The 72,089-nt window shown below is 35.2% G+C and overlaps 4 protein-coding genes and 1 pseudogene across 5 annotated transcripts; 1 reads left to right on the top strand and 4 right to left on the bottom strand.

The window, feature by feature from the left end:
* Positions 1-10,948: 10,948 nt before the first annotated feature.
* On the bottom strand, positions 10,949-16,296 carry LOC111910396 (V-type proton ATPase catalytic subunit A). Its single transcript, XM_023906240.3, has 20 exons — positions 16,069-16,296; positions 14,796-14,922; positions 14,650-14,705; positions 14,506-14,562; positions 14,281-14,392; positions 14,158-14,195; positions 13,940-14,041; positions 13,794-13,850; positions 13,636-13,707; positions 13,443-13,544; positions 13,285-13,347; positions 13,057-13,189; positions 12,861-12,967; positions 12,583-12,777; positions 12,416-12,502; positions 12,234-12,338; positions 12,018-12,115; positions 11,693-11,771; positions 11,520-11,608; positions 10,949-11,423 (listed from the first exon to the last, which is right to left on the bottom strand). Exons 1-20 carry the CDS (start codon positions 16,144-16,146, stop codon positions 11,309-11,311), a joined length of 1,872 nt encoding a protein of 623 aa, XP_023762008.2. The 5' UTR covers positions 16,147-16,296; the 3' UTR covers positions 10,949-11,308.
* A 14,957-nt stretch (positions 16,297-31,253) lies between these two features.
* LOC111910394 (7-dehydrocholesterol reductase) lies at positions 31,254-34,622 on the bottom strand. The gene is made up of 13 exons (XM_023906239.3): positions 34,388-34,622; positions 33,592-33,814; positions 33,437-33,492; positions 33,231-33,333; positions 33,087-33,152; positions 32,869-32,982; positions 32,642-32,768; positions 32,457-32,557; positions 32,232-32,357; positions 32,023-32,087; positions 31,813-31,894; positions 31,641-31,723; positions 31,254-31,541 (listed from the first exon to the last, which is right to left on the bottom strand). Exons 1-13 carry the CDS (start codon positions 34,501-34,503, stop codon positions 31,475-31,477), a joined length of 1,329 nt encoding a protein of 442 aa, XP_023762007.1. The 5' UTR covers positions 34,504-34,622; the 3' UTR covers positions 31,254-31,474.
* A 7,156-nt stretch (positions 34,623-41,778) lies between these two features.
* LOC111910393 (mediator of RNA polymerase II transcription subunit 8) lies at positions 41,779-44,767 on the bottom strand. 2 transcript variants are annotated; one of them, XM_023906238.3, is made up of 10 exons: positions 44,342-44,766; positions 44,073-44,197; positions 43,827-43,951; positions 43,470-43,758; positions 43,011-43,375; positions 42,838-42,891; positions 42,540-42,749; positions 42,326-42,379; positions 42,205-42,259; positions 41,779-42,122 (listed from the first exon to the last, which is right to left on the bottom strand). In XM_023906238.3, the coding sequence occupies exons 1-10, from the start codon at positions 44,554-44,556 to the stop codon at positions 41,908-41,910; spliced, it is 1,707 nt and encodes a 568-aa protein (XP_023762006.1). In that variant the 5' UTR covers positions 44,557-44,766; the 3' UTR covers positions 41,779-41,907. The 2 variants fall into 2 exon arrangements, with proteins under 2 accessions (XP_023762006.1, XP_023762005.1); XM_023906237.3 differs by having other exon boundaries at positions 42,205-42,379; positions 44,342-44,767.
* A 3,669-nt stretch (positions 44,768-48,436) lies between these two features.
* LOC111910392 (40S ribosomal protein S21-2-like) lies at positions 48,437-51,278 on the top strand (annotated as a pseudogene).
* Positions 51,279-55,190: 3,912 nt separating this feature from the next.
* On the bottom strand, positions 55,191-57,769 carry LOC111910391 (uncharacterized). Its single transcript, XM_023906236.3, has 9 exons — positions 57,468-57,769; positions 56,779-56,958; positions 56,573-56,675; positions 56,373-56,452; positions 56,198-56,275; positions 56,022-56,113; positions 55,803-55,914; positions 55,607-55,732; positions 55,191-55,467 (listed from the first exon to the last, which is right to left on the bottom strand). The coding sequence occupies exons 1-9, from the start codon at positions 57,687-57,689 to the stop codon at positions 55,351-55,353; spliced, it is 1,110 nt and encodes a 369-aa protein (XP_023762004.1). The 5' UTR covers positions 57,690-57,769; the 3' UTR covers positions 55,191-55,350.
* Positions 57,770-72,089: the final 14,320 nt, after the last annotated feature.

Raw genomic sequence — 72,089 nt, 5'->3', positions numbered from 1 at the left:
ATTGCAGACGGGGTCAACAAATAATACCATATCGAAAAGAAAAAAAAAGGCCATCAATATTACAGAAATGGTCTTGTATGATAGCAACATTAAAAATAGTCCTTATGTAATATTGAAATGATAGAAACGATCCTGTGTAATGCCGAAATTATAAAAACGATCCATGTGTAAGACAAAATTAAACTAATGGACCATGTATAATAGCAAAGTTATAGAAATGATATTAGGGTGGTTTGTATACCTTTCGGGCATGCTCGAATTGTTGTTTCCAATTATTACAATTTCAGTCGAGTTGTTGTTTTCAGTGATTACAGTTTCTATATGATTGAATGATTAAATGAAAGGCCAATTTCATTTTCAATTCAATTGCTAGATGTTATTCCATATGAAATGCTAGTATAAATCAACCAATGAGAACCTCATGTTGATAAAGCATTTGGTCAGGATAAGATTATTGGAATGAAACCTTCATTACTTGAAACTAAATCTTTCAGTTACATAAGTTTATAACTCAGTGACGTAATGATCCTATGGTTTACCAAAAAAAAATGTACCAAAAGACAAGCTTATTGCATATGTGTTCAGACAACCAAAGCATCTAAAAATGCGCCAAAGTCCTACCAAAACAAGTGGCCACAATACATGCTCATGTGTTATATATACCAAATAATGTGCTTATATAGTTCATATGAAGTAAAAACAAGTTTTTAACTAAACATAGTTTATAGATACTACAATTGTGAGGCTGGAAGGACATTTTTCGCCAAGAAGATGTCCAAGGACTTGTAAAGTATCTTCAAAAGTATGCAAGGATTCACGGTTGATGAATTGACCATAATATCCCACAACTTCAAGCATATTGATGTGGTCATGGGGATGATTCCACAACTCAACTATGCTTCACTCATTTCTTTAGTGACTTTCTCAGCCCAAGCTAAATTCCCTTTTTTAATGTAGGGGTTGCCATCACATAAAAACTATTGCAAGATCTAAAAAGGTAGTCAAATCCATGTTTTCAAAAGGGAAAGCAGAGAAACTCCAAAAAAAGAGGTTAAATACATTTATGATAGGTTAAATACATTTATGATAGGGAAAGAGAGAAACCGAAAAGAGGTTAAATACATTTATGATAGGTCCTGAATTTGAGAACAGGAAAAACTCCAAAAAAAATCCTAAGGTTCAAATCTTATTCCCCCATCCATCAAAACTAGAAACAATCATACTTATAATGTTCTGCAAACCCAAATCCTAAATAATAGAAAAGATAATAGGAAAGATAATATCTTATCTCCCAAGTAACAAATAAATACCAAAAATACCAAACAGGAATAAAAATAATTTTATTTTCTCCTCCGATACACCTGACTTCACCTACTTGAACTTCCAGGCGTATCATCGATCACTCCCCACCCAATTTTGAACCTTGTCCTCAAGGTTGAAGTCAGGGAACTATCCATTCAAAACAACAAACTCCTCCCATGTTGCTTCATACTCCGGCAGACCTTGCCAACGAGTTAAAACTTCCTTATCCCTACCCCCCTCGCGAACACCCTCCACCACCTCCGGCTGCAACAAAACCTCCATTTCTTCTGTCAAAATAGCTGGTAAGTTGGGAGTAGCCACCCGGTTACCGATAGCATGTTTAAGCTGAGACACATGAAAAACATTGTGGATTCGAGCTGTATTAGGCAACAACAACCGGTATGCCACCAGTCCAATTTTTTCCAAGACTTCGAAAGGACCAAAGTATCGGGGTGCCAGTTTCTCATTTACCTGTCTAGCCACAGTTCGCTGCTGGTAAGGCCGTAATTTTAAGTACACACGATCTCCCGCAGCAAAGTTCTCATTCCGTCGATACCCATCTGCATGCGTTTTCATTTGTTGTTGGGCTTTGAGCAAGTTTCTTTTCAGCTCTTGCAACATCCGATCCCTTTCTTCCAAGTATTGCTCCACCGTACCCACCACCGTCTTCACCTTACCATAATAAACCAAGTGAGGCGGGTCCCGCCCATATAAGACCAGGAAAGGCATCGCTTTCGCGGAGGTAAGAAAGGAAGTGTTATACCAATATTCTGCCCACGGTAGCCAAGAAACCCACTGAGACGGTAACTCAGGCGTAAAACATCGGAGGTAAGTCTTCAAACACCGGTTCACCACTTCGGTTTTCCCATCGGTTCACGGGTGGTAAGCCGTACTCCTCCACAACTTAGTACCCATCATCCAAAAAAGCTCCTTCCAAAACTTGATAAGAAACACCTTATCCTGGTCCGATACAATGGACTCCGGCACCCAATGAAGACGAACAATCTCCCTTAGAAACACATTCGCTACCGTGTTGGCCGTGTACGGGTGTTTGAGAGGCAAAAAGTGGGCATACTTACTCAAACGATCCACCACCACGAAAATGACGATATTACCCTCCGATCTTGGCAAACCATCAATAAAGTCCATCGTGAGCTCCGACCAAACCGTCGATGGTAATTCAAGTGGCTGAAGCAACCCACTAGGTGACATAGTCGAATACTTATGCCTTTGGCACGTGTCACACTCCTCCACCCACCTAGCCACACCGCCCTTCATTCCAACCCAATAGACCTCTCTTGCAAGCCGCTGGTAAGTCTTTTGTACCCCGAAATGACCGTCTACAGCACATTCATGGAATTCCTTGCAAATAACCAACACCCAACGCGACCCCTTAGGAACGACCAGCCGGCCGTCAAACACAACCTGATCACGGCTAATCGAATACCCCACCGGAGCCAACCCATCCCGAACACGTTTTTTAATTGCCGCCATCACCGGATCAGCGTCCAAATTTGACCACAACTCTCCCTAATCCACATCACCTGTCGTAATCGCGGTCAATCCCACCTCCGGTTCGATACGCGACAGCGCATCCGCTACCCGATTCTCGCTGCCCGGCTTATATATAATATCAAAATTAAACCCCGTAATTTTCGATAACCACTTTTCGTGGTCTGCCGTAACCCCACGTTGTTCGAGTAAAAATTTCAAACTACGTTGATCGGTTCGAACAGTGAATTTACGACACGATAAATACGATTTCCATTTTTGAATAGCTAACACAATGGCCATGAGCTCACGCTCATAAACCGATTTCAGTCGGGCCCGAGCCCCCAACACTTGACTGAAATAAGCCACCGACCTCCCATCTTGCATGAGAACCGCCCCCAAACCATACCCCGATGTGTCCATTTCCAATACAAACTCCTTCGAAAAATCTGGAAGAGCTAAAACCGATAGCTGAGTCATCGCTAGTTGCAATTTCTTAAACGCCTCGGTAGCCTCATCGTTCCACTTAAAGTTAGCCTTCTTTAATTGTTTGGTTAAAGGCCATGCAATCTTCCCATAATCCTTAACAAACTTCTGGTAGTATCCCATTAAACCCAAAAACCCACGCTACGCCTTCAAGGTTTTGGGCAGTGGCCATTGCAACATGGCAGAAACCTTGCTCGAATCAGCCGCAACCCCATCCTTTGATACAATATCACCGAGGTATTCCACATGTTTTTGATTGAAATAACATTTTTTTTTGGTTTGCATAAAGACGATTTTTTTGCAAAATTCGAAGTACCGTTGAAAGATGATCCTGGTGTTCGTGCTTGGTTTTGTTGTACACTAGTATATCATCAAAAAAAAACCAGCACGAATTTCCGTAAAAAATGTCTAAATACCTTGTTCACAAGCGACTAAAAAGTAGTCGGGGCGTTAGTCAATCCAAATGGCATTACCAAGAACTCGTAGTGGCCCTCATGTGTCCGAAACGCGGTTTTCGAAATATCCTTCGTCTTCATGCGAATTTGATGGTACCCCGACTTAAGGTCCAATTTGAAGAAAACCGCCGCCCCGTGAAGCTCGTCTAACAACTCATCTATGACCAGAATCGGAAATTTGTCGAGTACCGTTGCTTTGTTGAGGACCTGGTAGTCAAAACAAAACCGCCAACTACCATATTTTTTCTTGACCAGCAACATCGGGCTCGAAAACGGGCTAGTACTTGGTTGAATCACTCCCGCCTCTAACATTTCCTTCACTTACATCTCAATTTCGTCTTTTTGCACATGTGGGTAGTGATACGGTTTGACGCTGATCGGGCTTGTTCCCTCGCGCAAATTAATGGCATGTTCGTGGCTTCTTGGTGGTGGTAACCCCTCCGACATGTTAAAAACCTCCCCGAAACTGTCCAATATGGCCTGAATAGTTCCCGCGTTCTGACCTAAATCACCTTCGTCTTCGATAGAATCCACGTGGATGACGAATCCCTCACCCTCCTTTTGCAACAATTTCCCCAACGCCTTACAAAACACAAGTGTAACGCCCGTAGATCAGGGCTAGTCAATTTAGAGACGATAGACGTCAAAAATGAATTTTTGATGAAAGATTATTTAGAATGAATAATCTTAACTAAGTTATAGTATATTTTACAAGGTTTCCGTGCATATAAAGAACGCCGAAATCCGAGTTATAACGAAGAAGTTATGACCTGTCGAAGTTTCGCGACAGAATCGGCACGACACAGCGCGGCGTAAATAGTGAATTTACGTTAGAGCGATATTTAGCCTTAGCAATCTAAACGAAAGTCATAGAGTTCGTTAAACCGTGAGCGTGCATAAAAAGAACGTCCAAATCTGACTTCGTATGAGAAAGTTATGATTTTCCCGGCCTACTAAAAATAAATTCAAAATTAGCCGACGGAGTCTAAACGAAAGTTGTAGAGCGTAGTCTCACCTACGCGGGGATATAAAGAACGTCGAAAACGAAGTTCGTATGAGGAAGATATGAATTTTTGAAGTTTATTAAATATTTTCGGTATTTAATTTATATAAATATTATTCAATATTATCCAGGGGGAGTCAGCGACCCTATCCTCATTACGCCCAGCGTAATTTCAATTTACGCTCAGCGTAAATCAAAGTTCCAGCCCCCTATAAAAGGAAGTCGAGTGCAGCCGAGTTCTTTGCTCATTTCTTCCCTTTCTCTTGCGTTTTTGCATCGTTTTTCGTGCAAGAAATATCCCGAAGCCCCGATATCATTCCCGAGACCCGAAGCAAGTCCCAAAGCCCCGAAGATCCCGAGAAGTGAAATTCCCGAGGCGAAGCTCTACCCGCGAGAAGCCAATTTTTGTGAAGATCTTCCAGATCTACCGAAGAATACTACTTCTACAAGTCGTAGTGTTGTCCGATCATCTTCTAATCAAGTGAGTGTGTGGTCACTTTCTTCTAACACATAAATATTAAGTATTTGCTATGAAATATGTGCTACGTGTATAATATTTTGTTGTTTATTTGAGATGATTGTGGAATGGATGAATTATATAAGTTTTAATGAGTTAAACTATATACGTATTTTGTATCTAAAAATATGTTGGGTAGAACATGAGTGGATGAGGTTGTTGGTAGGTGAATAAAGGTGGGTTGGACCATCAGATAAAAGGATAAAGAGATAAATTTGTTTTAGATCCGAGAGTATGGATCAGAGCAGGAGGTTAGTTTTAGATCCGAGAGTATGGATCAAATCAAGAGGTTAGTTTTAGATTCGGGAATATGGATTAGGTAAGGAGGTAAATTTTAGATCCGGGAGTACGGATTATGTATTTTTGAATTATGTGTTCATACGATAAGGTATCGTGCGTATAGTCCCTTTTAGGAACGTGATTTTTATACGTGTATTGATTAAAGTATGAAATATACATATGTATGTAAAGTATTTGTTATTGTCCGAAATACGGGTTAGATATATTTGATGATATACAACGTGCGAATCAATTATGGTTCAATATGTGTTAAGACGTGAATATATGATATTATTATCTAAAACTCTGTGTTAAGTATACACTAGTTAGCATTGCCTAAATGGAGTTAATATCGAAAATTGATTAAAAGCATTGTAGGCTTGCCTAGTGATGGGTTAAAGCTTAAATAGGGATGTTTAGTTCAATTAAGTTTGGACATTAGGTAGCCTCTTATTAAGAGTACGTGTGTTGTGAGATTGATGATTGGTGGAGTACGTCCTACGTACAGAAGTACATTTTATGTACGAAGTCTTTTTCAAAGCTCTGTGTCTTGGGTGCTGCTTGTGCCAGGGTACTATTATGTTCTCGGGTACGATTCTTTCGCATACCAGAGTACTATAATGTGCCAGAAGTACTATCATGTACAAAGTCTTTTTGACAATTTTGTGTGTCGGTTACGGGAGCGTACGGGAGTACTCTAGTAGTATTTCCCCATACTTTTATTTTGAGAGAGCTTTGGAGTCAGCGTTTCTTTTATGAAGTGATCGACCGAGCTTCATATGTCAGCGTTTTCTTTCACGAAGTAATTAAGGGAACTTCGTAGACTGCCTAATAAAGTGTGTCAGTAATAGACCACTGATAGGTATGTCTGGTGTTATATTGATGGATAGGGTGCGTCTGGGGGTGAAATACCTCATGTATTTCGGCCACTGCTAGGCAAAGTTCGATGTTGGGATAGGTAGAGTCTGGGGGTATAATACCTCATGATAGTCAGACCAAACCTAGGCATTGTTATCTAGATAACTACCCCTGACTTAATTGTCTTGTGGTTCTTTCTTTTACGAACAAAGGTTCGTGGTGAAACTTATTCCATTCCCCTCATTTGATGTCTTTATTGATCCTCGTTTGCTGCCAGGGAATTTCCGAAGCAGCTTCGTCAGTTTGTTGTTCATATCGATTCCTTAGGCAAGAACTCGTAAGATCATAGTATAGGGTCAGTATGTGGGGATCGACGAGATGGGATATATTGTTTTAGAAATATAATTTATATGTGTTTATAATATTAGTGATTTTGTAGGATCGAGATATACTTTATTATCACGTTGTTTGAACTAAGAGCTTTCATTCTCTGTGTTCCTTAGGTGATTGGGTTCACCAGGGATATTCGAACTAAGTGTTCATTAGATATTTGAACTTAGTGTTCATCAGGGATAATTGAACTAAGTGTTCATTAAGTGTTTGTGAACTAGGTGTTCATTAGGTAATATTGGAACTAAGTGTTCATTAGGTGTTCTTGAACTAGGTGTTCATTAATTATTGTGAATTGCGAGTTCACCAGAGGTAATCTAAGAACCTTGGTAGCACTAGACATTGTGCCAGTTCCTTAGGGCAATCCTTAGGAATGAATGGGAGAAGGGTAATTGGTTCTTAGAATAAATCTTTAAGCAATAAATGGAGATAATGGGGGTGGATATTTTGAATTGATTGTTTGATAATTAAATATAATAATTATATTATTGTGGGTTGAAAACCCTATATGCTCACCAGGCTCCCAAGCCTGACCCACTCAATTTTCTTTGCATTACAGGTAATGGCACAAGAGTATAAGTTGGTGGACTTGACGAGAGATTTTGGATTATAGGCCAGTAGTTATGAATAACTGTTGTAAGGTCTATTTTGTTCTGTTTATGCTTTTGGTCTGTATTGAACATGACATCCCGAGATTTTGTTATATAATGAAAATACATTTCTTTAAAGAAATGCTTTGATAATTTTTATCATATTTAGTTTTCGGAACAAATTCCACAACTGTTTTCTTCAAAATATTACTCAGATTTTATAAAACAAAGCATAAACAAATCAGTCTTTTCTGGCCGTGAAAATGGGGATGTCACAACAAGGGATTTGGAGAGGCTCGGTTCCCCATGTATGGTAATCAATCGACCATCAACCCAAAAACTCATCCACAACTCCTTCCAATTCGATGTGACATTACCCAACGTTTGCAACCAAGTGATGCCCAAAATTAGATCTGAACTTCCCAAATCCAAAGGAATAAAATCTTCCACCACGCTACACCCCTGCAAATCTAGGGTTACTGCCTTGCAAGTACCCCAGGTCTTATCTTTCCTCATGTTGCCCAACACGACCCTCACCGATCCCGTATCAATAACCGTTAACCCCAAAATCTCAATTACCCGGTTAGAGAGGAATGAGTGGGTGGCTCCGCTATCAATTAATACTACCACCAGGACCCCCTGAATGTTTACATGTACCTTCATCGTGCGCAGAGGGATAAGACCGGAAACAAATTTTAAGGACACTTCAATCGCCTCCAAATGTGGGTGGTCTCCATCGTCTTCCTCCTCCACGATATCTTCTTCATCAACCAACAACACTTGCAACGCCTTGCTAGGGCAACGGTGACCTGGAGAATATTTTCCATCACAACGAAAACAAATACCCTTAGCCTTTTTCTCCGCTAAATCGGTCGGTGTCAGTCTTTTGAAAGTACCACTGTCACTGTTCGAGCTTGTCTTCTTTTCTGGTATAGTACCATTCGGGGTTTGGGTAGCAATTGTCTTGGCGACACCACCGTTGTTTCACTTACTCGTACCATACCCACCCGTCTTAACCTCTCTCTGCCCTTTATTCTCGTCAATTTTCAGGGCCATGCGGATGGCTTGTGACAACGATTCCGGTTCAACAATCCGTATAGTGGAACGAACACTTGGCTTTAGGCCTTTTATAAAAGTACTTTCCTGGACAGATTCTGAGACACCACTTACTTGGCCTGCTAAGCTTTCAAAACGATCCACATGATCTCTAACAGTGTCATCTTGTTGGAGAGCTACGAATTGCTCCAGCAGACTACCCTCCCGAGATGATTGAAAATGATCTAACAGCTTGGTTTTGAACTTACTCCATGAGTTGAATGGTTTCTTGGAGTCTTGCCAACGATACCACGAGAGAGGTGGTCCTTCCTTCCGTTTGACCTCTTAGACCTCGAAATACCGTTCGATATGGTAAACCCAGCCTTGCACGTCTTCCCCACTGAAAATAGGGATCTTCAATTTTCGATACTCTTGCCCGATACTCCTCTTTTTCTCTCTTTTTTTTAATTTCTTTGAGCCCTGTGAAACGTCTGAATCTTCGTTGTCGCTAGTGGTGTCGCTCTGTGACTCCGCTGAAGAACTAACATCACCTTTTTTTTTACCGTTTTTTTCATTGTCAAGGCCAAATCGGAAATAGCCCTAGTCAGATTATCCATCTTCGTTATTGCCTCCTCTTTATGCGCCTCAGCCGCATCCAAGATTCGGTTGACAGTGGTTTCCAAAGTGCCCAACCTTTCGGCATTGGTCCCTTTCCCCTCTAGCTTATCGGCCATCAGAACCGGAGCTCTAATACCAAGAAGATAGATCTTGAATTCGAGAACACGAAAAACTCCAAAAAAAAACCCTAAGGTTCAATTCTTATTCCTCCATCCTTCAAAATTAGAAACAATCATACTTATAATGTTCTGCAAACTCATATCCTAAATAATAGAAAAGATAATATGAAAGATAATATCTTATCTCCCAAGTAACAAATAAATACCAAAAATACCAAACTGGAATAAAAATAATTTTATTTTCTCCTCCGATACACCTGGCCCCACCTACTTGAACTTTCAGGCGTATCAATTTATAGATCTGAAGCTATTTGAAAACATAGAATATGGTTGCTAACGAGTGGTTTCAGATACAATAAGCATCAATAGAGCAACACCGAAGGAAAAAAGAAACTACTAGAATAAAGATGAGAGTATGCTTTGAAGACAAAGGCACACAAAGGGAGGAAGAGGGTTATATGAGAATAAAGATATGTGAAAACTCAACGAAAAATTTATAATAATAAATTTGTCATATTATTGATAGTTTTAGTTTAAATTTAAATACAAGAACCATTATGACAAGTTTATATTCTAAGAATGATTGTTAGGTAACGGTAAAAAATACCTTACAAAGAGAGCGGACGATTGAATCATAATCGACATAACAAAATTTAACAAATTATCAAAGTGTTATGTGATATATTTTTTTCTTTTGCTACAGTTTTTTTAAATGAGGGAAAAAATAAAACAAGTGCTTATATGTAGTTAATTTAAATTGCAAATAAGTAATTGATTAATACAAGCTAAAAATAAGGAAGGTTATAAAAATAAGAAGAAATGGGTATATGTGACTTTCGCTTCAACGTTAAAATCGAAAAAACTAATTTTAACAGTAATGTAATGTGTATATTTTATCCTTGTGATTCAACTATTTATTGTATTTTTATATTTTAAACACTATAAAATATTTATATTTTATGGTGTAAGATAATATCTGGTTGCAAGCCAAAAACTCGGAAGTATGAAGGTATATGGAACCAAATTGACTTGTACTCTATATCTATATGTTTTTTCAAATGTGTGTTGGTAAATAAACCATATTGATGAGACATTTGTGTGTGTGGAGGGGCCCCACACAAAATATTTGTCATATCATTGGGTTCATTCAGAAACCTCTTCCAAATTGAGCCAAATTTTCTATAAGTATAACAAAAGAAAATCCGGCTTCATTAAATGGGACTAGGATTCCGTTATAACCGGATAACATTACTATTTTTTCGTTTCAGTTGTTATCCATCTACTTAAAAATAAGATGATTTTTTAAGTAAGATGATTTGACGTTTAGACTTCCAAGGGTGAAAAGTAGCATCAAAATTTCAAGACGACATTTTTTTTTGCAAAAAGCATGTATTTGATAGAATCTTGAGATTGCTAATGCAAGTAGACGATCAATGTTCCCGTTATCCCCATGATTGAGTGGGGGATTTGTTCAAATTTCCAAAACTGTTCATCCTCTTATACAGTTTTGCACTTACATGTGAAATTTGGTCGACAATGATGGCAAAATCAAGTAAGAAGGTAATGCTAGATTTATATGGTGAAATAGAAGCACTTGCTTCAAGATGTATGATCAAATGCACCTAACCCAACCGAAGCGTCATAAACATTTTTCGGGTTTCTTGATGAAAATAAACAGCCTCCACATGTAATGTAATGTAATGTTTGGCATACAGAAAAACATAAACATGCCACACATGATGACAGTAACGTGACAACTTTCAGTCAACATTCTTTTTGATTTGTAAAGCTTTATAGTAGGGAAGGGATCAAACATATTTATTTTATTCATTATTAATTCATACGGATTAAGTAAAAAAAAAAAAAACAACAGTTGTTCCAACAACATCAGTAGTTCCCAGACTACACCCTACATGCTGCGGCTTATTTAACTCTCAACATACAAAATCCCAAAAAGAATTATAGCTAAGCACCACAAATGGACAAACCAGTAACCAGCCTTTTGAAGTTTGAATAATAAATAAATCAAACAACTAACAACAATCTCATTTCATTCCTTTCTTTTTCCTTCATGCAACAACCTCTTTGATCTTGAGAGATGAAAATTGGCACTTGCTTGGTTTCATCTTCAAAATAATCAAATCACGTCTTCTTTCTTTGTTTGCTTACCGGGTTTCATCCTCAAGGTTGCGGAAACCAGCAGTAAGATCTTCATTTAGTTTCTTAAATTTCCCAATAAGAACATCCTCCCCTTCAGCCGGATCCTCAAACTTCTGAGACCTGTTTTGTTAATTATATATACATTATAAACACATTATTTTTTAGACCAATTCAATTTTAATTTTTACTGGAGGAGAGAAGCGTAATTTCACTTACACTAAGCGGTAAAATAGATCACCCAACCGATGCTTGATCAGCGTGTAAGTGATTTTCTGCCCATCCATACCAGCTCCTCGCTCCACTGACTGTTTAATAAAAACATATATCATTATTCAATTTTTTTTCTTTAAAATGAACTAAAATCAAAATAACAGAAGAGATGAGCCCACCTGATTGGCTAAATTGTAGAAATGGATAATGTTGCGCATCATCCATACAGACTTGTAGAAGGGGCAGAACTTATCATATCTGTCACATCACATCACATCGCCACAATATAAACTTTCAAAACCATATATATATATATATATATATATATATATATATATATATATATATATATATATATATGTGTGTGTGTGTGTGTGTGTGTGTATGGTTAGTATGATGGAATCATGGACCTAAAGGTTCATTCCATTACCTTGCTTATTCCATTCCATCCAACCAAACAGACACTCGGTGCAAAAAAAAAAAAAAAAAAAAGCTAGTACTTACGGTGTGAATGCATTTTGAGCAAGATAGTCTTCCCTCAAAAGTTTTGCAGTCTCTAAAGTAATCTTATCAGTTTCGGCCAAGGCATCTTTCCCCACCAACTGAAACAACAACCACCACCATGTTATCCCTCCCCCTTACCAATATATATATACAGATAATCCCTCCACATAAATTCTCATTTAATATTTATGAGTCCAGATACAAAAGGCAACAAACCTGGACAATTTCATTCAGATCATCTTCTCTCTGAAGCACCTCACGAGCCTTTGTCCTAATGTTAATGAAATCCGAATCGAACTTCTCATAGTATGATTCTAGAGCCTGAACACCCAATCATTTTTCAGTAATCAGTACATTAAAAAAGTGACAGCTTAATTCATTTAATTTCAACAACTTACAGTTGAGTACTTGGAGTAGGAGATAAGCCAGTTGACAGAAGGAAAATGTTTCCTCTGGGCAAGCTTCTTATCTAGACCCCAGAAAACCTGACAAGAAAAAAAAACAAGCAAAAACTTATGACCATGAATTCAATGAGCAAAACTAAAAAATAAAAATAAAGAAATACCTGAACAATACTGAGGGTGGCAGATGTAACAGGGTCGGAGAAATCTCCTCCAGGAGGTGATACAGCACCAACAATTGTAACACTACCATCACGTTCTGGTCCACCTAGACATTTTACTTTACCAGCACGTTCATAAAAGGATGCCAACCGTGCAGCCAGGTAAGCAGGGTAACCACTATCAGCAGGCATTTCAGCCTGAATAAAACAAAAATTAATACCATCATTTTTTTAATCAAAATTATTACAAATGTAGATGAGTAGTTTAAAAGCAAGCATACCAGTCGACCAGAAATTTCACGCAATGCTTCTGCCCAACGTGAGGTAGAGTCTGCCATCATACTTACATTGTATCCCATGTCTCTGAAGTATTCAGCTATGGTAATTCCTGAAAGTAATATTAAAAAAAACAAATTAAATTACCACTTACTACATCCTGAAAGATTAGGAAAAAATATACACTGGAGCTGAAGTTACCTGTATAGATTGAAGCTTCACGAGCAGCCACAGGCATGTTAGAAGTGTTGGCCACAAGTGTAGTACGTTTCATCACAGATTCTTCACGCCCATCAGGTAGTGTCATAGTCAATTGAGGGAAATCCATCAGGACCTGACCAGTTATTTACAATATCAACAACAGAAACAAAATTTAAAAAAATAAAAAAATAAAGAACTAATTATATTCAGTGGGAGTGGAATGTGTACTTCTGCCATTTCATTTCCTCTTTCCCCGCAACCAACATAAACAACAGTATCTGAATTTGAGTACTGCAAGATGAGGGGTAAACAGTTAATATAATAAAATATATATATATATATATATATATTGGAATTTAACTATTTAAAATTAATGTTGAAAATACCTTGGAGAGAGCTTGACTAATAACTGTTTTCCCACAGCCGAATGCACCGGGAATGGCACATGTCCCACCAAGAACCGAGGGGAAAAGGGCATCAAGAACACGCTAATACATACAATACATGATTAGATACGGATCAAGGGGCATAATGATCAATGATGAAAAGAGAAAATAAACATAATTTATTGAAGTGTACCTGTCCAGTAAGAAGTGGAGTATCAGCAGCAAGCTTTGATGCAACAGGACGAGGTGTACGTACAGGCCAAGTCTGCAAATAAGAATTTGATAAAAATAAGAAATCCATTGTGAAATTATGTTAATCAATCATTGTCTTGGGAAAAGAAATGTAAAAACCTGAAGCATGGTGAATTTCTTTTTGACACCTTGAAATTCAAGTTCCAAGACAGTGTCCTGAACAAAAAGGAAATAATTAATACTAGTAATATAATAAGACATACTATCATCTTTATTAAGATGGCAAAAGGGGTTTAGAGAAAAACCTTCAATGAGTATTGACCAGGTGGTGCAATATATGTCACTTTTCCCATGGCATCAGGAGGTAGACCAATGCGATGTTCCACCAAACTGTTCTCAAACACAGTCTGCATAAAGACAAGAAGATAAGTTAACGCCTTACGACAATTAATCTTATTCTGGATATAAATCAAACAAGAAAAAACTTTTTAATTTTAGAAATAATGGGGATGTTAAGACTCACAGCATATAGATCTCCACCAGTTACAGAATCTCCCTCGCCTGACATCAAAACACATATCTAAATTAATAAATATCTATCAAACGAAAAAGCTTAACTGCTGAAAGAGGGATAATGCAAAATCACCTATTTTTTTAGGCTGGAATTCCCAAAGTATATCCTTGTCAAGAGCTGGAACAGACACACCACGAGGAATGTAGACATCACCTGATATTCTTGCAATAGTCTTCAGAGGCCTCTGAATCATGGGTTTAAAAATACAGAAAATTGCAGTTTGCAGTTAGTAACTCTCGAAAAATAACAATAAAGTTGAAACAAAATTAAAAGGAAAGAGAAGAGAAGCTTGCCAACCTGGATACCATCAAATATATTCCCTAAGATTCCAGGGCCCAACTCCACGGATAGAGGCTGAAAGTTAAAGTTAAAGTTAAAGTTACTGTATATATGGTTCAAATTATAACTATCTTAAAGGGAGTGGTGATCTAAAATGTGTACCTTGTGTGTCCGAAGAACAGGATCATTCACTGTAAGTCCGGCTGTTTCTTCGTACACTGAAATACAAGGAATAATTTTTCTCAATATTGTGAAACAAAAGATACAGGATAGTGTCATTAAAAGATATAAGAAACTTAAATAAATACCTTGAATTGTAGCAGAATCGCCTTCCAAACGGATAATCTCACCAATAAGGTTGTCATGTCCAACACGGACAAGTTCATACATAGCAGCCCCTGCCATTCCATCTGCAATGACCACTGGCCCTGAAACCTGCCACAAACAATCAAGCATAACTGAGTATAACTCTTGTAGATGACTAAAGCCCTAACTAATTTGTCAAATCTTGAATTCTTGATCTACCCAAAAAAGAAAATTGTTTGTTCTCTCCAATGAATAATATATTGATACAAAAACACATATCATATGATTAAAGGATTAGACAGCTTTGATGACTCAAGCACTTAACATCTTAATCATTGAGCACCATGGATAGCATTCAGCTAAAGATCTTAATACTTTACAAAAACATGTTGTGAATGCCAATCAATACATACACCAATGTTGAAAATCTAAATCAAACAAAACTGCATTTTCTAATTTAAAATTTGTGTTAAGAAATTAAAAAAATAAAATAAAATCTTGAGTGAGCATCTGAGTGATGCATGACTTTTCAGAAGAAATATAGTTTAATCATCATCAATATGATGTGAAAGAGAAACAATAAGAAGCTAAAAGAAATTGACTGTTTAGAAAGTTTTGGAGTGCAGGGGATGTCCGTGATCCCAAACAGGTAAATTGGACAACTTGGAACAGGATTGATTTTGAGGCATATGTACCCGAAGTTGATTCTATTATCATTCATAAACTCATTTGCATAGAGGTTTGTAAAATTTGACTGTATGATAACTGCACATAGAGTCAGTAGTACTCATTTCATAATTATTGTCATTTTGGGTAAGCCTCTAGAGCAATTTATCGTTCGGCTACTCAAATTGATTGAAAAAGGAAATACTTTTATAGATCGAAAATTTAAACATAAATCACAGTACATAAAAGACCAGGGCTCCAAATTGACATGCTAAGTGGATTAACAAAGAATTTCAAAGCATTGGTCCTTCGCAAAGCGTGAACCACTGGATCGTTAAATCATGTTAGACCTGTACATACAATATCAAAATCTAGATGGCATCTGATTGTAATACTTTGAAGTTTGGAACAAATGAATAAGGGAAAAAAATCCAATCAGAATTCAAAATCAATGAAGCGCAGTGAGTGATTGTTGATGGTAGTATCAAGATGGATCCGAGGCGATCAAGATAAAAAACCAAAGAAAGTCAATCCGATCGAACGGAATGTTAATGAACCATGGAGTTGTATAGCAGGAGAAGAGTGAAAGATGTAGATCGGAAGGCTCACCTTGCGCACGTAACCACACTCGCTTTCCTTCTCGGAATCCTCAAAGGTGGTCAATCGAGCACCATAAGCAGACGGCATATTGAGATCGGGAGCTAGGGTTCGAATACGATTAGCGCTTCACAGATGCTACCAAGGGGAAGACGTGTAGGCAATACTATGGACAAGAAGGTGAATAATGGCGATGTGGTGGGGATCATATCAATATGTCTTCATCCTTATGCTGTAAATCGGCCTTTGGAGTTTGGGGAGGTACTAATCGTATGCTACGCATTCAGATATGTACCAGATCTTTGCCCAGTAATACATCGCCACGTAGGCCACATCTCACGAGCTAACCGCTGGATCATTTGACTCTTCTTTTGGAATAAGATGGTTACCTTTTCCGTTCCTTTTAGATCAAACATATGAACTTTCAAACATATGAAGCTATGGTCTTTTTTTTGTTATTTGACATTTTTATTTGAAGTAACCAATGCGGTAATGGTCCAAAAAACGGATTTGATTTCACTTTAAACATTTTGTTGCAAATGGCTTCGGAACTAAATTTTGCATAATGATAATGAATTTTGGTCTATGTAAACATTTTGCTTTTATTTTTTTATTTTTTTAATATCTTGTCATTGAACTTGTTTGTGATGCTTAAAAAATATCATTATGATTTGCTATTGTAGGTTTAGCCTGTTAAATATTTATTTTTCGACGATATGTGTTAGGTTTATTATAGGATTTTATCCCATGAGTGAAAGACATTTTCAAATATCACATTTACTTAATGTCAACTCTATTTTAATTTTCAACTATCACATACAAACAAAGAATGAAAACAAGGGTTAGCTCCATTTTCGGTTTTGAAGAGGCTTCCATGTTTGATCACTTTTCAAAGATTCATGGGTTCCGTTTGACTTGATTTTTGGACAGCTTCACAACATCTAGGAGAACGTTTCCACCGGTTGGTTCGCATTTATTTGTCCCAAAGCCTTGGGAATCGCAGCTTCTGTTTGTTGCTGCACCGGTCGTTGTTTTTTATGATCCTTTCATTTTCCTTTGTCATTTAAAAGATCTAATATGTTCAAGACTTATATTAGAATGATATTGCTAAGTAACATATGATCCTAGGGGTCAAACTAACAACTTGATATAATCGGTTATTTATTAGAAATTGATTTTAATAAATATTAATAAACTCTTATAATAAATTGGAAAAATATTTATTTCATGGAAATAATTATTTTACCATACAAGTAACACATTATCTCATAAGGTATAAATTAATAAGTCATGCATAACCTTTTGGATTGGTTGGATCTTTTTGTGTTTTACCTAGAACAAAGTTTATATTGTATAAACTTTGAGTTTATAAAATTTAAACAATTTGTCTTCTTTTTGGCTCCATGGTCGTAAGTTCTAAAAGAACCAAAGGCATGGCTTGTGTATTTGTTTAATGTAAAGAATTCAACCTAAGAAGCATGGTAAAACACATTCATGACCTTGAGACATGGTTACTTAAAGTGTTAAGACCTAATGGGTATTAGCTTAACTTTATGCATATAGATTTGGTGCTTGCATTTTGGTATTGCACTCTTGTATGTAATTGCCAAAACTACTCACTCTCTCACCCTCTCTTCAACTTTCAAGCAAAGGGCTTAAGAGTTAGTTACTTGTTTTTGACTTTCTTAAATCAAATACTTTAGTATTTGTTTCCAAGCTTAAGAACTTGCAAAGAACTGACATTCTTGTCAAGTTGGTGTATTATTGGTGTCTCATTAGTTCCACTTTCTTCATGTAACATTCAAGTTTTGGTAAGTTCTCTTTTAGCCCTTAATGTTTTTTTTTAAACCTTTTGGTCCCCTGGGTAGTACGCTTAGCGTGCTAGCCCATCTGATTGATCGCGGGTTTCACCCGCGTACGTGGACTACACATGGTGTAACGTCCGAGATTTATCAAGTATTATGTTGTTTCATTCAAGTTATAATATTAAAATATTGGGATTTTTGGGCGGAGCGTACGTTGGGCGTACAGGGTGTACGCACGACATACACATATGAGGCGCGGAACGGGGAGCCCCATGCGTACGTTGGGCATACCCATGCGTACGTTGGGCGTAGGGTGACCAGATGCATACCCTAAATTTTTCGGTTTGCCCACTATTTAAAAAATTTATAACCCTCCAAACCCTTACCCTCTCAGCCTCCATTGTCCTCTCAGTGCCCAACTCGAACCCTAACCCCACTGCATGTATCTTGAGCTCACTTTGAACATTTTGGTGTTATTTTGGTGGTTTTGAAAAAGAAGGAGCAAGAGCTTGGAGAAGGGTTGTAGATCCAAAATTTTGGCATCATTTCTGACCTATTAGAGGTATAAAGCTCTAAACTTGATCATTGCATGCTTAGATCTAGTTTTGGGGTGTTTTATGTCATATTTTGGTCCCATACTTGAGGTCCTTTGAGTTTCAGAAGATTCTGTTCAAATGAACTGTCCTTTTTGGTTCTTGAAGGTATTTAGAACCATAAAAATCAGATCTTTATAGTTAAGCCACAACCATGCAAGTGTTAGATGGTCACAAAGTATGTTTAAGGACTTAAATCATGTCTTAACCCCCGTCCATGCATGCAAAGACATAAAGTTTATAACTTTATAATTTAGGACGTCTTAAAAGACCTAGATCTATGTTTTGGACATTAAGACTTAATGAATTAAGTCACAAAGGAAGCTCTAAGGAAACTGACCAGTACGTTGGGCGTACCCCTGGGTAAGTTGCACGGACTGGGTCAACCTTCCCAAAGCGGTCAAGACCAGTGTATGTTGGGCGTACGTGCCAGGTACGCCGCACATACGCATACAGAATGGTTAAATGAGTTTTTGGGCCTTGGGTGATTGGGCATGTATTGGTGGGCCACATGGCCCACTGTGGAGTAAGGCCTCTAGGCCTAGGACTAGGTCAACCATTGTAACTCGTTTTAAAGTAATAAAGATGAATTACTTGAATATTATGTGAATTATGTGCTTTTGTGAGCTTATTACTTGTTTATAAAAATATAATAAATAAAGGATAAAAATAAGCGTCAAAAATAAAATGTTAGATAAACTCGATATCTATGAAGAAATTTCTAGTGGTCGTGACAAGGATTTCAGAGATATAAAGAACGCCAAAGTCCGAGTTATAACGAAGAAGTTATGACTTGTCGAAGTTTCGCGACAGAACCGGCACGACACTGCGTGACGTAAATAGTGAATTTATGATAGATGACTTTTTAGCCCTAGTGATCTAAACAAAAGTTGTAGAGTACGGTCTCACCTACGCGTGGATATAAATAACATCGGAAATGGAGCTCGTATGTGAAAGTTATGAATTTTAGAAATCGAGACGAGAAATTGCAAGATAACGCGAGGGGTATGCCCAACGTACCTTCGGGCGCCCTGCGTACCGAAGTATGCCCCACGTACGAGGAGGAGTATGCTGCGCAGTTTTACTTCTCCTGCGTCCTAAATAAGCCACGATGCTCCACCGAAGATCTAACGCATGTTACTACGCCCTGCGTAGATCCAAGGTACGCCTCGCGTACTGCGAGGCAGCCACATTTCTCACACTTTTAAGTTATCTATTTCTCACTCTACTCTCACTCTAGCCATACTAATCCACCCTGAAGCCTAGGAAACCTCCCTAGCATTAGAAGAAAGCCCTGGAGCGCCCGAAGGCTCCGATAAAAAGAGTTTTTTGGTTTGAAACTCTGCCCGCGCGGAGCCCGGTTTTCAAGCAAACTTCCTGGTTTTGTTAAAGAAGATTATTTAATGAAGCGAAGTGCTGTCCGAATCACTCCTTATCAGGTAAATGTATAGTCACTTTCATCTTACACATAGATATGAGGTATTTTATATAAATTATGTGCTATGTGTATATAAAAATGTTGTCAGTTTACCTGAGATGTTTGTTGGATGAGAAATCTATACCTTTTTCTTTCCAGATCTGAACTTCTTCCTTAAGATCTAAACATTTTCTTCCAGATCTAAACTTTCTCCTTCAGATCTAGATTTTTCCTTCAGATCTAGATTTTTCCTTCAGATCTAAACTTTTTCTCTGTAGATCTAAGACTTTCTCCTCAGATCTGTATGGTATATGTATTTTTGACAAACCTAAACCTTTTCTTTCATATCTGAACTTTTTCCTTCCGATCTAGACTTTCTCGCTTCATATCTGAATTTTTCATATCTAAACCTGATATATGGATGATTTATACTTGAGATATATGTTGTATGAAAGATATAAACTTCGTTTTCATATCTGAGTTGTATATGTGTTTTATATATTGGGTAAAACATGGGTAAATAAAATAGTTGGTGTGTGATGAAATAAAATGATGAGAGGCTTCGATGTTGACGTTGATCCAGTTATCTAGCGGAGTATGGATGACGACCACAGACTTTTCTAGGAAGTCCAGTGGAACGCTAGCAGGCTCGCAACCTGTAGGTGTTTGTGAACGATGTGTTCACCGGTGTACTCCACCCCCCCCCCCCCCCCAATGGTTGCCTTACAGACACTTATGGCTAAGGAATCCCCTCAGCAGTAGTGTCCATCCCGATGAATTTCCTTAAGATAGGTCCCTTATGATAGATACTTTAGGGACGTAAGGTGAGGATAACGGGAACGGGTAATCGAGTTTAATGATTATTGAAAATAATAAACTTATTTATTGTGGGTTGAAAACCCTATATGCTCACCAGGCTCCCTAGCCCGACCCACTCAGTTTCTTGTATTATAGGTAATGCCAAAAGCATAATTAGATAACCTGACGAGAGATTATGGATTTATAGGCCAGTATAAGATAAATAGAATGTTGTAAGGCCTATAATGTTTGAGGCCAATTTTGTTTTACGACCTATAATGTTTTGTTTATGCTTTTGGTCTGTATCGGCGATGATATCCCGAATGTAATGAAAATACATTTCTTTAATAAATGCTTTGATAAATTTTTATCATATTTTGTTTTGGGAACAAATTCCGCAACACTTTTCTTTGATCACTTTGATTTTATTATAAAAGCATAAACGAAATCGGTCTTTTATGGCCGTGAAAATGGGGATGTCACACCCGAGCCATCCGAGGAGTATGATTTCGGCACACACAGTCGAGGTGAGTTACCTTCCTGTAGGAATGGGTCGAAGGCACCAATGTCGGCTCATTAGTAGTTGTTTGTAGTAGATATGATTGTCTTTGTGATAATTGTCTGGTATGCCACTATATGTTATGTTTCATGTGCTTATTTGCTAAGATGATATGTGGTAGTGGTAGGGGTGAAATAGATCGAATGGGAGGCCAACACCCAGATATGTTCGGCAGTATCCGGTTGAAATAGACCAAGGGGATGCCGACACCCAGATATGCTCAACAATATCCGATTGAAATAGACCGAAGGGGAGGCCAGCACCCAGATATGTTTGGCAATGTATTGTTGTATGGTATGTGGTATGATGGGGGGACTCAAAAAACTTTGTGCTTATGGTTTTCAGTTTTGATTTCAGGTACTTCTTCCTCGAAATGAAAGGAGCCGGCATGATTGCAGCACATCACACCATGGTTTCCGCACATGAGATCTTTGGGAGTTGTACTTTGATGTTGTTTTACTATGACATGTTTTAAATAGTGACATGTTGGTCTTTGACATGGGATGATATTATGAATGTTTTTGAACTATTGGTTGTATAATTACTTAATTAAAAATGAAATTTTTGGTCTTGAATTTTGGGATGTTACACATGGCATACGTAGTGCAGGGGAAAACCTTAATTTTTAGGGTTTGTGTAACATCCCAAAATTCAAGACTAAAAATTTCTTTTAAATAAACATCACTTAAAGCAAAATCGTCGATTCAAAATGTAATCAGAGTAGTAGTTTCCAGAACACATGTTCGTTATCAGAGTAAAACATTCCCAGGCTGACTAATCTATGATGTGTGCCATGCGATCACCCCGAGCTCTTCCCTCCGCTACCGAAAGTACCTGAAACCAAAACTGAAAACCGTAAGCACGAAGCTTAGTGAGTTCCCCACCCTACCACATACCATGCATAACCACATACTGTACATATTGGGCCACGCCCGCTAACTTGGGCCTCGCTCCCTACCTCGGGCCTCGCCCGCTACAACGGCCCCGCCGCTCCAGGCCCCGCCTGGCTTCGAGCCCCGCTTGGATACATATCTGTTTCACTTAGGCCTCGACTGTCACAGGGCCTCACCCACTAACATATAATAGCACATAAACATATCACATCACATCACATAAGCTAAACACATACTAACGGATCTTGTCCTAAGGCCTCGCCTATCTTTGGGCCCCGCCCTTGTCCTGCTACTGATGAGTCATGGAACCCCGTCCATACTCCTGCTGATAGTGAGGTACGGGCCCAACCCACCTCACTCCTCCCCTAACTTGGGCCTCACCTCTGATCTACTGCTACTGAGATGTGGAACACCATCCACACTCTGCTATTGGTGAGATACGGGACCTCGCCCACACTCACCTCCCTACCAGGCACATACAAGTATCACACAGACAACAAGTATAAACTGTCACATAAACCATTCCTTGGGCACCCGCCCTCTATCATTGGACCTCGTCCCGAATATCATACTAGCATACTGTGCCTAGGGCTAACCCCCGGGTATTCTACTCAATACTACATGGGTCGGCATTGTGGCCGTAGACCCATTCATACAAAGGGAAACTCAGATGCACTCGCTCAACTGGCTGATGAACCCACTAGTTGTTGCCCGACAAGTCTCTGAACTCCTGCTCCACTCGCTCCCCGAGCTACCAATATCAAAGCAACACTGAGTCTGATTGACCCCCGAAAGACAACCAAGTCAACTCTGGTCAAAGTCAACCTTCCAGGTCAACCCTACTCGCCGAGTCACCCTATTGACTCGCCGAGTTCATATGTTCAGAGTCCTTCTATTCGCGACTCGACTCGCCGAGTCTACCGATTTCCGAGTCCTGACCTGTCCAACTCACCGAGTCTCCATTCAACTCACTGATTCGAGTCTCAACTTGAAGGGTTTGGGGTTTCGCGACCTGACTCGCCGAGTCCAAGAACAGACTCGTCGAGTCCAAGACAACCTTCAACAGACTCGCCGAGTTGTTCATCCAACTCGCCGAGTTCCTGCCCAACTTCATCTGACTCGACGAGCTGTTCATCCCACTCATCGAGTTCTTCCAAATCTTCATGCTACTTGCCGAGTCCACTCAAAGGACTCGCCAAGTCCTTTCAGATCTCCATACATGTAGAGGAGTTTTAAGTCATGCATGGACTCCAAACTGTAGATCTACCCTTCCCAAGCCTATTCCTCACGTAAAGTTGCAAACTTTACGTGTAGAGAAGGAGATCTAGGTAAAATACACCATACACTATGGTTTAAGGCAAAAAGGCTTCATAATCAACTCCAGGGCTAATATTTTATGCTTTCCAAGACCAAAATATGCTTAGATCTGAAGTAGAAACTCCAGACCCGGCTTCTAACTCAAATGGACAACTTAATCATGGCTAAAAAGCCCCAAAACAGACAACCAAAATAGATCTATAAGGAGAGAAACGACTTAATACCTTCAAATGTATAGAAATATCTTCCCAATCCCAGATCTATAGCCCCCTTTTCTTGCACCCTCAAGGTCCTTCTTCCTTTCCCAAGCTTTAGTGCACTCTTCAAGGCAATAATTGGCTCAACAATGGATATGGCGACTAGGGTTCGATGTTCTGGGTGAAAGAGGCAGTAAAGGAACCCTAGGGGAGAGAATGAGATGTTTAAATAGGCTCCAAGTCCCGAATTTAGGGTTTTCCTCGCACAGACCAGACTCGCCGAGTCCCCTTGGCCAACTCGCCGAGTCGGTCACTTACTCCTCGACCCGGATCTCGCTCAGACTCGCCGAGTCCCCCTTAAAGTTAGGGTTTTTTTTGGCCTTCAAAACTTTGGGTGTTACAGTTTGCACCCTATTTAAACCTTATTATATTATCTTTTGGACACTTATGACCAACCTCCATCTCCATTTACTCTGAAAACGAAACCCTAAGAGCATTTGGTGAGTTTTGAGCTTAAGAGTGATTTGTTGGTGTTTTGTGGTGAAGAAGAAGAAAAGGAACACTTGGAGGAGTAGCTTGAGCTTGTAGTTCCAGGATAAGCTTTATAAGGTAAAAAGCTCACACCTTGGTGATCATTTATGTTAGATCTACTTTGTGGTATTTCTTGGGCATTTTTGGGTCTTTTGAAGTAAAGATGAGCTTTTGATCTACTCCAAAAGCAATGGATGCTAGATCTTAGCTCCATTTAGGCCATATGTTCATAAAAATGGAAACTTTATGGATGTTTTCGGTTCATGCAAGTATTAAGACCTTTATTAAGAACTTTTTAGCTTTAAGACCCATTAAGTCATGCATGAGTGTAAAGTTGCCAACTTTACCTGATAAGTCCCCTTTTAGGACCAGATCTGAGAGTTTGGCTTGAAATCTCAACCGATTAAGTGCTTAATGGAGTAGGGTGGCAAACTGGGGAGTACGATGGGCGTACCCAACTGGTACGTTGCGCGTACTAGCCCCAGATGGAGTACGCTAAGTGTAAGAGCTGAGTACGCCCTGCGTACTCAGCAAATAGGCTTTTAGTCTTGACGTTCTCGATATTGGGCCATAGTTTGGGTTTGTAAGTTTGGGCCTAGTTGGGCCATTAGACTTCTATTTTGGACTTGTGACTATCATGTTGGGCTTCATTGGATTTAGGCCCATGATGGTTTTTGAGCCCAATTTGGAAGACTGGGCCATTAATTGATTTTTGGTTGCCCTTTAGGATTTGGGACTTTTGAACAGTAAAGTTGGTCATTGGCTTTAGGCCAAGTTAGAGAAAGGGTAAAACGGTCTTTTACCCTTGTTATGGGCCAAGTAGCTTAGACTCTTTGTTATGGTTCGGAATCCTATTAATAATTGGATGTTATTTATATTGGTAGCGTGGAGATTTTCTGGACCAGCGGTCAGAGATTCATTCGAGTGATTCAGCAACTAAAGGTGAGTTTCCTCACTGTGTTTAGCGGGTCGAAGGCACTAATGTCGGCCCATGATTTGTTATGTTAGGATGTTAAATGTTTGTGTGACTCTTTCATGTGTTATGTGCTTGTATGCTTACTGGGCGGGGCCTGAGGATTATTTTGTATGTGTTATGTGTTTATTTGTTATATGATCTGTATATCGAGCGGGGCCCGATGACGGATAGGGCCTATTATGTATTTATTATATATTGTATGTGGTAGTTTGGGAACCTCACTAAGCTTTGTGCTTACGGTTTTCAGTTTATGTTTTAGGTACTTCTGTTTCGAAAGGGAAGAGTTTAGGATGATTACAGTGCACACACCACCTCATTCTGCATTTTATGATGACTCTGATGTTTTATTATGTATTTAATACACTTTTTTCCACCTTGGTTTTATGATGATGTTTTTTATTATAATTTTATTAATTTAAAAACGAAATTTTTTTGTCTTAATTTTGGGACGTTACACTTCATCAAAACTCAAACCTCCCATGAGGATTCAATGGACAACAAAGGTTATTATCGTCTTCTTCTTTCTATGATTGTGTTTTTATCTTTCCATTACTTGCAAGGATGATCCTTGTAAGGTTGTAACGAGCTTATTAAGTTAAAAAAAATTTAAGACTTTCGTTTTCCATTTTCATGAGTTTTTTAAACTATTTTGGAACTAAAACCCAACATTATTTGATTCAAACACTTATGTGATTTGTTCAAAGTCCTTGATGCTTATTGTATGTCTCCAGTACACCTATATAACACTTTGTATTGCTCATAAATTGATGATAGTGGATTTGAAACGACTCTAGTAGTCCTGTTGTTTTTACTATTGTTTTGAGGGGTTTTCCACGCTAAAATTCTAGTGTCTTATATTGGTTGATTACTTACTACACTAGGCTGCTTATATTGGAGCATATAAACTTCACTGGAGTTGTTTTGGTTCCATATAAAATACTATATTTGTTTGTCTCCTCAAATGTTCATAAGAGTTGGGAAAGCTTAGCTAAACGAAATTTGTTTTTGTGTTGTTATTTACAGTTGTGGCTACTTTTTCTCCATTATATTGATATCAAAGCCTTAGTTCTTATTATTGGGTTACTTGTTTGAACAATGGAAGCTAATACAAGTAGGACTGAAATTTTGAATGGTTCTAATTATCATGATTGGAAAGGCAAGATAAAAGACATTCTTTATGTGAAGGATTATTATTTTTTGGTGTTTAGTACCGAAAAACATGAGGATAAAATATACATTAGACTCGATTTTCCTTGCAAAAGCATGGATCCATAGTAGGCGGCGAGGTAATTCAAGCTTGAAAGTTTGTTACCCAACTTCTTCAAAATCTCAAATGATCCAACATACCTTGGACTCACTTTTTCTTTCCAATCTCATCACACATTTCCAAGGTGGCACTTTTAAAATAATCAAATATCTAACTTTCAATTTAAATGGAATTTTCATCAAGTTATGGTAATTTCTCTATCGGTCTTGCACAGCTTGCATGTTAGTTTGAATTGTTTCTATCTGTTTGTTGGTTATTTTTACGGTTTCTGGGCTCGTATGTTTTTTTTCTTTGGCTTCAAGCCAATACAATGAATTTCTACACTTTCTTCCATGAAGAGCTTCATATAGCAGCATTCCAATAATTAAATGATAACTATTGTTATAGGAAAATTCCACCAACTGTAAATGTTCACCCCATTTACCTCTAAAATCGCCCACACGTGCCCTCAACATATCTTCAACTATTATATCTTCAACCATTTGAATGGTTTTTTCACTTAGACCATCTGTTTGTAACACATTTGACAATTTATTTGCCTTTTTAGGTTTGTTGTACGAGATATTCAAAGTCTCATACTCAATATACAATACCAAAAGAGTAAAGATGTAGAAGTGAAAATGCAAAGAAGCACATTTACATTGACATGCTTGCTCTTTAAAAACCTAAATCACCATGGTGTAAACCACCAAACCTTTTTTTATTTAAAATATATATACAAATTTTATAGTTTCATATTTAATATAGATAACACTACATGGATCTCAATTCACATGCAAATCCTCTTGTTAGAAAATATGAAAGTAAAAGGTTGGTTTTATAAAGCATGCCATTAATGTAAAAAAAAATCATGCTTGCATGTGAAGATCATAAACAAGTCATTAAACCAAACAATATGTATGTATTGTGTGTTTAATGTTAACTACTTGAGTACAATCATTTTAACTTACGCATATCTAATAAACATACCAACAAGTTTTTCATTATCGCACGCATGGCATATGATATCGATCAAAAAAGATAGTCTCTTTCAATATTATTGTTAGAATGTTGCTCCAAATAGATTGCAACACATATTGATCATACTGGATACATTGATCCATACATATTGCCTATACCACTCAACATTCTCAATGACCAGAAGAAAAAAAAAATTAGGTCTGATTCAGAAGATTCTCCAAGCCATGCACTATAGACTTCGTAGTAGATGATATCTTTTAAGATATAGTAAGTCCAATAAGAACACCATATACATACAAACATTATCAACCAATTGCATCAACAAATAAAAAACACTCATTGCAACAACTGATATTCCATCAACTACTCATGTTACTCCACCAAAAAACTTTCACGAGCATCTCACATCAACACCCATCACATCACCTTCCACCGAAACAAATCGTCACTGGTTACCAAGAAATAACTTTTTCACGCATCATTAACAATACATAAATCTTCCTGATTGGTCTAAATAAAAATTTCCCTATTTTAATATATATATATATATATATATATATATATATATATATATAAATCATTTGGAAAATGATATTTATGTTTTTTTGTAAATTATTAAGGCCAAACACATGGTCTTGCACTTAAGAAGCAAAAGAAATAGAGTAAATTACACGAATGGTCCCTATGGTTTAGCGTAATTTGCGCGTTTGGTCCCTAACTTATTTTTTTAACTCGGAAGGTCCTTACTGTTTGTTTTTGTTACGCGTTTGGTCCATGTTTTACTTATAAAAAATACTATTTTTCAATTGATTTTTTTAATTTATTTAAATAAAGAAATATGTTGACGCAACAAAAGTGAACAACAAAACTCGTGTAAGTTCACAAAGCAAAATACAGATAAGACCAAACAGAGTGGATGCGGTGGTAGCCGCACTCCCCTTGCCACATAAGCACAAACACCGCCCCTTAGGGGCGGTCCATGTGCGGCCTCAACCGCACTACGGCCTTTGGAGGGAGCGTTTCTTGCTTTGTTTTGATTTTCTTACTACCACTATAAATACCTTATCATATTAACCAAAATCATGCACAAACACTTTATTCTCTTACCATATTCTTTATTTTAAAATCCACAAAAATGTCATCCTCCAAAAATCCCACCAACCAAAAAGCACCCACTAGAAAACCACAACTCCAAGACCTTCACTCGATCAACTGGTTTATTCGCCTCCTTTCAACCACTACGAGAGTATGCTTCCTTATTTTTCAGCAACATATCCAACAACCACAACGCCATATGCAATCATTTCCACAAACACAACCACAATTTGACTTAGATTTTGATCCTTTTGATTTTGATTCTGAACCAGAGTTTGTTCCACAACCACAAACACAATCACAACCACAAACACCCATTTCCGACTCCGAACCAGAATTTGTTCCACAAACTCAACCCTCTCAACTAGGAAATTAAAAAAAGAGGGCGGAATCTAAACTGTAGGAACCTCAATAAGTGTTAGTATTAGCAAGCACACTCATGGATTGACGTTTCAGAGGACACGAAGACGGGAGGGGACCAAAAACATGATTGTTTTTGGATGCGCGTTAGAGCTAGATTCCACAAAGGAATGAACCTAGAACCATATCGTACTAAAAATCAAGTGTACTCAAAATGGGGAAAGATGAACAAAGACGTCATGTTGTTTAACGATTTATATAACAACATGAAATGGCAATGAAAAAGCGGCGAATGTATCGAAGTGATTTTGGAGAAAGCTTTTAACATTTATCAAAAAGAGCAAAAGAAGACTTTCAAGTTTTTTAAAGTTTGGAATCTACACAAAGGCAAAAAAAATGGCAAAATCTAAAAACAAGCGACGAGCCCATCGATAGTGGATCAAAACGGTCAATAACTTCTGAATCTGAACACACCTCATCGGATGTTCGTGTTGGTTTCGACCTCAATGAGGATGAGCTCGTTCAAGTGTCACCACCCATGACCAATAGGAAGGGACAAAACAAAAAACAAAGGCAATGACAAAACGTCGGAATCGGATGACTTGAATGCGAAATGCATAAAAGAAAGAATGGATAAATTTTTACAACTTGTTTCGGATAGAGAAAGTCGGAAACAAAGGGACAGCGACCTGAAGGTGCTAGCGATGGACACGTCGAATATGACTGGGGATGCGCTTCATGTTGTTTTGGCGATGAAGGAAAATGTGAAAAAAAAAAACGTTACACTAATCGTGGTTAATTTGTAGTTGTTTTCCAAGTTTTTAATCATTTGACATGTGTGTATTTTTTTAAAGTTGTAGGTTTAAGCTTTCTAGTTTATTATTTTCTAATTTCCTAGGATTTTTTTTAATGTCATGTTTTTTTAAGTAATATAATGGGTTTTATTTTTAATTAATGAAATCTTTTTTTTAATTAAAACTAAAAATTTTATTTATTTAAAAATAAAAATAATTAAAGGAGCATGACACCATTCTTTGGGTGTGGCATGAAACTACACATTTGTGACTGACATGTCGCCTACATGGCAGTGACGTGAGTTCAACTTTTGTGGCATCACTCCCTCCAGACTAATTATAATCCATGTTATGGACCTGGTTAATATAGAGTTGTAACGATTATGGACCATCACTGTCAATTTTTCGGTATTCACTAAATTCAATATTTATTTCTATTTTTTAAGCAATGTCACGGGCAATATGAATAACTTTTCAGCCGCTATCATATCTTCCTCCCTAATAAATCAAAATATTTTTACCACATGTCAATCTCTTATAAGTTTTGACAATTGTCATTTTGTGGTATTTTTGAAATAAATAATATCTATATGTCAATTTCAAGGTTTTTTTTATTTTTAAAATTAAAAAGCCACATAATAGCTATACATATAGCTATATAAGTAAAATATTAAATGTAATAAATATGATCTTAAATTATAATAAATATGTTTTTTCCTTCCTTATTTTAAAATTTAATTTTAAAAAATACTTAATGTTTATATTTTGATATTTAATTTTTTTTAATTAACACGTCTAGTTATGTATAATAATGTATAATATTTTTAGGAAGTTAGTTATGAATAATATTTTTAGGAAGTTGACATACTGTTTATAAAAGTTTGGGACAAATACTATCATATTTTTTGAGAACTGCGCTACCAAGTACCAACAACATTTCTATATATTTCAAAAAAATATTAGTTGTTTAGTCTAAAGACATTCTACTTTTGGTCTTGATCAGATATATTTAGAATATCAATATCCCTTCTAAATATATATACAATTACGTAAATTTGTTATCAAGCTTTTGTTCATGCTATATGTGTTATATCTTTTTGCTTGTCCCTTCAACAAATATAAAATAACTCAAATGCATAAGTTAAGCAGTTTCTACTAACATTTTTTTTTAAAAAAAATACATGGAAACAATGTGAAACCCTCGTTCACAACCATTCTACAAACCAAACATACCCTAAAACAAATTTCATCAATTAATATGACTTTTAAAAGAGAGCTACTAAATTAAAGTTGGATATTTCATATTTCACCAAGACAAATAGATCCAATAACATCATTAAGCCAGCGTCATGATGTTTAAAATCATTCTAGCTGTACCAATTATACTAAAAAGTGTAAGAAGACTCATTAAGAAAAGTTGATTACAGAAAGAAAATAAACAAGGTGTATTAAACATACCAATAGAAGAGCATAATATACTTCTAGTTCTAGATAACATATTAACATTACTTTTAAAAAAATGAAGTATTATCCTACTAAAAAGTGAAATCTTGTACCTAATTATGACAAAGATTAAAGTACTTTGTAGAGCTTCTAGTTTTGTGTTAATTTCAACATTTCAGACAATCAAACAACTGAACAAGCAACTTCTTCATTCCATACTGCTAATGCTATGTTCTAGCGTAACACCCCTCATAAAATATCATCAGAAAACAGCATACATAGACCTTAAGATCAATAATTTAACACCCCTCCTAAAATAGCAAAGGGCTTGAGTTCAATAATTTATCAAAACTAACCAAATACTAATATTTTTTTTCTCATAAAAATACATGCCAACATTGCATATCTCCATGTCAGTAGATCCCTGGTATGATCCTATATGGAACCTTGTTGCAATACGTCTTCCAATACTTACCATACCTGCATCCAACCCAAATCAAATTCAAATTCAAATTCAAAATCATTACTTATATCATTTTATTTTCTCAAAAAGAAAACATTAATGAGAAGGATGCTTACTTTGAACGACATCTATCATCATCTCTTTTGGCTCGATCAAACAACAAGATGGTCAAGAACACGAAATAGAAGTATGGAAGAAACTGCAAAACAAAATTAAATAATTCAAGATTCCTTTCTTTAGACTACTACAACAACACCAATAAAGATCATGCTCAAATAATCAAATTACATTATCAAAAAGGGCCGGAACTGTCCAGAAAAATGCTGCCATAATCTCAGGTACATAGTGGAAATGACGAGATAAACCCCACCTATAATAACAACATCAAAAAAACATCATCTCATCGGAATCGGAATCAGAATCAGAATCAGAATCGGAATTGGAATGGGAATGGTGATCTAGTCAGTGACTAGTAGCTACTGCCTAGTGCCTACTCACCACCCTGAAGTCAGCAGAAGGCTAGTCTTAGTCTCCCCCTTGGTTGTAGTGTATGATGCAACTATCTGTAATAATACCGATTATATCTTACTATTAATATATCAAATTAAGACCACTAACAACAACAACAACAATAATAATAATAATAATAATAATAATAATAATAATTTCATTTCACTAAACAAAAGTTGAGAGTTTGAACAGGTTACCTTGCTTGGAGCTTTCCCCCAAACCAAGCTCTTGCCATTTGTTCTACGAAACTCTTGCCTTTGTCTATCACAGTCATAATTTATGTATATGCACAAAATCCCTGCTATTAGGATTGAAATCGCCAGCTGTTTGTATTGTATCAACACAGAAACAATTAAAAAATGATGTATATATGAAAAGAAACTGTTCAAAAAAATAATTTATATTAAACAAAAAAAAAAAACCTGAGCTCCAAGATTGACAGGATGATTGACAAGGTACATGCCAGGGGAAGTATATATAGAAGGAACCCAAACCAAACATCCCCAACAGATATAAAATCCAGCTACCAAAAAAATCAATAAAAAAAACTACACATTTCAGAATTTATGTTACAACTTGCATACAAAAATAATGGAAATATATTTACCTCGATCATGTGCAATATCCATTGTGTTCCAGTACCCTGCTTCCCACCAAAAGAACTTTGTAATGTAAACCAACATTAACAACGTACTTACAGCCATAGAATCTGCCACTTTCCCATCTCTTTCATACTGAATCAAAATAGATTGCAAATTTATCAATCAATGATTCTATTACTTCAAATCATGCATGAATAAATAGTAAATTAATTAATGGTTTTCAACTGCATACCTGTTTTATGCAGTAGGTTACAGCAAGAACAGCCCAAGACATCATCCCGAATCTACAGTTGGTGAAAACTTTGATATCAAAATTCTTTCCAATTCGAGGATAAAGCTCCATGCCCTATTGAACCCCATCAACCATAACATATACTCAGAACAACATTTCTTGGCTTGATATTCATTCATGTAAACAGAATAAGAAACAACAAATTCACAGAAACTCACCCAATAGAAATCGAATATTATGTTTCCTGATGAACCAGAATCAGTGGAAGAAGGTGCTACATGACCCTGTAAACCAAAGCTACAAGTGTCAGAAGAATAAATATAGTATGATTGATGATATGTGACATTATGTATCATGCTCACCTTTATGTATAAGAATATACAAAACACAAAGCTTCCGAAAATGAGTGCGGAGTATATTTCTCCCAAATGATCATAAACAACTGTAGGATTAAATATCCCAAACCTGAAATTACAAAAAGAATAGGTAGTTGTAGGTCAAAGATGTCAAACTCAACTTATGTAAGAAGAAAAAAAAAAAAAAGATTATTGTAACATTTTAAGCTTACCACCAAAGGCTGATATATGTAATCAGTGTCACCACATATGCTGCCACACCATTAGCCTGAAACAAGAAAATAAATATTCTTGAAACATTCTTACAATCTACTTAATGTAGACTTAATGTTATGATGTGAAATTGTCAATGTTGTTGATTTGGAACCTTATAGACTGGCCTATTGCCTGTAGGGGATATTGGGCCTTCAACTCTTTTCCCAGGTAACCATAGCTGGAGGGCTGCTTCAAAGAGGCCATAACAAGCAATGATCTTCCATGCAATAGCAGTAGGTTTAGGCCATATGTTCACAAACCCTTCAACTCCATGCTCCATGAGATAATTGAATGTGTTTAGTAAAGAACCATCGAGATGTACCATTGTATACCATCTGTAAAAAGTAATAAAGTTTAGTTCAATCCATGGATGACTTCTTTTTATGTTCTCATTGTAAATAGCTAAGTTATAATGTGAGATTAAATTACAGGCGACAACTTATTCTTGTAACCAATAATCATAATTAACATGATTCTAAACATCATTACTCTATGATAGTTAAGAAAACACTGAGCAAAAGCTACTGTATTTTTTTTTTAATTTTGAAAATCAGCTCTTGATGTGTATGTGTTTGAGAAGTATGATATAGGTGCACTTAAAAGCTAGGAGAATCGATTATGCATGCCCTCATAAGTCAGCACAGAGATCTACAAGACAAGATCCAGATTCATCACACAACAATACAGAATAACAATCGTTGGCGTCAATAATTCTTCATTTACAATACAATTATACAATTATCGTTTTGAATCAAAATCTGTATGGATAAAGATCGAATTAAGAAGCAGAAACAAAGTTAAAATCTTTATGAAAAACAAAACAGAAAGAGTAAGTATAAAGATCTGATTTTCATGTTGGTTTTAAAGTAGTTGCAGGATGTGAAAAAGAAAGATAGGTGAGAACTTACAGGAGGATGACGAAAGGAGGGCAAGTAGAGAGAAGAGTGATGACAGAGAAGTAAGTTAGAATCGGAGAATGAACCATCTCCTTCTTCTTCATGGAATCTGCATCTGTTGCGCCCATTTTCTTCACCAGATGCAGAGTACGATGGGGGGAAAGAGGAGAGTGACAAGATGTTTGTGTTTAGTGAGAGAGAGAGAGAGAGAGAGAGAGAGAGAGAGAGAGAGAGAGAGAGAAGGCGAAGTGGCGAAGACTTGATATGCCTCGTGGTCGTGGAACGACTTCCACCAAATCAGGTGGGGATAAAAAAAAATTAAAAATAAAAAGAAAGTGTAGGATACTTTTACACAGCAGTCCATCCCCTTCTCTGTTGTTAACTTTGACACCGGATCAACCTAGGTACATGCTAATTTAATACACCAAAACATAATTTGCCTTTCGCTTTTATATTTCTTGTTTTCATGTATTAAAATTTCAACACCTATCTATGTCTATGCTGCATTAATACAAATGTGTCACCAAACTTTTAAATTTAGTATATTCTAAGACTATCAGATATCTTTGATAAATTTTCTTTTATTTTATTTTACAATAGGAATTAATCCTCTTTTTGGAATAACTATCAATGTCTTTGAGCAGTCGATAAATCGATTTTATTTTATTTAAAAAGTAATTGATATTTATTGTTATTATCTCCGAAGTATATTAAATCTAGACATTAGTAATCTTTGGTGGTCTTTTGGCCCAATATTTCTTACATTTTGTCATGATCTTTTTTTCTTTAATTTGATTGGTATTGATTGTTGTTTTTATATTTTGACGTATTTAGTGTGTGCAACAAAGATTTTATATTTTGATAGATTTAATTCCTAATATTTTGGTATATTTAGTCCTTACAACAAAGTTTACATATTTTGATAGAGTTTAGTTCCTACAAAAAAAGATTTAAATTTTGACAGATTTACTCCCTGTAATTTTGTAATTTTTTAATTTATAGAAAATGGCCCCGTAAAATTTTATTTCAAAAACAATCCATACGTGTAACATTTTTGTATTTTGGCAGGTTTGACCATTGTGTACAAAACTAATTAAAAAAGTTATCCTTGTAATTTACAGAAAATGTCTACATGCTTCACAATTTTGTCATCATATTTTGTGAAGTTGTCGCTTCTACTATCTGGTTTTCACTAAATTGACGATCACACGACTACACTTAAAAATAAACAATAAAAATTATACTTTACCAAAAAAAAAACATACATTCAATTCATCAGGAATATAACAACACCATACAAACTTGCTCACACTTCCTGAACTTCGCAATATCCGACAACGATATTGACAAAGTAAAGTCATGTGACAACAAGATGCAGATAATCATCGTCTCCCTCCGGGAAGAAGTTATAGAAGCAATTTTCGATCACAAGAAACTCATGAAGGAACTCCCTAACAATTAGCTACCAACTTTTCCTTTTTTTTTTCTGTCGGTTATGTCCGATTAGTCAACGTCCAACCAATGTCCTCATTTGTTAATGTCTATGTAATAGTTTTCTCATCCTTTTTTATGAACTCGATGTTCTAAAATAAGACATTGACATTACTTTAACTTCTGCTATATCGTTTGAACTTATCATCACATGCGAATACTTACAAAAAGGAAAAAAAAAAACAAATGGAAATAAATACACACAAATGCACACTTACAAGTAGAAACATTGCTTCTGATGATTAAAAAATATCAATGTTTAACGTTTTAGAGTACATTGTCTAAACTGTAAAAAAAATTAAAAGTACACTCATCCATTACATAAAATAAAAAAAATATATGAAAATTTTATCTAACCCAGGGCAAAGCTCGGGATCTTTTTCTAGTTATTATTATTTTCAACTGTATGGCATGTAATTTTTAAATTTTATATTTTTGGTGTTTTAAAATTTATTTTAATTTGGTCCAAACTTTAAATTTTTTACAACTTTTTTTTTACATTTTTAAAAAATTTACACTTTATTCTTTAAAACATTTTTACAATTTTTTGTATAAGTTCATTTTTTTACAACTTTTTACGATGTTATAAATACAATTTCATACAACTTTTGTATTATCAAATTGTAAAGATTTTGTATATAGTCTTCGATCAATCTAATTATGTTGGTTGGTTTTATGGGTTTCAATATGTTTGATTTCTCTTTTTATATTCTCAACAAAGTTGTTTCTATATGTTTTGATCTATGTTTTTGTGGTGGTTGTTCTATGAGTTTTGATCTATTTTCTGTAGTGATTGGTTTTATGTGTTTCAATCATTAAAAGATTAATGTAAATGTAAAACAAGTATAAAAACAATGTAAACAAAATTAAAACGATCGTAAAAAATTGTAAATATGTTAGAAAATGTTGCAAAAAAAACGTAGTACAAAAAGTCTAAAAGTAAATTATACAAAAGTCATAAAATTCTAAATTTTGTAAAAAACAATTTGAGTGACTTTTAGGGTGTCAAACCCAACAAATAGCATAATTAAACTAGACTCAAATTTCATTGTTGTTTTGCACTATAAAAGTAGATGGCAGGGTCCACGGAGACACATGACTATTAAATACATCTTTTTGAATAAGATGTAACACATTTAACACAAGAAAGGGGGTTGTTTGTTTGCATTAATGTAAAATATATGCATGCAATAAGAATGAATGTAATTCAATAATTGAATAGTTTTGATTATGTATTTAACTAATGTGTTACGCAATTCTATCATAAAATGAAGTTATGTAACATTCAGTTCAAGTGAGAATTTGTCAAGTTTAATTTTCAAGGATTTAACCCTACTCACAACGCGAGGAATGTGTGTCACGTCGTGAGGAGTTTAATGAACATGCACATCATCTTTGGGGATCACGAAGTGAGCACATGGTGACACGACGTGAGACCTGCATGAGAGGAAACCCTAATTTTGGTGTTTTATTTTTGTATTTAAAGGAAGTGAGGGCTAGGGTTAGCCCACCCTTAGCCTTCATCACGTCTTTGCACCCCCCGTGAAACCCTACCATCCATATTTGATCTCGAAGCTTATTTGTGGTGATTTTAACCAAGGAAAAGAAAAGAAAGAGCGTTTGGTCCATTGTTTCTACATTCAAGTCTCATCATCAAGAATTTGCACACCTTCTTGAGCTTTTGTGAGTTTCAAGTTTATTGCTTTATAAGTTTATAAGCCTAGATCTAGATTTCCATGCTTTATCCTTCATGTACAAGATGATATAGAGGTTGGAATCCATAAAGTTGTCAACTTTATGGATCCCCGGTGTCCCTTGAGTAGTATAGATGCTAGATCTAGTAGATGGTCGGGTTTTATGATTCATGCATGAGATTTGGTGTTATTTCCCTTTTGTGCCCTAGCTAGTGTTTTGGACATGCATGTCCAAAAAGCCATGATTTTTATGATGTTCTAGAGTGAATAAGACACTATGGGGGATTTGGTTGCTTGGGCAAAAAGAGATTAAGAGTTTCATTAAGAACTTATGGTTAGAGCGTTCTCACGACGTGAGCACAGGGTGTCACGACATGATGATGGCATTCCTCGACTGTTTTGGACTTATTAGGTCACGACGTGACTAGTGGATTGTGAGACTTTTGAGTATGGATTGATTTTGACTTTGACCAGGGTTTGACCAAGTTTTGCCCAAGGGTATTTTAGGTAATCTGAGTGGTATTTGAGATTGTTCATTATTTGGTGTTTAGGTTGACCCGACCAAGATTAAGGTCGTGATGTAGTGGGAGGTTTCGAAGTCTCCCTTGGAGATCAGGAGTTTCTTGGGTTTAGCGGGATATTATCGGAGATTTATTTAGGATTTCTCCAAGATCGCAGTACCCCTCAATTGTCTGACAAGGAAGGGCATGGATTTTCGTTGGGGCTCTAAGCAGCAAGTGACATTTGAGACTCTGAGACAGAAATTGTGTAAGACCCTAGTGTTGACCCTCCCCAGGGGTATTGAGGATTTTGTGGTGTTTTGTGACGCATCCATCACAGGTTTGAGCGCAGTGCTTATGCAGCGTGGGAGAGTTATCGTGTATGATTCTCGGCAGCTGAATCCACATGAGGTTCGTTATCCGACTCATGATTTAGAGTTGAGGGCAGTAATGTTTGCTCTCAAGATTTGGCAGCATTATCTATATGGGGTCCGATGTACAATCTACACAAATTATAAGAGTCTGAGGTACCTCATGGATCAGCCGAATCTGAATATGAGGTAGCGCAGGTGGTTTGACGTAGTCAAAGATTATGATTGCGAGCTTCTGTATTATCCTGGGAAAGCCAATGTGGTGGTTGATGCTCTGAGCCGCAAGGCGGTTAGTTATGCGACTGCAGCCATGTGTATGAGGATTTCGATTGATTTGTCATTGTTGGATTTGATCACGGAGGCTCAGGTCGAGGCAGTCAAGAAAGAAAATTGGAATCATGAGAGGTTCATGGGTGAGGTTGACAGGTTTCCTACTGACAGTCGCGAATTATTGACCCGATATGGACGGGTTTGGGTGCCAAATTTTGGTGGGATTAGACAAACTATATTGGAGGTGGAAATATTAATAAAAATTGTTACCTTTTTACGTAATAAAACCAGTTTGTTAGCCCCATGAATACATTATGAATAATTCATTTTTCAACAACATTGTAAACTATTTATAATCTAGAAATGATAAATATTTTTAATTTAAATAGAATATTTAAAAGTGTTACATCCTTATATCTTTAATTTAGACAAAATTGTCAATTATGATGTTTTTATTTTTTAAGAGGAAAATATCTCTAGTTTGCAAACGCATCTGCAGAAGATGTAGACTAAACGTCTACAGTTTGCAAATAAAAGAATGTTTTTTTTTTTAAGTTTGCAGACTTCATAAAGGATATTAAACCACATTAATCATATATTATACCAACCAAACAAACCATATGACATACATACATTAACTATATTGATTTATGGATGATAATTAAAGACGACGATGGTGGAATAAATAGTAGTGGTGATGGCATAGATGGTGACAATGGTGATGGTGGAGGAGGTAACATATGGGTGATGGTGGCAGTAGTGTTGGTGATGGTTGAGATGGCGGTGGAGGGAGGGGTTGGAGGTGGTAGTGGTGGTGGTGATGGCAATGGTGGTGGAGGCGGCGGATGTAGTGTTGGTAGAGGCGGTAGTGGTGGTAATAGTAGGGCAAAGGTGGAAGAAAATCGTTAAAGAATAAAGCGTGAAAAATAGGATTGATTTTTTTAGGGTTAGAATGTCTGCGGGATTTAAAAAACTTTTTCATGTCTTCCACAAGAAGATGATGTATATACCTTTTTAGGTATGCGATTTTCTAAAAGAACAAGCAGTATGCGGTAAAAAAAAAGTATTCACGCACGTAAACATGCTAATTCAAAAAAAAAAAAAACTTCTAAGAAAAAACAAACACCATATATGTCTTCATATGAATTTTATCTAATAGATTGTTTATATTTTGTTAATCTTTTAGTTTGTTGTTTATTTTTATAATTTTCACCTTTATTCATATGTCACCTAGGAAAATCTCAAAATTTTGCCAAAAAATAGTCCCAAAACTGAATTTTGAAAAACAAAAATCTTCATTTGCGAAAATTTTGGTTTTATGTACAAAAATTGAAGTTTATTTGTGAAAATTTTAAAAATATATTTTTTTGAAGTTTTTTGTATTAGAAGTTTTCATAAACCATTTCGAGAGCAAAGGAAAGTTTAACATTGTTTTTTTTAAATGGCTAACTCACATACTCATTATTCTATTCTTAAATCTACCATTTCGTCATATATGAGACTTGGTCGGAAGCAGAGCCGGTCTTGAAAATTAAATATCCTTAAAGGCCTATGACAAGCTAGAAAAAATGTCTTTATCGTTATTATAAGTTTTTATTTTTAAATAAATATATATAATAAAAAAAATTGGCCCTGTGCAGCTGTCCACTTTGCCCCTTCAATGCCACCCATGGTTGGAGGACACTGTTCCGTCGACTCCTCCTGATACCGATAGGCCACATGCCATTTGGTAAAAGAAAGCTTAATGTTATAATTTTATACCTATGAAAATAAAAAAGAAAATGAATTTCTCACCTCTGTAGAATCTTCATATCAATCTGAAAAACCTTATGAAAAAATACGATAAATCTATTTTTTGTTATTATTGTAAGTCAAAATGACAATATTAAGCTTTTTTTCACTTTAGATTTGGTTTTTTAACATTTGTAACAAAAAAAACTTATATATATATATATATATATATATATATATATATATATATATATATATATATATATTATTTTTGTAGGTAAACTTCGATTTTCCATTGTTAAAGTTTGGATTTTCACATATAGTATCTCCGAAAAAAAAATCTAGCTTTGGGATTGGACCCACTTTTTTGCAGATGGTTAGGATTTTGGCAAATGACATCTGTGAAATTCTCAAAGACGGTGTTGTTTTAGATATTGTCACAAAGACAGTGTCATTTTAGAGATTTTCGCAGATGCTATTGCGAAAATCATGACTATTTTGGTATAATGGCTAATTTTTGTTCAAATCTTGGACAGCAGGTAAGAAAATTAGCATGATTTATTTTCCCTCTTAATTGTGACGGGTTTGAAGATATTGTATGCATGTGATAAAAAATTCCTTATTAAAACTGACATATAGTAAGAATATTAGTCGTTCTATTTAAGTTAAATTTTAAAAAGGAATCATTACTAAGACATGAACCCCAAATCTGCTGTTACATACAAATATCCTAACCAACAAGACTACAAAGATTAGTTGTAATTAAAATATACCATGATGGTTGGCACTTTGGTACTCTGCGTTACTTTATAATGTAATTCAAATTGAGGAAATGAAACACCATTCTTTTGTGTGCGTAGTTTCTTACTGCCACATTTCCTATTTCTAATGTTGCCCTCTTAAGATTTAACGCCTTACGAATTATAGTTAATAACATGTATACATATAGTGATTTCAACTTCAAAGGTGAACTTTTTTACATAAGGCAAAAAGTGCTTTTTTAGTGATGGTGGAAAAGTAAATATGTAAAGTCCATTTATTGTCACTTTATAGAACTGTCTTGAGTAAAATGGTAATTGAGGCACTTATAGAAGCTAAATGTTTTTCCTTTATTTTGAAACAAGGAACTTTATGATTAATAGTCCAATATTAGATACGAAAAGTAGTTATCATCCCTTCTTTCTGAGGAATCATCCTCTATATTAGGAAAAGGAAACTAAGAATTCAAAAATCTTCTAAACTAACTTTCGCTATTGTTGTCCATATGTCAAAATTTCAAATCCTGATCAAGAAAAGAACAATATAGTGAGATAGAATATGTATATGTAATTCAAAAAAAAAAAAAATACAAGCATGCGATTTTGTTTTGTTAAAATTGACAAGTAGAAGAAAGAAACAGACAATTCAGAAATGAGCATAACATTTGCCAACTGTAACAACCTTAACACATAAATAGTAAAAAATAAGATAAGGTACTACTGGTTTTGTCTATGTTGTTGAAAGTTGGGATGATTCTGTTGGGGATTCTGCTGCATAGGTACCACCATACCAGGTTGCTGTTGTTGTAAATTCTGGGTGTTTTGTTGCATGTTCCCAAAACCACCTTGCTGCTGCTGTTGTTGTTGTTGCTGTTGTTGTTGTTGTTGTTGTATAGGCATCATGCTACCAGGATTCCCTCCCATATTAAACACTGTCATCCAAATGAAAACCCCATCATTATTCATATATATATAAAAAAATAACCTAATTTCAAACAAAAACTATGCCCCTACCCTGATCACTCAAATTTTGAGCTCCAAGACTCCGGTTGCCACCAGATAATCCAAACTGAAATTTACAAAAGTTTATAAACAAATTTGTAAAAAAAAAAAAAAAGGTTATGAAAAAACTAACCTGCATCCGAGGTAACATTGATTGTGATGGCATCATACCCGTCATATTTGACATCTAAAATTAGAAACCACATAGTTAATCACCAAAATATGTAATACTGGTATAATAATAATACCCTTGCCTCTTTTGGTCATTTTTTGTGATTAGCTCCAACATATAACAATCTTTCATTAAAAGAGACAAAATGCAACAGATGGGGAAATGTAAAACTGACCATTTGGTTATTTGGTGTAGCTTGTGCAGCATTAAACAATGCAGTGTTGGCAGTGGTAGACATTTGGTTTAAATGGCGACCTAATTGGTTTCCTTGGTTTAGTTGGCTTTGTGCAATCCCATGTTGAATACCTCCACTAGGTAATTGTCTACCTTGAAATTGCTGCCCTCCTAATGACTGAGAAAAAGCCATCTGATTCTGACCATGTAACTAACAGCACATAATAACAAATTAATAATAATTACACTGAAACAAAATACTAAAAATTTCAACCGAAAAAACATAATATCCAAATCACCTGATACTTCTGTTGAGCTTGACCTTGCAAATCATGCAGCTGTGACAATTGATTCTGCACATATCAAATGATCACAGCATTACAACTACACATTATCTTAATTCTTCTAATAATATATATAATCCAAATTGAATTGTAGTATTCTACAGCTACAAGTCTACAACCATACATACCTGTGCTAATCCAGTCATTGGATTTTGCCTGAGTGATTGAGCAAGCATTTGCTGCTGATGTTGTGGTAACTGCTGCATCAATCTTTGTCTTTGTTGTTGTTGTTGTTGTTGATGTTGTTGTTGCTGCTGTTGTTGTTGTTGAGTTTGTTGTTGTGGGGAAGGTGTGTTCATCATGTTTCCAGATCTTGGTGAGTTTGCATATGGTAAAGGAGATGCTGTTGTGTTATCAAAAGATGATGCCCCAGTGGGACCCGAAGGTGATGCAGCTGCTCTTCCCATGAGTTGTGAGCCAGAAGCCTGCAACAATGCTCCTTGACTGTTTACAGTATTTGAAGACATTGGAGGGGTGTTCTTCATGTACATTCCTGTGAAAAAAAGACAACACCACATTATTGTGAAAAGATGAACATTTATTGATCTTTGATTTGTTTTTGTTTTTTTTTAAGGATATTAATATACCGGACGACTCAGAAATGGTCTGGATGCCATCATTTACTGGGAGCACATCCACTAGATGAGATGGAAGTGATGATGTGATCTGTCTTTGGTCCATGGGTATGCGTAAACCTTGACCATGGTTAACAGCATGTCTAAGTAAATTTTCTTGTTCTTGAATCTTTGCAGCTTGAGCTTTATCCAGAGTTAAGATATTGGTGGGCCCTTGGCGAGTGCCAAAGTAGGTTTTTCTAGTGTCAGCAATGACTTTTTCAGCGCTTTCACAAGCTGCTCCAATCATATCAATTCTAGCCTACAAAAAATGGTGCATATGTAAGGCTTCAGGAAATAAAAAGTGATTGATCACTCTATATTTATTACCTTTAACTTTTCAATCTGTGAGGGGACAGAGAGATTTTGCATTGCATATAGTAACTGTTCTCGTTTGGAATTGTCATCTGCTTCTATCTCTGGTAATAACTTTGATGAAATCATAACAGGCAATACTACAATGGAAGTAGAAGATCATTAGTTTTATCCTCAATTTTGATATGTCAAAGCATCTTAGGAATATTTTCAAATGAGGAATGTATCATGTATGTTTTCAGAGGGTTAACAAGTTCTTACTTCCAGCATTTTCACCATTGACATTCTTTGGATGGACAACAAATGCCTTTGAAACCTTCTTAATGTCTTCGACAATGTTATAGAGCTCAAGGTTTACCATAGAAAATTGACCCAATACATCTTGCCTGGTGCACCCGAAAAAAATGAGAGCAATTCTTTTTTAAATGTTAACGATTAACATCGTTCTAAGCTCAGAAGCATTGATAAATTCAACGAAATTAATATTACAATGCGTGAATTCAAAATGTTTGTTAATTGGGGAAACTAACCACTTGGGTACGGAATTGGTGCGGGCAATGAGTTCGAAATCTTCAAGGATGCGAGTGATGGCTTTATAGAGGCTCAATGCTCTAGTCTTGACGGATTCTAGGTTAAGTTGCTGCTGTACGGCAGGGTTCAGCCTCTCCTTCGCCACCGCTTGTTGCTGTGGTTGTTCTTGTTGCTGCTGTGGCTGCCCTTGACCTACTCCCATCGGACCATCCATTGCCGGCGCAACTCGGAGCACGAAACTCGAGGAATCAATGAATTAGCGCCGATGGTCTGCGTTCACCAGTCGTGTGTGGATCACGAACAGATGATTACCCAACAATTTTGTTTTCAGTTAAACGATTTCAAAGATTCGAAATACACAGAGCTGATTTATGAATTATGACTGACGTTTTCTGTGAAAGCTTTTTAGTTCGAGTATTTCATTAATTTTCAATTTCTTTAGGAAACAAGACACAAGTGAGTGAAACCTTTTTTTTTTTTTTTTTTTTTTTTTGGGGACTATTGGGCCGGTTTCAATTACCATGCAGTTATTTCTATTAGGGTTGTTCCCCTTCGGTTTTCACGGTTTTTAGGTTAAACAAAAGTCAAATTATTAGTAATGCTTTTTACAGTTTGTCAATTAAAGACCGAAGTCGAACCATTGAAAATTAAAATCGAACCAAACAGAACCATTACTAACGGTCTAGCTTCTATTTGGTTTCATGGTTTGAGCTTTTTAGGCTCGTTTGAGTCGAGCCAATCAGAATAATTTTGAAAAAAACAAAACTGTCAAATTAAATCTATCAAAACAATAAAAAAATATGTTTTTAACTGATTTATTTATTTGATTTTGACTCTAGTTATAACTTGTTGGAGTGGAGGAACCGATTGAGCTTCACAAAAAAAGGATTAAAGGATTGGTCTAGGTAATTTACTAAGGGGGATTCTAAATACACCTATTTAAAACCACTAATCACTTAGTCAAAACCATTAATAAAAAAGTCAAATAAAAAAATATAAAAAATGTAATAACCTAATCATATTTAATGAATTTAATAAATGGAAGAGTTATAGGGTCCTGTGCTTTTAGGCTATGCCGGTCAAATTTCTTATAACTATTTTCATTTATGTTTAAATAGTTGGTTATTATATTAATGTTTATAATTCTCTAATATCAATTTTTATTCATTATTCAACACATTATATTTTTTATTCTTTTATATTATAATATCTAAATTAAACTATCTCATAATATATAATAGATTTGTTATAAACTATTATAATTGTTGTCTTTTTGATTAGTTTCGTATTAAACATTTATTAAAAAATCACAATTATTAACTTTTTACACCAAACACAACTATTGAAATTAAAAATTACATTTTTCATTTAACACTAGTGCACTCGTAGAATATATGCATTAAGTAAAGCATTATACAATATTTGTCATCTAATAGAACTTTCTGATGTGTTGTGATGCCAAAGTGGCAAAACTATATGCATTGAATGTGATTCTTGTAAATCAATGTAACGTCCTAAAAATATTATCCAAAAATTTCATTTTTAATTTAATAAAAATAGTATTTCAAAAACATCATCAATACAATCCAAATAAGATAAGTCTATCAAACATCATCTCAAATCAGAGTAAATCACACAAACGAGACTATGTGGTGTGTGCACTGTAGTCATCTCGAGCTCTTCTCCTTGGAACTAGAAGTAACTAAAACATAAACTGAAAACCGTAAGCACAAAGCGGGACTATGTGGTATGTGCATTGTAGTCATGTTAACACATACAATGATCATAAAACAATAGCATACAATTCACTCATTGGGCCTCGCCCGGCATCGAGCCCCTCCCAGTATACATTACAATACATAACACATGCAAGGGTCATGCATACTCCTAGCATCCTAACATAAACAATAAAGGCCAACATTGGTGCCTTAGACCCGCTAAGCCAGTGAGGAAACTCACCTCAATCCACAGATAAAAGATCTTACACTCGCTGCTGTTGCGAACCAACGAATCTCCGAGCTATCAATACCACATAACATCCAATTAATTATTGAATTCCAATCCATAACTATCAGTCCATAATTAGGGTAAAAATATCACTTTACCCGTTACCTCGTTTAGACCAAGACTTAGGCTCAAACCTAATCCAAACGGCTCAAAAACCAACTAACCGATCAAGTCCCATACTTGGCCTAATTTTCCAAATTGGGCTCAAACCCTTACATGAGTCTTACCCTAAAGCCCACCAATTCTCCTAGTCCAAAACACTTGTACTCAGAAGGCCCAACAAGACCCCAACTATCAAACCCAATTGAATGACCCAAACTCGAAGCCCAAAACACTAAGCCCAACAAATTGAGTACACGGGGCGTACCCACCAATTCTCCTAGTCCAAAACACTTGTACTCAGAAGGCCCAACAAGACCCCAACTATCAAACCCAATTGAATGACCCAAACTCGAAGCCCAAAACACTAAGCCCAACAAATTGAGTACACGGGGCGTACCCAGCTGTACGCTAAGCGTACACGCTAAATGGATTGTACGCGACACGTACAGACTTGTACGCCCAACGTACTCACGAACGAGATTTCTTGTTCATGTTCGTTCGTTTAACAAATTACCCAGTTCATGTCCGTTAGGTTATGTTCGTGAACATATTAAACAAATATAACTGAATAAAGATAAACAAACACAATTCAACATATATGAATATAAAAGAACATATAATATAGTAAAGCAATAAAATATAATTGAACATATATGAACATAGATAAACTTAAACGAACGAACATAAACAAACACCATAAACGAACGTTTAAGAACATAATAAACGAACGAGATCATTGTTCATGTTTATTAGTTTAATTAAACGAATGCGAATTTGTGTTCATTGTCGTTCATTTATTAAATAAACGAACGTAAAAAAAATTCCGTCGAATGTTTCGCCAAATGGTTTGTTTACAACAATATATATATATATATATATATATATATATATATATATATATATATATATATATATATATAAAGTGACGTTAAAAGAATTAAATATAAAATATAAGTTATATATTTTATAACTTTTATATATATATATATATATATATATATATATATATATATATATATATATATATATATATATGAAGTGCTGTCAAAAAATTAAAATTAAAATATAAGTTAAATATATTTAAGAATAATTTGTCACTTATGTAATGCTCCAATCATATGAAAATGGGTTAAGTCAAAAGGTAAAATGATTTTAAAATGATTTTGATAAAGTGGTTTTGGGTGTGAATAACAACACCCTTTGTTAAGTTTGGATTACAAGACATAAGTTATTAAGTCGGTTTTAAATTTTATTACTTATATCCAAAAATTAATATATAATAAAGCTATACAGAATTATATATATATATATATATATATATATATATATATATATATATATATATATATATATATATATCATACGGTGCGGTCTGGTTTTATAAACCAAACTATTCACTACGGTTCCAAAATTTTGAAGGCGCAAGCTAAACCATAAAGAGAAAAAACCGCGAAACCAAATCGATGCATGATCTCACCGTTTCAAACCGAACCGTGAACACCTTTACTTTCCATCGTGTAATTTAGAGTTTGTACATGATTTTAGACTATAACTTTGGCATTTTTGGTGTTATATACAATGAATTACAATCATTCAAAGTTGTGATATCAAAACTATAAGTTTTCAGTTTTTAGCTATTTTTTTAGACTATTGTATTTTATAAAAATCTTTAAATATATATATATATATATATATATATATATATATATATATATATATATATATATAAATAAAGTGACGTTAAATGAATTAAATATAAAATAATATAAGTTTTATATATATATATATATATATATATATATATATATATATATATATATATATATGAAGTCCTGTCAAAAAATTAAAATCAAAATATAAGTCAAATATATTTAAAATTCTCCACCCTTAGCTACAGTAAAGTGGCTAAGGAATCGGCAGAAATGGTCCCTTAAATATGTGTTTTGTTGCAGCTCCGACTTGCTTTTTTGTGGGGGCATTTTATGCGATTTTTTCAGTTCTGGACCTGAATTTGCCTCATTCAAAATGGGTGGTCAGTCGTTGGGTCGATGTGTACACCGTGTGATCAACATTTAATTTTCTTACTCTCTTCCTTACATGTGTCCGCCTCATAGTCTGAATCGTGTCCGCCACCGCCACAAATATCGATTGGTGTCACCGCCAACGTTCAAATCCCATTCGGACCTGGAGAAAGGGAAAACCCGTCACAGCCTCCGCTCCTTTCCTCCGATCATTGACTCCACCACCTTCTGACCGTTTATACCGCCAACCATCATCTGTGTTTGTCCACATCTGCATCGACGACTATCGGGTATACCGGGTACTAATTTAACTGGGGTTAACGCCTCTCATCTTCTTGGCCTTATCCCACCGCGTCTTTATCCAGCGCCATCTCCATCTTCACCAACAATCACAGCAACAGAAGCAGGACCTATTTCTTCTATATGTTCGGTGGTGGTAAGTAGGGCTGTGGAGGACACCGCTGGGGCCGGAACTTCGAATCAAGTCAGATTCTCCACCGATATCAACTATACAAAAAGAGAAGCAGCAACAAGGAAGGTAGCTCCTTCAAGCAGCAAACAGTTCTAGGTTTGAACTTTTTTTTTTTTATCCAGATTAACGATTCTGAAGTCAATTGCTATGGAAGTCATTTGCAAAACTGATTTTATTTCTTCACTCTACAGTTCCGTGAACTTAGTTTTATGTATTCACTTCTACTGTGAGGGTTACCATGGGAAAAATTGTAACAACCGGTTAGTTTCTACCTTCCAGTTCCTGTACCACCGCTTCCATCAGGTAAGGGGTATTGATTTTTTCATTTGCTTCTTTGATTTTTTGCTTCAATATCCTCCATTTTTCTAGGCTGACTTTAAAACACAAATCTGTAAATATTAATGTGTTCCCGTCAAATTCCAGATGATGAGGTATGTTTGGGTTTTGTTTAGCATATTTTTATGTTTTCCTTTGTTTATTTCATCCGCCTTTTTATATTTTTTTAATGATTGAATCCACTGACTATTTTTTTCAGATAGTGAAATTCAAGGTTTACGAGCCCAAATTACTAAATGGGTAATTTATGCAGCAATTTCGGTTCTTTCAGTTTCTTTCTTTTCTTTGGTCTTGGTGTTTTCTTAACTCTAACATTGATTCCTTAGATGCAAATCTCAAGTTTGTTGAAATTACTTGGGTTTTTATTAGTATTAGAATCTTAGAAATATTAGTTTTACACTTCCACTTATGTATTGATTGTTGGATTTATGTTACAGGTCTGTGTTTCTTACAACAAAATTGAATGATTTGATTTGAGGAGGTTAAAGAGAAAGAAGATGTGTGAAGATTTGGTGAAGCCTTTCCAAATAAATGTGGAAGAGGTATGAAAATGATTCATACATACATACATATTTGATTGGGTTTTATAATAAACCTAGTAAGAATTTGTTTTTATTATTCCCATATTATAATTTAGCACAGGGGCATTTAGATCAAGTATACAATATCCAAATAAAAACATGAAAAATATACTACAACAAAGAAGGAACAGAGCATTAGAAAGACTAAAAATCTTACAAGGACAATAATCTAATTCTGCAACTGACAACATTATCTCACGAGTCAAATTCTCCCGAGGTAAACAACTTCAATGCATTTATTATGAAAAAGGATAAATTTTAGTTAACGTCTTTTGTTGCTAACGTGTGTGATTGATAAAATTGAATGATTTAACTAAAATAACAGTACCATGTTCCTATTGGTGGGTTTTTTTTTTCTTTTCTGTTTTTTTGTTATCCATTTTTATATTAGATCTGTCAACAAGTGTTATAACCTTATTTATTTAGTTTTTTTTTTCTTTTGCACTTAAAGCCACCACCGCCTCACTCTGTTCTTTTTTCTTCTAGACCTCAAATATTTTGTTCTTCTTCTACGACCGGAATTCTATGTTTTATCACTTTATATGTTCTTTTTCTTCATAAATCTAACCCCATTGAATTTTTTTTGTAAATTTAGTTACTTTTTGAAGATTTTTCCAAGATCCAGAATGAGGAGGGACAAAACATGGATCTCTACATCACAATGAAGTGGTATGTTCTGTAATCAACCCTTTCTAAACTTTTAAATATTTCTCAAAAAATGTGAACCATTCACCTCATTTTACTTCTTGCAGTTCTGGTACCGATAGGTTGATCACTTCAAAGGTTCTTGCTTCTATTTAGATCAATGTTAGTCGTTTGGATGAGTGTGGTCGCTACACTTGCCAGTTTTCCAGATTTGCTCTCTATGGTTTCATCTGAGCCCAGGTAAGTTGTCAGTTTTCCACTTTTGCCCTCTACTGATGGATTGAACTAATGTGTTTGTGGGATTCATATTTTGCAGGGAGATGCTGTTAGTGCACATGACAGGTTGTGGCAGAAGAAGAAAGTTAAAGCTAAGGAATACTTACTTTTTTGTTTCATGGTGAAAAAATGGCAATTTTAGTTATTATAAGCATGAAATATTATATTACATTAAGTTTGTAGTTTAACTTTGATTTCAGTCCAAAAACAACTTCTAGCCCTAAAATAGAAGAACAAGTACGGTAAAAATCCTGATTGCTGCAACTGCTTTATGGAACGCCCTCTCTCCTTCCAATCGATTCTGAAAGAGGTAAATTTACTTACACAAGTTTCTAATGGGGTGTGGTGCGGTGTTGCAGTTTCTCGGTTGTTACCTATAATACCCTTTTGTTTTTGGTTCTACTTTTTGAACATCTTTAATTCTTAATTGTAAGACTAAGGAGATTGGATGTATCACTCATGTATCTATTTCTAATATTGTTCAATTTCTATCTTATTTCTCTTTTGCATGCTCTAAATAGCAATGAGTTTGTTATCATTCATACATGTAAAGATGTTACACAAGTGTTACCAAATATGTAGAGACGATTGTATAGCATAACTCATATTTTATGTAAGGAAATATAAGTACATTGTTATTATAAGAAATGTTTTGTAAAGATGTTTGCAATTATGTGTATACAAATGGAAGTACACTGTTACTATGTGTAAAAAAATACAAAATATCTGACCCGTGCAACGCACGGCCTCTTCCCTAGTTCATATGAAAATGTGTTAAGTCTCAGGTCAAATTAAAATGGGTTAAGTCAAAAGGTAAAACGGTTTTGATAAAGTGGTTTTGGGTGTGAATAACAACACCCTTTACTAAGTTTGGTTTACAAGACATAAGTTATTAAGTCGGTTTTAAATTTTATTACTTATATCCAAAAATTAATATATAATAAAGCTATACATAATTATATATATATATATATATATATATATATATATATATATATATATATATATATATATACACACACACACATCATACGGTCCGGTCTGGTTTTATAAACCAAACTATTCACTACGGTTCCAAAAATTTGAAGGCGCAAGCTAAACCATAAAGAGAAAAAACCGCGAAACCAAATCGATGCATGATCTCACCGTTTCAAACCGAACCGTGAACACCTCTACTTTCCATCGTGTAATTTAGATTTTGTACATGATTTTAGACTATAACTTTGGCATTTTTGGTGTTATATACAATGAATTACAATCCTTCAAAGCTGTGATATCAAAGCTATAAGTTTTCAGTTTTTTAGCTATTTTTTTAGACTATTGTATTTTGTAAAATCTTTAAACATGTATACCCCATTCGTTTAAATCATATTAATATGCAGTTCTTTTCATCATGTAATTTAGAGTTTGTACATGATTTTAGACTCAAATTGGTCCAAACCTAAAACCGATAAGCCTTAAATCGGATCCAAGGTCCATTCAATTCTCCGAAATCAGGCCAATCAAAATGCTTACCCCTAGTATTTAGGGACGAGCATATAAAAAATCGACATAGGAATTTCAAATATCTAAATGGGTGAAAAAATGATACAGAGTATTGAATCGAACTAATATTACTGATATTGGTTTTCAGTACTAGCATCGGTACCAACGGTTTCGAATCTCAAATTTCATGATTTGTAAAGTATTGAGTAACGTTGTATTTGTTTACCCCTAGTATTTAGGGACGAGCATATGAAAAAATCGGCACATGAATTTCAAATATCTAAATGGGTGAAAAAACGATACAGAGTATTAAATCGAACTAATATTACTGATATTGGTTTTCGGTACTAGCATCGGTACCGACGGTTTCGAATCTCAAATTTCATGATTTGTAGAGTACTGAGTAACGTTGTATTTGTTTAAAAGTATAGGTACAAGAATAAAAATTTGGTACTAAGTACTCATCCCTAACAGTATTCTTAGCTTCCTTTGAAAATGACCAAAAAAATAATCCAATATACAAAAAATCACATAACTCCAATCGTGATTTTCTCCACCTTTTCTCACTTTTGTTGGTGAAAAAGTGTAAAACTTGGAAAAATCGGATGTTGACCTATTAATATGCTTCAGGTCAACCATTTGTAGCAACTTTTTTTTTAATAAAACTTTAAGGTTTTCTTTAAGCAATAAACTATTACTTTTTATAATTTTTAATATTTTATTATGATATTGTTTTTTTATAATTTTATTATATTTTCATATTATAATATTTTATTTATATTTATGTAACATAATATTATTTTAGTTAAATCATATTATCTTATTGTTTTTGTTATAATCTTATAATAAAATTACAATAATTTTATAGTACATTCTACATAATATTATTTTAATTAAATCATATTATCTTATTGTTTTTGTTATAATCTTATAAAAAAATTATAATAATTTATATTATTTTCTTCGTCCGATCTAGATAAATCTACATCATACACGGATTATTTTCTTGATTTTCTTGATTTTTTTGTAGTTTTATTGTATGTTCTGTGTTTACTATATATAATCGAGGCCGGACATAAAGTATAAAATATTATTTTACTATATTCATATTTGTAATATTATATTTGTAATATTATATATAATTGAGGCCGGACATAAAGTATAAAATATTATTTTACTATACTCGTATTTGTAATATTATTGTATTCTTATTATAATATTATCATATTTTCTTTGTGTAATCCAAATAATATAGATTAAACAGAAAGTGTTATTTATTATAGTCTAATTGCATTCTCTCACCAAATGACTTCTAGCCTAACAGTATCAGGTATTGTCTTTTTTCCTTGAAGTTAAGGGCTCAAGTCTCGTTTAAAACATATATTATATTAGGGGTAGTTTAATAAAAGTATATTAGATATGTCATTCCAAAAAAAATTACATTCTCTCTCTCTCTCTCTCTCTCTCTCTCTCTCTCTATATATATATATATATATATATATATATATATATATATATATATATATATATATATATATATATATATATATATATATATATATATATATATATATATATATATATATATATATATATATATATGGTATTAGGGGTAGTTTAATAAAAGTATATTACATTTGTCGTTCCAAAAAAAATTACGTTCTCTCTATATTTTACTGTAATGTTATTGCATTTCTACTATAATTCTATTGTATTTTTTGTTTGATCAAGAAAATCTAGATCAAAAAGTATTATTTTACTATAATATTATTGTATATGTTTTGTTAAAGCAAAATAATACTATTGCTTTTATTTGTCTGTCTGATCTAGACAATGAATATCTTATTATATTCTCTCTTTTATTTTCGACAAAGCTACTGAAAAATCATTTTATTTGAAAAAACATTTACACTTATATTTTTTTAGCGGCTAAAATCTCAAATGTATAAAGAGTCATCAGTTTTTGTCCTTTTTATTCAAAAGAGATCATGGTTTTTTCATCAATAAGGCTAAAGTTTCGGAGGAGCTTTACTAAAGCTTCCATTTTTGGGGGCCCTAGTACCTGTAATAAAAGTGGCATGTGATAATAATATTTTGCATGGCATTTATCTCCTCTCTTGTATGCCAATGATGTCACTATTCATTGATGAATGGTCCCCCGATAAACATGTTCAATCTCAATCGGCTACTTAGAAGCTTCAACTTAACATCCGGTTTAAAGGTCGTCCTTCATAAAAGCAATGTATATAGTATCGGTGTCAATTCCTCGAAGATCACCAGACTTGCTTGCATTGTTAGATGTGATTGTGAGCCTGCTTTGTTCCATTTAGTTATTTTGGAATCCATAAGCTTTTTATGCCCTTGAGTTGTTCAATATTTCTTAATCAATCAATGAATTAAGGTTGAAGATCACTCATTGATTGCCGTGGTTTGGGGTTTGAAAAGGTCAGATTATTGGATGATTTGTCACAACTCTCACATGGTGTTTCTTTTATTGGGTTTAAGTGATTCATGGAAATGAATAATTGATCCTTATGGGCATTCGGCCAAATCTCTTAGGCATTTCCAACGACCAACGCATCTTAGAGTAACTTTATTTTTTGGTGTACAAGACAACATTAAGCATCTCCAACCCAACTCTAACTTTTACATCAAAAATCGAATTATAAATAGTATTATTTTAAATTTGGAGACAATATTTATTCCCACTATAAATAGAGTTTAAGTTGGTGGTGTTCTCATGGAAAAATCAAGTTTCAGAGTTATCCAAGGGTTTTAAACCAAGTTTTGATGGAAAAAATCAAATTTATTTATTTATATAATTCTTATTGATTCCTTTCCAGAGACCATATTATTTTGTCCTTACATGATAAAGACATGACGATCTATAAATGAGGTTAAAAGTTCAAAGTTAAACATTACCTTCTTTAAAACCATATTATTAATTTTAATCGTTATTTTAAAACCATCTTATTAATTTAAATTGTTTTTTATTAACATCAGTCAAACTAGCAAACCAAAACCTCCTAATCCAAATAACAACAAACACAAAACCCAAACCATTTTGGAAATCAGGATCTTTGTTACTTGTGCACAGTGTAAACACCACCTCTTTTTATTAACTTCCACAATGCTGCTTTGGCTTCCACCACTGTTTTAATCCCTTGCCATTCTTCAAACACCAACCTCTGTATGTTAAACTGCAACCACACAAAGACAAAGATAAGCATCACGGATTCCAACGGAATTGGAATGTACATTCCATTCCATGAGTCGTTTACTTAGCAAATGAACGGAACTAAATTCTGTCCCAATTCCTTTGACAGATTCCATTCCTACCTCTGCACCTTGACGAACACGAATATCTGTCCCCTTGCTATCAATCGATATCAAAGAAACATCATCCACCTCACCCTCCAATGACAGTAACTCTCTCAAGGGTTTGGAAAACATTACATTCAGCTCCTGTCACCATCATTGATTCAGATATATAAATATAAAAACAATGATTATACATACAAATAAAAAACCTTACTTTCAGATTCTGCTCACTGCCATCAACAGCAATATCATCAGGTTGAAGACCTTCATATTCCTTCACATTAACCCAAGCAACTGTCCCAAAACCTCCAATAAAGTATATATCTCTGTTTCAAACAAAGGAATAATGTCAGCCAATGGTTGACTTGTTTGACCGCTACCATGCTGACGTGGCAGACACGAAATAGTCTTATCTTATTTGTAATAAACAAACCTTATATTCTGCATCCTAAAGTAGTAGAAGTTTCCCCACTGTTGTAAAGGTGCTTGTTGGTGTTTTGTTATATACTGCTTATGTGCCCATTCCTGCAGTAAATAACAACAATTCATAGATAAGATAGATAACAGTTAAAAAGTTGATAAATTTGAGAAAGAATAATGAATAATCACCTGCTGATCTTCCGGAAGGGGGAAAACATCACCGAAAATTGTAACCCTAGCATTTGACAAGCCACTCCATCCAGGAATCTACAAAGAGAACCACTAGTAAAAGCTATATTTGCACAAGTGATACAAGATTATTAAAGTTTATCAACATGTGCAACTGCAACAAAAGAATACTAACCTGAACCACTAATGTACACCTTGGATTGGCTAATAGATTCCGTGTGTGCATACCCAACTGTGAGAAAGAAAATATCGGATCTAAAAGTCCAACATGAAAAGACATGTCAGAATCAGAATATACAGAACATAATTCATATGGTAGAAAAATGTCTTAATAGGAATTGATGAATAATTGAATATTAATCATCAAACACTCACGTCCCATTGCATCTGATACAAAATCCACCAGTGAACCAAATGGGTATCCTTCACTTCGTTGGTGCATACGTGACATTACAGTAGACATGTGAGCAAACCTAGCCTTGAATGGTATATATAATATGGTGAAAAACATCAGAACTGAACTTTGAAGTCAAACATGTGATAATAAGTCAACGAATGTGGTTATATATATGTTTATATACCTGTTCCATCAGATTGCGGACTGCTAAAGGTGGTCTAGGTAAGTCATGAACACAGGTTGCACTCTGCACTCCCCCAGATATTGGGGTTCTGAAAAGGCTAGCTCTTTTGTCTGTACGAGATGAGGCAACATCTGATTTCTTATTCAACTCCTCTTTGCTATAAGTTTCACTTGAAGCACCCTTCATAATATGAAATATTTCATCATAAGTTCATAACATAGCTCAATTAGTCATTTGACAAACTACATTACATCAGATTATGTGATGTTTTCCTTGATTTATGCTTCTCATATGTTCACTCGCTGTTTGAATTGCTTAATTCACAAAACAAAAAGATAATAGGGATACTATTCACTTTTGCATGCATCAACAGTCGCTTTGAGGAGTTGGACAAAGCCCTAAATTTGCACTGTGGCTGGTTTCTTTAGAGGAATAGTCTTAGATTTTGTTCATTTTAAGTTAGTTCTTGATAATTATGATCCTCGAAGCTCAAATTTGGCAACTATGGCCTTAAGAAGTCAAATTACTCGTCGATTGTAGATGAAATCGGTATCGGATGAGCATTTACACCAGTAAGTTAAAAATGAAACACGGGATGCGTGACATGCAAATACCAGTTGAGGTTTTCTACAGATACCAAACTGTTACAAGTGAATAGAAAAAGCAGAGAAAGCAAACATAAGTTGTACCGGATAGGAAGAAGAGGAAGCTTCTTGAGGAACAAAATCAAATACATTATGAAAAGGTATCTGTTGATCATCTTCGCCTTCAGCTGAAAGTTGACGAGAAGCAGCGGCGACAAGCGTAGTTTTAGGCGAAGATAATAAGCTAATTCGGAGAGAAGCAGCAGGCTGAATGGAATGTGAGTCTGGAAAAGTAGGAAGGAATACAGAGGCTGAAAGAGCTTCCATTGTTCGATTGTGATGAATAGGGATTTTGAGAGAGGAATCCGGCAGCCGCGAAAAGATAGTGAAATTGCAAAAAGCTTGGCCTTTCGGCGTTATAATTATTGAATACATTAGGAAAAATATTGAATAGGCAATATATTATCATATTTTATGTATCTAATATTTTTTTTTATTGATTTAGTAGGTGTAAAATCCATGTGTTATATAGGTTAACTAGATTATAGCCCGCGTTAAACGCGGAAAATGCATAAAAAAACATATAATCGTTTATAGATATTGTATAATGATTATAAAAAAAATATATGGTTATTGGTATTATTGAAATGTGTAGAAAATACATTGAAAACGATAAATATATATAATCATTGAAAGATCTCTTTGTAGACATCATTTTTTGTTTTATTAGTTGAACGACTTTCCTCGTCTCATATAATTATGATATTTATATATTTATAAGCATTTTAATTAGATGTTCCTTGCATAATAATGTTACCTAATTTAAACATATATTGACAACCAATATACCGTTTTTTCTATTGCATTAAATATTGACAACTATTTCATTTATTCAAATAAAGTTATGTAATATAATTTATAAAATGTTAAATGTTATATAAATTTAATTTTAGTATATCATCAATGGAGATTCTTTTCTAAATCATGATTGGTTTATTTTAAATTGATTATAAATATAAATGCTAGCTTTTATATTTGTACTTATTTATTTAGTGTTCGTAAGAACTTTGCATTAGTTTTGGCGCAACTTTAAATAATTTTAGTATATCATCAATGTAATTTGATATATCTGTCAATTATATAAAATATCAAATAATGACATTTCATTACTATTGTGATAATTTAGTTTATATATTGTATTTTCACTAATCTTAACGGTCTTATTTTTTCTAATAACCGTAACGTTTTTACTAAATGTACTTTTTACAAATCTCCTAATATCTTATAATTTTTATCTTACTTTATAATTTTTCATAACTATGTTATTTTCAAGATTGACTGTTTTAATAGTGTTTTTTTTTCAGTCTATTCAATTTTATATTTCGTTGTACAACATCATCGTTTGTATGTATTCTGAAATTGCACTTTAAAAAGGCTTAATGTTTACACCTTGATATTAATTTTTTTAATAAACTCATGTAATAATTATGGAATATATATCTCATTTTAATTAACATTCACTTCCTTTATTATATCAAATTCCTCATTAAACGGATATACTTTTGGAAAATAATAATTATAATAGGGCAACATTATCTAAGACGTAAATGTTTGATATACTTTTGGAGAAAAAAATCAAGATCATTAAAAAAAGTTATATAAAGAAAATACAAATTTAAATTTGTTGAAATTATGGATGAAATTACTGACGAAAATTTATTTTGGAGGGAGTTGTATTTTGTAAGATATAATAATATTACAAAATTTGAAATATCTATATTTGTTGTGTAAATTAATAAATTTTATTGTTACTATACAAAGATAAAAAAAAGTAGGTTGATATGATATACAAAAATATAATAATTTCAATGATATTTTAAAAATCATGCCAAAATTAACCGGATTCTTATGACATAAAAATTTAAAAAAAAAAATCATAATCATCTCTAATATATAAAAGTAACATTTTCGTAATTAATGTCAGTTCCCAAGATAGTTAATTTTTGTTTTGTTAAAGGTACCTAATATCTTTTCATGTTTATTTGAAAAGTTTCAGAAAAATAGTTAACTGATTTCATGTAATTTGTGATAAAGAAAATCGAAATATATGAATACATACATTTGATATAGGAACAAAAAATAATCCAAAAAAATATAAAAAGCGAAAGAAGGTACCGACCTTCTAGCACACAAGAGCGAATGTTTATAGCAGAGAATGATGATGGAAGTTATAAGCAATATTAACGATGTTGTAGGAGAATGTTTGAAGAAAAGAAACGATTGAAAATAAATGTGAGTCGCGGATTCAATGATGAATCGTATATGTATGTGATAATTTGAATATGATTTTTCGGTATTAATGATTTTCTAATAAAAAAAGATTTTATATTAATGGTTTACTAATATAAACGGATTTATATTAATGGTTGATATTAAGGCCTTGATAGAAATGATTTGTTAGTAATACGTTTTTAAAATTGACCATATTAAAATCTTCATAACTGAAAATTCAAGATGTAAAATATGGAAAGCTTTTATTGGAATTAAATACATTTCATTTCAACGAATGTAAGTTATTGATTGATGATTGGAAAGCATTTATTGGAATTAAATACATTCCATATGAGAAATATGATGTCAACAATTTGATCTAAGGGTGGAAAAAATAAGATTGAAATACAATCACTGGTCCAGATTATTTAAGATAATGTCATAAGGTTTCTCGTTTAGTAATATTTAAGATTAAAAGAAAATTAAATATGAACTTCTAAACATTTAAAAGTTTGAATTTATAAGAAAATTAGAAAAATATTGAATTATTAAAATTAATGTGTTTTTTCTTTTTTAAATTTAAACAAATAATTTAGATAAATAAACAAATGAAACTAATAATATTTTAATTTAGAATTTTAAAATTAAAAAGAAAGTCAATTATTGAAATTGATATGTATTTATTATTACATTTATTGTTATTATTACATTCAAATATTATGTGAAATCTAATAAACCGAAAAAAAACACCACAAAATGTCATGTGGAAAAAATTTAATTGAAAATAAACACAAAATGACATGTGACCGAATCAATGAGAATGTAACATGTGTTCAAAAAGATTTTTATTTATTAGAGTAAATCAGTCAACTAGTTTATAACCCGTAAAAATATGATTATAAAAATAGTTAAATTTTCATAGTAAAAATTTATAAATATTAATCAACTATTTTAAATAAATTATTAATTAAGAAATATATCAAAATTTTAAAGTTAATTATAACTTTAAATTTAGCATATAATTATAAAAAGTAAATGTTTCTGTAAAAAAATTAAAATCTATTATTTAAAACCTTAACGTCATTAATTGTGATAGTGATTTGTCTAATATATCTCTCCGACACATGACATAATATTAATAACGAGTTGTATTAGAATGACACATGACATAAAGAGATTAAAACTATTTTTTTATTAGTATAGGAAGATTTACTTGAACGGTTTAAACTTCAAAACATATCATTTTTATTTTGAATGATTATAGCAGGTTAATGTATTTTATGTATATAAATATTATTATGTTGGTTTTATATATAAATTACCATTAATTTATTAACTTATGTATTGGTCATTTTTCCAGCCAACAACATCCACCCACACCATCATTAAGATGTATAAGTCAATAATTAAATTGGTATATTTTTGTAATTAGTAACAAAGTCTTTTTTCCGGTTGCCCTTAAAACTAAAACTTGTTAGAATGACATTTATAGAGAAAGAGATGATGATTTATTATATTATTATATGATTAATAATCTAATTGGAAATTATGAGAAAATGATTTGTTAATATATTATACGATTAATATATTAATTTGAAATAGATAGTTGATTTGTTAATTTATTATGTGATTAATAAATTAATATGAGATTAATAGTTAAACAATTGATTTGTTAATGTAACATCCCAAAGTCACGATAAAAATTTTCATTTTTCAATCAAGATAAAATCATTGTTTCCAATCAAAACCCAAGTCAAAAACCAAAGGTCAAATACAATATCCAAAATCAGAGTATCATAAAATCTTCGAAACATGTCACTGAAGGATGTGCACGATCACACATTTGCTTTCCCCCCGATCATCCGAAGTGCCTGGAATATAACACTTAAACTATAAGCCAAAGCTTAGCGAGTTCCCCTAAAATATCACCACACAAACATATAACAACATGCATATTGGGTCCACAACTATCGGGTTGGATTACCCCTGAGCCCACAGTATGAGTATGGCTTGCCTTCCTGGCCCACAACTTATGTTTGGATTGCTCTCGAGCCCACAACATAAGTCTATGTCGACATATGCAACAAATAAACATATAAATAGCAAAAAAATAATCATGCAGATATAACATATCACTACAACATAGCAACATTATATACATAAGTATACATAACCTAGTGGGTCGACATTGATGCCTTCAACCCACAAGTACAGTGAGGAAAATTCACCTCACAGTCTGAAATATAGCTGAACAGATCACAATTGCAACTGTTGACTCTACAAAACACCTATACAACAAACAATGACCAAACCTCAATCTATTGCTCAAAAATACAATTTTGACCTAAATTCAAACTTGGTCAACGGTTAAAGATCAAAAGGTCAAAATATCTATTCAAAAATCTCACAGACCAAAGGGCCAATGGCCTAGCGGTATGGAGTGACCTTCTCATATGAGAGGTCAGGGGTTCAAGTCTCTATGGAGACATAGGTGGTTATTTAGGAGTAGATTAGTTAGTTTGTCGTTTCAAAAAAAAAATCTCACAGCCTGTTGTCACATCATGACCTTTATCTATCACATCGTGGTCTAATGAGACAAAATGGTCGAGATGATCATTCTCACATCGTGAGCCATGAATGCTCACGCCGCGAGAAATGCTCTAAAGCTAGATTCATTAAGCTCTTAACTCTTTCTGGACAAACACCCAAAACTTCCAAAATGTCTTATCTACTCCATAATATAATAAAAATTGTGGCTTTTTATACATGCATGTCCGATGCATGTCCTAAACACAAACTGTGGCACAAAAGGAAGAAATGACCTTAAAAGTTCATGCAAAAGTATTAAAACTGATCTAGCACTTATATTACCCAAGGGACACTGGAGATCCATAAAGTTGGCAAAGTTATGGATTCCAAACACTACATCATCGTATATATGAAGGATAAGGTATAAAAATCTAGATCTAAGCTTATAGACTCAAAAAGCAATGAACTTTCAAACTCACAAAGGTCTGAAGGTGTGTAGATGATTGATTGCGAGGCTTTAATGCAAGAATGATGAACTAGATGCTCCTCCTCTTCTTTTTGGCTAGAAACACCACAAATAAGCTCAAGAACATATATGGGTGTTGGGGTTTCAAAGGAAGTGTAAGGAGGTGATGGAGGTTGAGGCTCACTTTCTTTAAATACATAATAAAATCCCCAAATTTAGGGTTTCCTCGTAGCTGCGTCTCACGTCATGACCCATAAGGGCTAACGTCGTGAGAATCGAAATATATGTGATTCGTCTATCTTGTCTCATGTCGTGACACCTCAGCGCTCGCGTCGTGATAAGGATTTGAGCTTAAGAAATAAAGTTGAAATTCTAACATGACATTTTACCTGGAACTGGGTGTTACAATTCTCCCCCACTTAGATCAGACTTCGTCCTCGAATTCCTCAACTACAAATAACTCAGGGTAGTGCTCCCGCATCTTGGCCTCAGGTTCTCAAGTTTCTTCAGAACCCTTGTTATGCTGCCACTGAACTCAGGGCATGGATTGGTTAAGCTGGTTCGAAGCTATGATTGACTATGAGCGTCAGATGGTGACCATACGAGACCCTAGTGGGGGAGTAATTATTGTGTATGGCGAGGGAACCAGATCTGCATCAGCTTTCTGCTCTGCCACCAAGGCGAGGCAGAGTTTATAGCAGGGGTGCATGGGTTTTTTAGCATATGTGATGGATATGAGAGTTGCCACTGTGAGGTCGAGTTCCATCTCCGATATTCTGGTAGTATGTGAGTTCCTGTATGTTTTCCCTAAGTAATTGCCGGGCGTGCTTCCCGAGAGTTAGGTGGAGTTTCGGATCGATTTGATTTCAGGTGTGGTGCCTATTACCAAGGCACCTTATCGCCTTGCACCGTCCGAGATGCAGGAGTTATCCGCGCAGCTCCAGGAGCTGTTGGGGAAGGGTTTTATTAGACCGAGTAGCTCACTGTGGGGAGAGTCGATCCTTTTTGTCAAGAAAAATGATGGTTCACACTGGATGTGCATTTACTACCGGGAGTTGAACAAGCTGACGGTCAAGAACCGTTATCTACTACCGAGGATCAACGATTTATTCGATCGGTTACAGGGGTGTCTTGGTTTTCCAAGATTGATTTGAGATATGGGTATCATCAGATGAGAGTTTGCGAGGAGGATATCCAAAAGACGGCCTTTAGGACTCGTTATGGGTACTACGAGTTTGTGGTGATGCCTTTCGGACTCACCAACGCACCGACAACGTTCATGGACCTCATGAACCGGGTGTACAGACCCATGTTGGACAGGTCGGTGATCGTGTTCATCGATGATATTTTGGTGTACTTGAGGTCCAAGGAACAACACGAGGAGAATCTTCAGGAGATTCTTGAAGTATTGAGGATGGAGAGGCTTTATGCCAAATTCTCCAAGTGTGATTTCTGGTTACGAGAGGTCCAGTTCTTTGGACACCTTGTTAACCAGAAATGGGATTTTGGTCGACCTGGCCAAGATTGAGGCAGTCATGTGATGGGAGGTGCCGAGATCTCATCCGAGATAAAGATTTTTTTGGGTCTGGCAGGCTACTATCAGAGGTGTATCATAGATTTCTCCAAAATTGTCGTTCCTGTCACCAGATTGACCGGGAAGGGTGTTACTTTTGTTTGGGGGCCCGAGCAGCAGGCTTCATTCGAGACTCTTCACCAGAGATTATGTGAAGCTCCAGTGCCAGCCCTTCCTCAGGGGGTGGAGGACTTCGTAGTCTACTGTGATACATCTATATCAGGGATGGGTATCGTGTTGATGCAGAGGGGACACGTGATAGCATATGTGTCGAGGCAGCTGAAGCCTCACGAGACGCGATATCCTACCCATGATTTGGAGTTTGGTCGGTGGTGTTCACCCTCAAGATTTGGTGTCGCTATCTTTATGGTGTCCGATATACCATATACATGGACCATAATGTTGGATTAGATGTTTAAGCCCATAACTATTATTGGTATGTACTTGACCCGAGAGTAGCATGGTCCATTTTGGTTGCATATCATCGGGGCAATTTGTTAGGATGGACTTTTGAGAGAAGATGTTATATATGATTTATTAATATATTATAAGTTATAATATATTAATATGAAATCATATGTTTTAATTGGTATTGATCAATAATTAATTTAGTGATCCAAAGAGACTAATTAAATCTATGGGGACTAATTATGTTAAAGATTTATATATATATATATATATATATATATATATATATATATATATGTGTGTGTGTGTGTGTGTGTGTTGGGTTTATGATCCATGTTGGACCAAATTTGTGTATGGATACATAAAGAGTTGGGCCACATGAACCATGAATCATTAAACCCATGGGTATGGATTTGGGTTATGGGTTATACCCATGATTCTTGGATTCCTCACACATATAAATAGATGCTTCTAGCCCAAAAATTGGGACTTACTCTAGTCTTAGAGTTCATGGAGTTTTTGGTGCATGGAGGTTCTCTCTCAAGTTCATTCTTTGTCCATGATGTGTTGTGATTCCACTTAAGGCTTCCACACTATTGGGGCTAAGCTCTTAAGGCTAGACACATCAAGACTTCAAGCTCCTCCATAAGGTATGTTATCCTAACTAGATTCTTGTGTAGTATATGATATTTGTATGCTAGTATAGGGTAATACCTTGGAAACTCCATATTTGCATGTATAATAGAGAAAACATAGATCCAAGATATTTAGGGTTGCATGTACACCTTATGAGTGTTATAATGGTCTAAACGCAACAGTGGTATCGGAGCCTATACTTATTTTTAATTATATTTGATGCAAAGTGCTGAAAAATGCTGAAAAAATCGATTTTCTGTTGTTCTGGACAGTGGACTCGCCAAGTCCATGCACAAATTCATCCAACTCGTCAAGTTGGTTCATGCACTCGACGAGTTGGACCCCCAGACAACATATCTTCAAGTTTTAAGGCTGGAATTGGTCTATAATCATTACCTTAAACTGTTTTGGACTTATAAAACCTGTTTTGATGTGGTGATGATCATTCTAATCCAATTCAAGAGATAATTGTCAAAAGTTTCATGTTTTGTATTAGTTTAATGATTAGGCTAATTACATGAAAAGTGTTTGATTTGAATTGTCTTGTTCATATGAGTTTAATCAAGATTATGAATATTGCTTGACATGTTTGTGATAGTTGTTTTTAATCCAAATTAATCTAAAAGTTATTCATAATATGTGTTTTTATAACTTGTCCTCAAGTTATATGAGAAGTCTCATTAAAAAAAGTTAGTAAAACCATATGTTACAAAATGAAGAGTCTTTTTGTCATAAATAGTTTTATGAACTCCATAACTTGTCCTCAGGTTATGGATGTTCTAGAGTCTCTTCATTTAAAGTTTTAAAAACCTATATTAAACTCATATGTTATGAAATTGAGGAGTTTTGAAAAGTTTCAAAAATTTCCCTCAAGTTTTGAATTTGCAAAGTTACTTCCCTATTTATACTTTAATTCCAAATCAAACCCAAGATTTTTAATAGTTTGAAATTCAACCATTATACTATTATAATATTAAAAGTTAATGATTATATATATATATATATATATATATATATATATGTATGTATAAGAGTAAAGTCAATCTTACCGTTAGTAGGCCTCATTAACGAAGCCAATCTATAAGGGGGGTATAAGGTTACTGCCTATAAAATGGCAGTTTAATGGGTGTCCACTCTCACCCACCGCTTTCTTGACTGGTGGAGGGTCGTTAGCCGAACGGGTAGGAAATGACTATAATTCCCCCTTCATTAAAAGTATAATGATAAATACAAAGTAACTAAACACTTATAAATTCCCAATCTTAGTTACTTAGGAAATATGAATTTGGTGCTAACCCATGAAATTACACTTTGCACCCTTGTTAAGTTGTTAGTGGAGCGTGTGTGGTTAACCGGCACATTAACATGGGACTGACAATGTGTGGCAAAGGGTGACTTAAGTTTTATCATAGATCGGTGGAGTGCGTATGGTTAACTGGCACATCGATTGGGTGATAAAATTAAGGGTACCAAGTCAATTTGCATGGTTATTCACACTTTGTTTGTGATCCTCGGCACCCCAGTCACAAACTTGAAAGGGCATAATCGAGATTTAAACATGCCATTGAAAGTTCAATGAATCTCAAAAGATCTTGGAGTTTCAAATTCAATTAGAAATTAATAATTTATTTTGTTTTTTCATGGTTGAAATTGGTAAATCGTCATTTACCTACCTTCACATATTTTGTAGCTTGGATTACGGCATCCCTCTTCCAAGTTATAAAATAGTTTGTTGGGTCCTAGCCTTAATATTCCACATTGGGTGTTGTGTTAAGGAATTAAATCAACTAAAACTTGAATTTCTCCCTCATAGATGGCTAAGTTCAGACAGCTATGGTCTTCCTCATCCTTTTGGATAGAGCTTCGCTTCCTCTACCTCCTCCAATAATTCTTCCTAACCCACAAGTTCAAGGTCACTCAATCCCTATTTGGCAAGCAAAGTCTATATGTGCTCACACCTTGGAGATTAAATCATATATTGACAAGTCGGGAGATTTGGGTGTCAAAGTATTGAGAAAGTTGGTTGTTCAGTCACTTTCTAAGTCGCATAATGAGTTTCCTTTGGTACTACTATGAAACAAACTATGACATGACCCTTAATGATCTTACCTATTTGCTTGATGCTGCTGAATCAACAATGATTTGGAGCACTAGTAGAGCAAATTTGATTAGAAGATCAATTTCCCAAACTTCCATGGACATTGACAATGGTAACATTGGATATCCAGAAAAACTTTCTCTTACCAATGGAAAGGGTTCGGCCATAGTCAACTCGGTTAACCAAATGGTAAAGAGAAAGGCTAAGTCTAAGATAGTCCCATTACCGAAGATTCCATATGTATTTATTGCTAAGAGAAGGGACATTGGTTGCGAAGCTGCCCAATTTACCCGAAAGATCATAAGGATGGTAAAGTCAAAAAGGTTTAACTCTACTTCAGGTAAAGTCCATTATCTAACTATATGAAGTCTCTTTTGGAGATTCTTAATACATGATGTAATATAATTACATCTTGATGTTTTGGAATAATCAAAGGAAACCTGAAAAAGGGTATGCTAATTCTGATCATGAAGATGGATTTCAATCGCATGGTTTGGTGATCAGAATTTTGAGCTGCTACTTAAAGAGATATGATAGATTGCTTAGGAATAGATAACAACATGTTTTTCATATGTATTTGCATTGTAAGGATAAGTTTTTCCGCAAGTTTTAAAATAAAAGAAAAAAATTTTGATTTTATTTATTTTAAGCATCCTTACAATGGCATTTATGAAAAAATATTGTTTATATGATTTCATTAATAGCAATATTGGAAAATGGATTTGATTCTTTCATTTGTGGTAGTGTCATAATTTACCAAATATGAAAAGATTCTCATCACCCAAGTTTCAGTTGGATAGAAACCTATATTGTATGATGAATGAGAATTTTCATCTTTTGTAAATTAAGACTAATTCCTTGTTCACATGTACATGTGAGTCGAGTGAAGGACTAAAGGATCGGGTACATTAGGTTGTGCGATGGTCAGGTCCACCACAAAGGGTAATAAGGTTATTCATTATGATTTACTAAAATTTAGTAAATATGGTTATGCTTACAAGTTTAAGTGTAATTCTGAAACATTGGAAAGGTCTCAATGATTGGCAGAATGAATAAGAAGAATCAAATTAGGCAGAAAGATAAAAGTTTCTCAAATCTGAAGAGATGGGAGAGTACTTGAGTATCTTGTTTTATGATTATCTTAGTGATTATGGAACCATATCACAATTGATCCTCTAAAGACACCTTAGTGCATTTGTTTGGCTAAGGAGAGGAATCATGAATTGTTGAAATTGTTAAATCAAAAGATAAATCATACTTCGTTCCAAAATCAAGTCTTAGAGCCATAGTCTAAGATTGTAACTTGAGTGACATAATTTTAAGAAAGGTTTCTAACACTTATCAAATGCAAGAGTAAAATGTTTCTTACTCTTGTACATTTGAAATTGGTAAGTTGTGATGTTTTGGATAAAACAAAAACCAACTAAGACCAATTGTGAGAAGTGCTTATCTTGATAAAGAATCTGCATTATCTCTTGAATATTCGGCAAGAATGTTTTATATGTCAAGAGGACAGTGGGAGTCTTAAAGATCCTGAAAGAATTTCAAGATCTAATCAAGAGTAAAACATGTAGTTTATCACTAGCACCCGACTTGAGGCTTATAACATATCGTGTTGACATATTCCTATTTCTATGCCCATTCCAGTTAAAGTTGGCTTTTCATATGAGTTATGAAAGTTCTCAATTGGTTGCATAACAACCTGGAAGCAATGGTAGGCACTTGTGTTGTCGGGTGGCAAGAAAATGAGATTGGGAAAGTTCAGTCCATATGAATTTGGATTTGTCACTAACCTTGTCTTATGATTATGGTTATGACAAATTCACATGGATAGGAACACATACACCATAAAATCTAAGTGTTATAATGTTTCTCTCCGATTCATGCAAATGATGGTGAGGAAACACTTTCATTAAGTAGATTTGAAGTAGATAGCAATTGTGACATTTGCGTTCTCAAGGTCGTTAGTGTAGCACGTGTGGTTAACCGACACATTATGGCCCGAGATTGGTGGGGTGAGGTTACTAGCCAGGTGGAAGCAGCCGGTGTGGCTGAGATGTCGTGGGTTGAGTTTGTTCGACGTTTCGATACGGAGTTTGCACCACCTATTGAGGTACAACGGTTAGTGAGGGAGTTTCATGGGCTGCAGCAGACCACTGAGACGATGGCAGAGATCATCGCCAAGTTTCGTGAGCGAGCTTTGTTGATTCCTCAGTATGTTGCGGATGAGGAGATGAGGCGGACCCGATGTCATGCTATGTTGAGGGATGATATTCGGGAGTTTGTGAGCTTTACAGGTAGGGGTGTCAAAAAAACCCGAACCCGATTAACCCAACCCGACCCTAACCCGAATAAGGTAATTAGGGTCGGGTTCAATAGGGTTAGAATTCCAAATCGGGTTATTCGGGTTGACCCGACAAACCCGATTTGTAGTTAGGGTCGGTAGTTAGGGTCGGGTTTAGGGTTGATTTTTACAAAAAAATCGGGTTTCGGGTCAACCCGAATAACCCGGTTAGGAATTCACAACCTTTACATATTTCACTGCTCTTTACTTGAACTATACAAAAAGACTACAAATCCTTTGAAAATGGAAATTTTTGTGACTCTAGAAGCATACGAGGGTTAAGTAACTCCCATTTGTGAAGTTGAAGTCCAAAAAGATATAAAACCTCCGCATCTCAAAATTACTAGAGCGTCTGAGAAAGTAAAGATTTTATTTTGATAGTTATTTCTACTTTAAACTAACTATAAACATGAATAAACTACATGGTGTTGATCACTAACTAGAGATTGAAAGTTCATCTATTTAATATTTATAATGGAAGAACTCTTTTAGCTATTGTGGTATGCATGTTTTCTCGTATGTTGTAATAACCATGAGGTCCATGATCTTTTATTTTTAATTTGTTTCAATTTGTATGCATTCTTGATGTTAAGAAAAGAGTAAAAAAATGGTTTGGATTTATATCAGATTGCACTCTTGAAAAAATCATATATATTATGTTTAAATTAAGTGTTTAGTGTATTAACCCAACTAACCCGGCTAACCCGACCCTATTAACCTGAAACCCGATTAACCCGAACCCGACCAACCCATACCTTAATAGGGTCGGGTACCGGGTTAAATTATTTTTTGTGAAAACCCGACTAACCCGACACGTTTAACCCGAAACCCGATCGGGTTGACCCGATTAACAACCCTATTTACAGGGTGCAAAACCCCTGAATGAAATGGTAGAGCAGGCTCGTGAGAGGGAGATGGAGTTGGAGTCCCACACGAATCGGAAGACTGAGCAGGTACAGGCAGCAGGGGCTTAGGCTAAAAAGCCTAAGACCTCTGATTCTTCGGTTAGTGGCCAACAGGGCGGGGGCTGGTGTGCTAAGTGCGGGAGGTTTCATAGTGGGGCTTGTCGGACAACCGAGATATCAGCATGTTACTCTTGTGGCCAACAGGGCCACATGAGTAAGGATTGCCCCAAGAAGGGCTTGTTATGTTTCCACTACAACCAAACAGACCATAAAAGGCCGAGGTTGCAGGGAGGAGGAGGGGGATCAGTGGCGGCACTCGCGCCCGCCACTATGAGGATTACTGACTGCGCCCTGTCAAGTCGGAAGCTCCAGCGGTGAAAAGCCGCGCTTTTCAGCTGACTACCAAGGAGGCTCGGGCAGCACCAGACGTCGTTGCTGGTATGTGTCTATTTTTCTCTATCTTGTGTTTGATAATTGCTTATACACATGTATTATGTTTGAATAGGGACCTTTTTGGTCAATGGTATGTCGGCTCATGTTTTGTTTGATTCGGGTGCTACCCGATCGTTCGTGTCTCTTGTGCTTAGCAAGAAGTTCTGAGGCGTGTCGGGGACTCTGGATACCCTACTCGAGCTGGAGATTGCAGACGATCGCACTGTGAGTGTTGCGAGGGTATATCAGGATTGCGTCCTGAATGTGCATGGCGAGAGGTTTCACGTCGATTTTGTTCCCATACCGTTGCGAGGATTGAAGGTAATCATTGGGATGTACTAGTTGGGGGCCAATGGGGTCATGATCGATTATGAGCGACAGTTGGTCCGGGTTCGAAACCCAAAGGGGGGGGGGGAGAGCTGGTCATTCAGGGCGAGGGGGCCTCGCAGGGTTCGGCCATCTGTTCAGCCGCGAGGGCTAGGAGGTTTTTGTAGCAGGGTTGCACGAGATTTTTGGCTTATGTTTCGGATACGCGGATAGAGGCAGTAGCGGATATTGATAGAATGTCGATAGTGCAGGACTTTCGGGACGTTTTTCCTGAAGAATTGCCTGGGGTGCCTCCGGAGAGGCAGGTGGAGTTTCGCATCGATTTGGTGTCGGGTGCCGCTCCGATAGCCAAGGCACCATATTGGTTGTCACCACCTGAGATGCAGGAGTTATCTATGCAACTTCAAGAGCTGCTAGACCGAGGGTTCATCTGTCCGAGCATTTCTCCATGTGGAGCAGTGATCCTTTTTGTGAAAATGAAAGACGGATCACACAGGATGTGCATTGATTATATGGAACTAAACAAGCTGACGGTGAAGAACCGTTATCCTTTGCCAAGGATCGACGATTTATTTGATCAGCTTCAGGGTGCATCTTGGTTCTCGAAGATTGATCTTCGGTTCGAGTATCATCAGATGAGGATTATATATGAGGATATACCGAAGACATCTTTCAGGACCCGTTATGGGCATTACGAGTTTATGGTGATGCCATTTGGGCTCACCAATGCCCCGACAG

The sequence above is a fragment of the Lactuca sativa genome, chromosome 5 (genome assembly GCF_002870075.4).
Source record: "Lactuca sativa cultivar Salinas chromosome 5, Lsat_Salinas_v11, whole genome shotgun sequence".
In the NCBI taxonomy this organism is placed as follows: domain Eukaryota; kingdom Viridiplantae; phylum Streptophyta; class Magnoliopsida; order Asterales; family Asteraceae; genus Lactuca; species Lactuca sativa.
Note: the sequence above shows the minus strand (reverse complement) of the source record. Positions and strands in the feature narration are given on the sequence as shown.

What these genes read in the sequence shown, in the direction of transcription:
- LOC111910396 (XM_023906240.3), bottom strand. Translation starts at nt 16,146, where the DNA reads ATGCCGTCTGCTTATGGTGCTCGATTGACCACCTTTGAGGATTCCGAG. An exon ending in TTAGTCAAGCTCTCTCCAAG is followed by an intron (nt 13,348 to 13,442) that starts GTATTTTCAACA and finishes CTCATCTTGCAG; the next exon opens with TACTCAAATTCAGATACTGT. An exon ending in GAGGAAATGAAATGGCAGAA is followed by an intron (nt 13,190 to 13,284) that starts GTACACATTCCA and finishes ATAACTGGTCAG; the next exon opens with GTCCTGATGGATTTCCCTCA.
- LOC111910394 (XM_023906239.3), bottom strand. Translation starts at nt 34,503, where the DNA reads ATGGGCGCAACAGATGCAGATTCCATGAAGAAGAAGGAGATGGTTCAT. An exon ending in TAATATTCGATTTCTATTGG is followed by an intron (nt 32,983 to 33,086) that starts GTGAGTTTCTGT and finishes GGGGTTCAATAG; the next exon opens with GGCATGGAGCTTTATCCTCG. An exon ending in GGGGGAAAGCTCCAAGCAAG is followed by an intron (nt 32,088 to 32,231) that starts GTAACCTGTTCA and finishes GTATTATTACAG; the next exon opens with ATAGTTGCATCATACACTAC.
- LOC111910393 (XM_023906237.3), bottom strand. Translation starts at nt 44,556, where the DNA reads ATGGATGGTCCGATGGGAGTAGGTCAAGGGCAGCCACAGCAGCAACAA. An exon ending in CAATGGTGAAAATGCTGGAA is followed by an intron (nt 43,952 to 44,072) that starts GTAAGAACTTGT and finishes CTTCCATTGTAG; the next exon opens with TATTGCCTGTTATGATTTCA. An exon ending in CTACACCAAATAACCAAATG is followed by an intron (nt 42,380 to 42,539) that starts GTCAGTTTTACA and finishes TTCTAATTTTAG; the next exon opens with ATGTCAAATATGACGGGTAT.
- LOC111910391 (XM_023906236.3), bottom strand. Translation starts at nt 57,689, where the DNA reads ATGGAAGCTCTTTCAGCCTCTGTATTCCTTCCTACTTTTCCAGACTCA. An exon ending in TGTATCAGATGCAATGGGAC is followed by an intron (nt 56,453 to 56,572) that starts GTGAGTGTTTGA and finishes TTGGACTTTTAG; the next exon opens with ATCCGATATTTTCTTTCTCA. An exon ending in CCCTTCCGGAAGATCAGCAG is followed by an intron (nt 56,114 to 56,197) that starts GTGATTATTCAT and finishes TATTTACTGCAG; the next exon opens with GAATGGGCACATAAGCAGTA.